Source organism: Sebastes umbrosus, chromosome 7 (genome assembly GCF_015220745.1).
Source record: "Sebastes umbrosus isolate fSebUmb1 chromosome 7, fSebUmb1.pri, whole genome shotgun sequence".
NCBI classification, from domain to species: Eukaryota; Metazoa; Chordata; class Actinopteri; order Perciformes; family Sebastidae; genus Sebastes; species Sebastes umbrosus.
Genome location: NC_051275.1, coordinates 1154996 through 1226631, shown reverse-complemented (window position 1 = coordinate 1226631; position 71636 = coordinate 1154996). Strand labels below are relative to the sequence as shown.

General features: G+C 42.0%; 4 protein-coding genes across 6 annotated transcripts; 1 reads left to right on the top strand and 3 right to left on the bottom strand.

Moving 5' to 3' along the window:
* Positions 1-1375: 1375 nt before the first annotated feature.
* apbb1 (amyloid beta (A4) precursor protein-binding, family B, member 1 (Fe65)) lies at positions 1376-16144 on the bottom strand. 3 transcript variants are annotated; one of them, XM_037774478.1, is made up of 15 exons: positions 15924-16144; positions 14608-15269; positions 11364-11569; positions 11219-11278; positions 10964-11043; positions 10793-10859; positions 9446-9592; positions 7313-7440; positions 6176-6181; positions 5891-6005; positions 5684-5768; positions 5506-5586; positions 5238-5353; positions 4411-4587; positions 1376-4112 (listed from the first exon to the last, which is right to left on the bottom strand). In XM_037774478.1, exons 2-15 carry the CDS (start codon positions 15245-15247, stop codon positions 3957-3959), a joined length of 2064 nt encoding a protein of 687 aa, XP_037630406.1. In that variant the 5' UTR covers positions 15248-15269; positions 15924-16144; the 3' UTR covers positions 1376-3956. The 3 variants fall into 3 exon arrangements, with proteins under 3 accessions (XP_037630406.1, XP_037630407.1, XP_037630408.1); XM_037774479.1 differs by lacking the exon at positions 15924-16144 and adding an exon at positions 15583-15762; XM_037774480.1 differs by lacking the exon at positions 6176-6181 and having other exon boundaries at positions 15924-16143.
* Positions 16145-27935: 11791 nt separating this feature from the next.
* LOC119490933 (integrin-linked protein kinase) lies at positions 27936-44611 on the bottom strand. The gene is made up of 13 exons (XM_037774484.1): positions 44454-44611; positions 42664-42928; positions 34919-35084; positions 33601-33696; positions 33420-33516; positions 33248-33331; positions 33000-33085; positions 32804-32913; positions 32413-32540; positions 32097-32218; positions 31847-31946; positions 29664-29794; positions 27936-29525 (listed from the first exon to the last, which is right to left on the bottom strand). The coding sequence occupies exons 2-13, from the start codon at positions 42750-42752 to the stop codon at positions 29241-29243; spliced, it is 1494 nt and encodes a 497-aa protein (XP_037630412.1). The 5' UTR covers positions 42753-42928; positions 44454-44611; the 3' UTR covers positions 27936-29240.
* A 1039-nt stretch (positions 44612-45650) lies between these two features.
* Positions 45651-51543, top strand: rrp8 (ribosomal RNA processing 8). The gene is made up of 8 exons (XM_037774481.1): positions 45651-45938; positions 46058-46167; positions 46885-47146; positions 47280-48150; positions 49344-49473; positions 49560-49666; positions 49760-49856; positions 50978-51543. The coding sequence occupies exons 2-8, from the start codon at positions 46063-46065 to the stop codon at positions 51089-51091; spliced, it is 1686 nt and encodes a 561-aa protein (XP_037630409.1). The 5' UTR covers positions 45651-45938; positions 46058-46062; the 3' UTR covers positions 51092-51543.
* A 536-nt stretch (positions 51544-52079) lies between these two features.
* On the bottom strand, positions 52080-62864 carry si:ch211-149e23.4. Its single transcript, XM_037774477.1, has 14 exons — positions 62714-62864; positions 59880-60227; positions 59436-59744; positions 57088-57369; positions 56848-57001; positions 56312-56481; positions 55938-56219; positions 55499-55798; positions 55117-55401; positions 54842-55004; positions 54044-54204; positions 53812-53887; positions 52667-52694; positions 52080-52503 (listed from the first exon to the last, which is right to left on the bottom strand). The coding sequence occupies exons 1-14, from the start codon at positions 62778-62780 to the stop codon at positions 52372-52374; spliced, it is 2757 nt and encodes a 918-aa protein (XP_037630405.1). The 5' UTR covers positions 62781-62864; the 3' UTR covers positions 52080-52371.
* Positions 62865-71636: the final 8772 nt, after the last annotated feature.

Sequence of the window (71636 nt, the reverse complement as noted above, 5' to 3'; positions counted from 1 at the left end):
ACAGGCGCTGGTGGCGCTAGAGGAGAAGACAGGAACTTGAACCAATATTTCATGACAGTCTGTCTAATAGTTGTTGAGATATTTCATTCTGGACCAAAGTGGTGGACCAACATCGTCATCCCAAATAGGCTTGAATGCATCTCCAATAAGAAAAAGAAAACAATGGCAACTAAAATTAGATTTGACCGATAATAAATGAACAATTATGATAAGATACATATATATGACATTCAAATGCTAGAAAAGACGGCAGGAAAGAGAAGGTAACAATTGACAAAATTGTAGTTAGGCTCATCAATTAAACTTGAAAGTAAATTTAAAAGTTGTGAGAGGTAGATTGTGTTGCAATATGATGGTACCTATTCCACAGTTGAGAGAACTGACAGATTGTTTGTGGTGTAAATGGTTTTTCACATCTGGTGGTAGACGTGTTGCTCACTGAATGTCTGGAAAAAATGATTCAAATGTTACCAAATCAGTTTCAACAAAACCTAAACATTATTGGCTAACCTTCATAAAGGTTACTGCAAGACTGTATTAGTTTGAGCTAGGTGTACTTAATAAACTGACAACTGAGTGTATATATGAGCTGTAATCTGTCAAGAGATGGAGCCAATCCGATTCCTGTGGTGTAAACCTGAGCAATATTTTCAGCAGTTTTAAAAAAGCAGCCCTTTTTGCTTTAAAATGCAGCGATAGGTTTAACACGATGCAACAGGACAGACTACGACAGTGGACGGATGTCAGATATGTTTCATCTATACAAACTGAAGTCAGTAAGTGGCCCAGCACAGAGGTCCCAGTCTATCTCTTCAAAAGGAAGCGATTACAGCCAGAGCCTTGATCTGTCCCGCTGCTCCAGGACCCCGCTGGCAGGGCAGTCCTCATATTGGTGTGGAGCAAATTATTACCAGTCTGCGGATTCCACTTGATGTGCACCTTTCATCTCCAAAAGCCATCTCTTAGGGAAACAATAAGCAGCCCCACCCATCCTTTTGAACTCACCAGGTGGGGGCACCAGTGCTGATATGAACTGAACAGGTGACTCGGGGGGGACGGGGGGGTTCACGCTCTGCGAGGCTGGTCTGTCAATACATATGGTAAAACCACTGTCAGCAGCTTTAATGCATATGCAAAAGAGCCAGACAGGTTGTGTGTGGCTTCTTTTACATTTTAATGGAAAAAGCTGGGAATGAAAGATAAAGCCATTAATAGAAAATGAAAAAAATGGATGCTTCCACAAGCAGAAACCAAAGGAGACATCTTCAGGCTGTAGCATCCAGACCCGCCCTGTGGAAACCAATCTCTTCACAACCACTCGGCTTCACACAACCACAACACTGCAGAAATATTAAAAGACCACATAGATAAACAGTTAGGATATGTTCACATTTATTGTGCAGTGACTTTTATATACATACATTTTATACACCTAATTTACATGAACAGAAATAATTTAATCTGCTAATGTTCTTTGACTCATCTGGCTTTAGTGTTGCCACCGACTGGACACAGCACTTTGAAAAAGCAAAAAGAATTCCAAGTGACACATGAGTGACATGGCAGTAATATGAGTCGATGTAGACTAAATTGCATTAGTGTTATATCTTATACATATAAAGAAGCAGTTGGTAAGAGTTTTAGTTTAGATTTAGTGTTAGTGACAACTTCTAAAATGTTAAAAACATCTAGAGGAATCTATGAATGTAAGTTTGATAAAGGCCAGTCATTAGAAAGCGCCGCTTTGCTTTCAAAATGAGGTGACAAGGTCGTACAATAAGGTCAGTGTCACACTTCCCTATCGTATCTATCTCTATACTCAAATGGGATTCATTTCCAATCCATATGTTTCAAACATATCTTTTGTTGCTATTTTACAAATACTAAACTTCTTTTAGCACTACTTTGGGGACACTTATGATTTCAGCTTTTTTTTTTTAGATATAAAAATAATATCAAATATGAGTGTTTCTTGAAAAACAAAACATTTAGAAAGTTTAAAAGTTATGAACAATTCAATGCTGATAACAGGTAAATGAAACTTAATCAAAACTACTTCAAAATGGCTTTAGTTTAGACCATAGGTGTATCATTACACACCATTTAGACTGAAACATTTAACACAGTCTCACTTCTTCACATCAGCATGATGACGTGGACACAACGTTATCCATTAACAAATCACTGTTTCAGAGATGGATTCTTTTGTTCAAAGTTGTATTTGTTATGTCTATACATTCTTTTTCACATCATTTGTTGTCATTTATTGTAGTTTTGTCTTATTTTGATCTATATATGTAGTGGAGTCAGTTAGCCTGAGGATATCCAGTAAGTAGCTACCAATGTCTCAATGTGGCCAAACGAATGCCTTGCAGAGGTCAAAATTACCAAAAGATCTTACAAACTGCATCTTTAATATTAGAGAGGACTAGTACTATTGTGCTACATACAGTATTGATCACTGACAGACACATAAAGATCAAATACAACTTGGCTAATTAGTGTTTTCTTTATAAAAAGTCAATCTAACCAACTAATCTGAATATCATCTTAATAGTGTACATTGTAATGTGTGGAAACAATAAAAAATACATTAACTGGAGTGGCCGGGCACACACGTGTCAAAATGTGGCCTAGGAAAAAATAAAAATGTAAACCACTGGGGAGAAATCATCTGTGGGTTTCCCATATACACAAACTGTAAATACAAACATTAATCTGCTCTCATCTTTTCAGTCTGAAGGAACTGACAGGAAGTCTAACTCTCTACTGCTAGCTTATGATAAACACTGACACTAACTAGAGTGACATGCCTATGAAACACGAAACAACACATCAACTCCATCCTCCTCTTACCGTACAGAAACACAGAGAAAGAATTTACAGGATACATTGATGGGTCTTAAGCACTAAACTGCTGCAAGCAGCGAGAACTCTAAGCTATCAAAACATGCAGCTTGTGGTGAGTTTCTACAGTACTATTCAGTAGACGGTGGGGGTGAACGGCGGTGTGAAAACCCAGAGTTTGTATTTTTTATTACTATTATTTCTATCACAAGATAATGAATTTCAACATGGCTCTGTTGTTCCATTAGCCTCGCACCCAAATCACGCCAGACTCTCTCATTAAAGTGAACAAATGAATCACAAGGCAGCCATCGTGTCACCACACCATACAGGAACATCTGATTATTGCACACTAGCACTGAACTTGCAAATGTTCATGCAGAATGTATGAGAAACACACTACACTCAAATCAGTGGTTGCTCACTACGTGACAGATGACCATACAGCTCTTTGGAAGACTAAAATACATTGTTTGGGAGGGACATAGAACTATACGTGGCACACTACTGAGATGCCTACAGCGCTTGTGTTACATCCTAAAGGTGGTGGAGAGAGAGGTGCAATGATATTTTAGAAAATCAATATTAGGATACTTGACACCAACTGACGACGGCTGTGTTACAGTACCTTGTTTAAAAGTAGAAAAGGAGGAGTGTTAGAGATGATAATTGCACCGAGGAGGGAAAGAGAACGAGAAATTTCTGTGAGAGAATCTAGCAATCAAGCAAAGTCTAGCGCCTGCATGTAAATACTGTATATATTACATCCATATCCAACATTCATAGCATTGTTTCTGTTAAAACACAAAAATAGTTAAGACTCACAGAAATAATCCCAGCACAGAAAAAATATAGATGCCAGGGTTTTATCTGTTTGGAGATGGGAGTTTAAAATGAGAAAGTAACGGCCAAAAAAGGAAAGAAATGAAATCTTTTCACACACTAATTTCCCCACAAACTACTCCACACACCAGACTAGTGACTAGACAAGTGAGACGGTCGTAAGGCGAAACTGTGGCAGAAGGATGAGAGGAAGAGAAGTGACATTGAGAAGGGGCTGTGATGATGGACCTTGTGTTTAATGGACTGTGGATCATCTTCACTCCAACTCACGGGGATTGAGAGCCTGACCTGTAGCTCTTAAAGCTGCCCAGCAGACTCTGCACCCCCTTCTTGACCCGTCGAGCCACAGAGTCAGCGGGAGGAGTCGGCAGGCAGGAGGCCAGGCTGGGCGGACGTGCATCCAAACACTTCTGGTAGCGAAGCTGTAAAAAGAAAACAGCAGATCTGTTTTATGACGGACACTAGACTAAACTCAAACACTAGACTAAACTCAAACACTAGACTAAACTCAGACACTAGACTAAACTCAAACACTAGCTTGTGGCATAGAAACAATGGCCATTCACATTTCTGCCAAATTAGCTTTCAACTGTGGGACACAATAAAGTGAAGTCTTGTCAGAACTAAAGATTCCTCAGAAATCATTTGTAAGTTATTTACATGTCCATCTCATCTCTCCACCTGTACACTTTTCATCTCATGTGTTTGTTGTTGACTCACCATGCAGGCCGCCTGTACAGACTCACTCAGACTAGCTGCGTTGGGTTCGCACCAAAACATGTGACAGGTGTAATCTTGGGGACCCTCCGCCATGATGAAAGCAAAGGTGTGGACGTCCTTTCCCACACCCATGAAAGACAGGAAACGCACCCTGCACTCTGACAGCACCTCCTCACTCTGGTTACAAACACAAATGACAGTAAATTCATTCACAAAGTCTACTTTCCATTCTTTAAGTGGTATATGTTTTACATGTTAATCCCAGACCTTAAAAAGTATATATTACTAAATATTAAACAGATTGAATTAACGCTGTTTAACTATAGAATTTAAAAACAAGATTTATACGTGTGAAGTAGGGGTGTCGTAATATGCCGGTGCTGACAATAACCGTGATATTTAAAAATGAAATATTGATATAATGTTAATAATACACATATGATAATATAGTATTAAAGATCCAGTGCCTCTTAAATCACACTTTTGTACAGTTATGGTTACAGACTCTCTCTCCACCTCCCCACACATGGATTTTGACTGTAATTGATTTGCCTGTAATTGGGTTTTTTTTCTCAAATGTTCTATAGATATCGCAATAATATTGTTACAGTGGATTCTGTTGGCCACGATAATCGTGTAGTGAAATCTGATATTGTGACAGCCCTACTGAAGTAAAACACGCAAATATTGCAACACTTAAGACACTGAAACATATTGCTGACATCCCAGTAAAAGCACATCACGGTAAAACTTTAGCCCCTTATTTCAAATAACTGTATCACCCTCCCTGAGTTCAAGTAACCCATGTTCAGTTAGTTGTCTGTTACCTGTTTTGAAAGTATTGTGAGGGTGGCTGGAGCGATATTCACTGAGACAGGAGTCCAGTCAGCTTTATCTTTGTCATTAACTGCTGCCTCGAGCGCATCATTGATTATATCCATACCTGAGAAATACACAAAGCACATTATACAATGCATTAACCTTACCAAAATCTGAATTGTGATCAGGACACAACAAGTATAGTTAAGATTCCAAGACACAACCAGCTGAAGTAATTACACAAACTATTCTATCTATTTGAAGGTGTTTTCTTACCGACTGGCTTAGCCACAGCCTCACAACCAAGGTAATAAACATGGAAGCGCTGGAAGAGCTCATTTTTCGGAGCAGGAAACTCTGTTAAGAAAGGAGGAAGAATTAAGTGACCTGTTTCAACACTTTGAATATTAAAATTATTCAAAGTGTGAGAGGCCCTGAAGGTACTCTGCTTTACCTTCAATAGGGATGACTACAGGGTTACTCGGGTCAGAGCTGAGCCTGCTCACTCCTGGCTTGGTTGCCTTCCTCTCCATCATTATCTAAAGTCAAATCAAGGGGAAGGAAAGATGTGATATTCAAGTAAGAAATTCAGGGTTGATGAGAGATCAAGATATTGCATTGAATTCATAATTAAACTAAATTAAATCCAATTGTGGCTGACCTTTGAACACATCTCATGGAGGCTGGTGGCTATGTTCTTGGCAGGTGAGTCACAGCGGAAAACATGACACTTCAGAACCTGAGTCAGGTTGTCTCGAGCCACGTAAGCAAAATCCCTGCAGGTGAAACCAAATGGAAAGGTCACATTTACATATTGAATCATTAATACAGCATACATGTATGAGCCAGTTTGAACAAATATATGCTTATGAGCACATAAAGCACACACAACAGCACAACACTATCATTTTATAAAGTCTTAAAGATATGAATTGTTAATGTATACCTTTCCCTGTTCATGATGGAAAATGCAGCATGAAAGAAAAAACAGCATTGTTAAGAAACAGTGAGACAGGAAGCAGGAACAGTCACAGGGTTCTCTTTGTCTGCAGGGCTCTTAACAATCCAGCAGAGGGCAGCAGCGTGCAGTAAAAAGAGTACAAGAGTACAGTGGGCTTATCATGAGCCATTTCTTTAGGAATGCCGAGCCTCTGAGTCATGAATGAGTCACAACTGCAGGAGGTGGTACATTATTTTAAACGGGAATAAAACATTATGGCAGAACATTCAAATGAGTTGTTGTCCTAACACAAGTCAGGAAGGATATTTGACAAACATTGACTGAAGCTAAAATTGTATTTAACTCATGTAAATTTACCATAATGCACCTTTTATGAGAAAAATCCAGTAAAGAGTTCAGTTCATTGTAAATTAAAGTTTAGAGATGCTTTTGTCTAATTGAAGTTAACTCACTAGAGAGATGCTTTCACTGAGCACCCTCACACAACTCAAAAATGTGAACTAGAATAAAAGTATTATCGTCTATGTCAAATGAAAAACATATGGTTATTCAAGTACAACCATAAATGAAATAGAACTGGCCAATGATCAAACAAAGCCTTTTTGTAGCAAGGGTTGTTTAAAGCAAATTTAAGAAGTTAGATAAATTAACAGTGTCTATTTGCACCTGGGTGAGAATAATCACACAGCAGCTGTTTGTCCATTTACACACGGTATTAGTAGTAGTAGTAGTAATATATAGAGCGACAACGTTCATGCAAGGAGTAGGTTATGGTGAATGAATGGGTATTTTTCACTTAGTTGACTTGTTATTTTCTATTTTTTTAATTATATTTTCAGTTTTCAGTCACAGTTTGGTTAGGTTTAGGAAAAATATATAGTACATGAACACAAAGTATCTAATGTGAGCCCAGGTTGGGTGTAAATAACATCGTTGGCTACGGACACCTGGATACTTGTTTCTGCCATGCTATATACACCCGGGTGTTATTCACCACATTGGCTATTCCACCCTGGGTGCAAATAGTATTGTTGGTTACTGACACCTGGGTGCTAATGCCATAAATAAATCATGTGTAGTTCTGCCATCTTCATATTTGATCTGGTACGCTGGATTACTGACCTGCCGTTGTCTCTGCCAACACCCCAAACACGGATGCTGCCAATGGGCTGAGCATGAAGCAGAGTCTGTCCCAGTGGGTCAATCAAGTTCATAGTGTCATTCTCCAGCACCATCAGCATGTCCTTACCCTGAGACAGAGAGAGAGAGAGACACACACACACACACACACACACACACACACACGCACACGCACACGCACACGCACACACACACACACACACACACACACACAGTATTTCAACTATCTGCTATTAAGTTAAGATGTCTATTGGGGTGGAGCGGTTGGGTTCATATCACAGTTTTGGGGTCACGGTTTTGGGTTCGGTTCGGTACATTTATGTTACAGTGAGGAGGTCATGTTGTGATTTCAACATGCTTTTCATTTATTTGGCAAAAATAAGTTAACAAATGTTTGCTTTAACAAAAGTATGGCTTACATAAAGAACATAAACACTTCTTCATTGTCAAATCTTAATTGAAAGAATAGGTCTTCTACAGTCATTAGTGCAAACAAAAACTAAAGCTTTGTTATTTTCATATAAATATGATGTAATTATAGACTAAGGCCATCGACATCAATTGAAGCATAAGCTCAACCAGAACTATACTAAAAAACAACAACAACAATATAACCTATGTCTCAATTCCCTGATTATCAGCTCTTATTCGAAAGATTAGTTTTTCCACTCATAAAGTGCAGTATTTGGAGGATTGGATTTCTGTGCCACTGTTACTTGAAAATAATCAATAAATATAAAACAAATTACAGAGATCGTGCTGTTGCCCCTCTCCAGTTTCCAATCTGTCGTTGCTTGTGTCAATGCTTCAGAGAGATGCTCACTGTGTGGCTCTCATTAAGGCGGCGCGTCTGTAAAACATAACATTTTATCTCCCACTCTAAAGTGACGTGGTGGGCAGTCAGTTCAGTAACTTTCAGTCGCCCTGGATGTCCATCCGTCTGTAGTAAGAGCTATGTAGGCTGTGTTGGACAATTCTTTCAAAATTCCTAGTTGTGTCTGTTCGTAATTACTGTGTTGCTTAAGTGTCAGCGAGAGGGAATATTATAGCGTGGCTCAAGTAACGTTACGTTAATCATATGCTGAAATCCAGCGTGCTCCACGACTGCATAAGGCTGCATATCTTTCACTATAAACCTCCCCGATGCTTTAGTTGTGTTTTTTTTGTCCTGTCTGAGTCTGAGTCTGAGTCTGAGTCTGCATGTAGAGGCTGTTTAAATGCTGCGTGGAGAAGGAGTTGCTCTTTCCTACCAGACTCTCTTCTTCTTGCGCTATCAACGGACACACCGGAGTGATGTCTTCATAAACTGTTCATCATATTGGAAGTGTTGCCACTAACATAAACCGCACATGTTGCACGGTGCTCACGCAGTCGCCGTTTTATCCACCACTTTTTTTCCTGTCATTTTCATGGTAACACTAAATCCGTAATGCTCCCATACAGCAGAGCCAAACGATGCTGCAGCAGATCCTGTACTTTATCGTGTCCACTCGCCATTTCCTAACCTGCACTTCATCCGTGCCAACTGAGAAGTTTGAAGGTTTTTTTTTTCTGCGCATGCCTTTTTTGACTGAAAACTGTGAGGCTGTTCCCCATTTCTAGTGTGACAAAAAACGGGGGCCTAACTCCACATGAAAGAAAGCACACAATGGGCCTCATAACCTATATCAAATGAACCGAACAATACATACACGCCCCGAACCGTGACTAGCGAACCCAACAGGTTGGATTTTTGACTTGAACCGTTCCATCTCTAATATCTATGCATGTATTAGTATACATTGCAACTTTTACGATTTGAGGTATTTTGCTACAAATCCAATATAAATATAGACATGGAAACGTTTCTTAACAGCTTCAAAATATCTGGAATTATAGTAACACTTTCCCAATGGATGAAGTGATGTTATCAATCACTTTGTTAAGCAATAACCACCAAATACACTCAAACAGATTTGAGTGTTGCTGTTTTTGTGTAGAAAAAAATACAATTATAAAATTCTGATTGCAAACTGAAAACTTTTGACAAGTAAACAGCATTTTCAAACATATCTCCATCAAAGTGGACATTACAGGAATTGCCATTGTCTGTGTGACTCAGTAAAATCCCCTCACCTCTCCCCAGATACCGGCAGTGTCATGAAGGTTGTGTTTGTGATAAGAGAGCTGCCTGATGCAGTTGTTGACAGCAACGCTGCTCTTGCCGGGTACCATGTCCTCCTCAGACATCTCCACCCAGCCCAGGGAACGCACTGCAAAACACTGACAATACACACATTCAACGCATTAGCAAAAAAACAGGACAGCACAGGGAAGTTGAAGAACAATTAAGTTAGGACAGGGTGGAAATATGTGTTGTGTTGGATTCTCTGTAAGTTGATGCTGCTTAAGTCAAGTTCACACTAACCAACTTTCAAAGTCTGACCGCTGTACTGTTCACACTACACAACTTGCTGTCTTGTAATCAGGAGTCTTTAAGTCGTTGTGGTTTTCCCACTACATGACTGACCGGCAACAGGGGGTCACACTCTACAAGATCTATCACCAGGAGGAATCCCCGATGAGGTCTCCAAACTACATTTTGTCATGAAAACATGCGAGAAATACACAGTAAATGACTCAACACCATACGAGAGACACATCGCTGATGTTGTCGTTGGCACATGTTCACATGTCTTTCTTACTATTTATTCCTCTAGGTGCAGCAACAACTTTGCTCTGTGTTGCAAATGCAACAAAAACAAAGTAAGTAATATAATATTAATATGAAATATATAATATAATAAAGTAAATTCCTATTGTTACCCCTCCTCCCCCTGGTTTCCCCTCAACCCGTGTCTGGCGCTCTCAGTGGCTGTAGCTCAAGGCCAGAGTCCCTGACAGGTCCAGATATTTACCATGCTAGATATCTGGAATGTGTCTGTGAGGCATCGGCTCGTGTCTTTGAGCAGCTCACACATGACCCTCGAGTGCTGATGTGCGAGCGGTGAGCCAACACCAATTTGCCTCTGATCTGTCAGGGAGCTCCAAAAACTGAAAATCAGGGCTAAAGTTGTGTAGTGTACCATTATTTCCACTCTTTTACAACTCACTTAGCTGTGCTGGTTACTCCATAACTTAGAAAAATGCTTGCTTGGCTACAAACGTACAGATACAACAAGAAAAAGTCATCATTTGGTCTGACACCTCAACCTGCTGTGTAAAAATGTAAGGTGTTTTTGCTTTTTCAAGGTCCTGATTGGAAATAACTATAGGTTACGTTATACTTTATAAATCTCTGTGGAAAAATGTCTCCCTCTGCATTTGATCAATCCTAAATGTTTCAGAGCAATTTTCAGCACCAGTTCTGAAGCTAGTCTTTGTCTCAAGAGCAATGACAGTATTCTTCATACTCAATCAGGTTTTCAGACCCTAATTTACTCTCAACATATTGGAGAGATCCAACATGAAACAGTGATTTACCTTAGTTTCTAAATCTGTGCAGAGTGGAGCAAGCTTCTCTTCTTCTTCAGACTGGGAGCAATTGTAACTACAATGACAGAGAAAGAGAGAAGGATAAGCAACAGAAAGAGAATAAGAACAAGTGATAATATACTAACTATTAACTACTCAAAAAGCTTTAACAGCACATACTTCAGGTTGATGGATGCATAGCGTAGAGTTGCTCCTTCAAACTCTTTCAGACTTTGATCAGATGTGACCTCTCCCTCCTCCTGAAGACACAGACAAAAAAACAGTTAACAATGGAAACTTTCACTTATTCAAAGATGTTGACTTGACAGACAATCCAATCCAAAACTATTTGTTGTTGCCAAAATGTGAAAATATGTAAAAACCCATCTTTCATGTATTTCAAGTACACTAAATTACATCCTTGCTACAACTTACATTCCACAGTTCCCCTTCACCGACTGCTTCATCTGTGCTGGAAAGGTGAGCCCAGGATTCCTGGAAAATGTAACAGAAGATATTAGAGTCTACAGACTCATACACCATTCGCCTCTATCCCAGCAAAATGTACATTAGACCTCACCTCAGTCTCCTCACAGGGTGTAGTCTCCAGGGACATAGTGGAGGACATCATGGAGTCGCCAACTTTACCCAGGGGTGAAGGAGGCTCCCACTGGGTGGTGCCTGTGGGGATGTGCCAGTAGTATGTGCCTGATGTGTCGCGCACCCTCATCCACCCTGAAGGCAGGTCTGTGTCAGTCTCAAAGGCACTGGAATCCCAAAAGGACTCTGAACGGAAAGGAGCAAAGGAGAAACACGGGAACAGGAAATTGTTTAAAAGACAAAACAAACTGTGGTTAGGTATGGTGTCTGACAATCAGATAAACTGGAATGTAAACACAGAACAGGGATGATGATTCACGGTGGCCAGCAGTCTATCTTCTTTATAAACCAACCAATAACCACAGCAATCTTTTGTTGCTTCACTCCACTCTTTGATTGTTTTGACTTAAAGGTCTCATATGATGCTTATTTCCAGGTTCATAGATACATTTTAATGTTGTACTAGAACATGTTTACATGCTGTAATGTTCAAAAAGCCCTTTATTCTTCTCATACTGTCTGCCTCGGTCTGCCTGCGTAGAGCCGCTTTCACCCTCTGTCTGAAAAACTCTGATTCAGAGCCTGTCTCCTCCCAGTCTGCTCTGATTGGTCAGCGTTTCCTGGCCTCTGCTGTCAATCAAAAGCCCTCAACACAGCGTCACTTTCTCCCCCTCCCTGCAGCTCGCCGTGAGCTACAGAGAGAGAAGCAGCAGGAAAGATTCACATATAAACTACTTCAAAGTTTATAAACCAGAAACTTCACACAGCGCACGTTATCGGAGGAATCTGATTCGAAATCGGCGAGAAATGAACATCTGCGGTCCAGATTCCAGGTTTTCCTGACGGTTTCTCTCAGGTAAATAATGCTATTTATAGCTCTGTTAGTTAGCTCAGTATTTACATTCTGCATAAACTCTGTAAACCGTAAACATACACTCTGTTTTACGTTTGTCTTCACAGATCCATCTGTGAGAAATGACCGACAGAATCATCCCAGTGGAGAAGAAAACATCTGCTGTGAGCAGATAGTTCTATTTACACGGGAGATACAGAGCTAACATGTTAGCATGTAGCTACATTACAGAGCTAACATGTTAGCATGTAGCTACATTACAGAGCTAACATGTTAGCATGTAGCTACATGTGAAGGTGTGTAAACACAGTGAACATCAGGGTGGAAAATAGAAGATGTGAAACAGTAGTCAGTTCATTATTTCTGGTAAAAGACACTTGATAAACGTAGTAAAGTAATCAGAGTAATGGTATATTATTTACTGTAGAAGCTGTCTCTGTGTTACCATGACTACAGGCCGGTTAACGTTACACTCACCGGAGCTTACCATGCTGGAATAGACTTCATCCTGTCTCTCTCAACATAACTGAACTTATATAAAAACTGCTCAGTAACCACAGTATCAGCAGCTACTGGGAGGACTTACGTTATGTTGTGTTTCAGAGTAATGGTTTTACTTGTCAGACAGTTATTGCCATATTTCTGCTGTGAAATGTTTGTCAGAGCTGCAAATTATCTGTTCACGTTCAAAATGCTGTGTATAATTAATATTGTCATCTGTCTACTCAAATAAAGTTTGACTGTGAAACAGAAATGTGTTGTGTTGCTTACAGTCACTATTTACTACCTGTACCCTTCTACATGCATGACATCAAATACATTTTTCATATCAGCTGTTTAAACAGTGTAATTACATAAAGCCTTTGTGAAAGAACATGTTATATTTATCTCAGATGATGGGAGTACATGAAGACTGTTCTGCTGGTTCTTGCAGACTAACAGAAGTAGGAGCATACTTTGCTTATAGTTATGAGGCGGATGGCGAGAGAGCCACTCTGTGGGCGGGGTCACCTAGCTGGAGGTTTTTCTACCTAGTTCTAACCGTCCCACCAGGAAACCCTTATATGGCCTGAAAAATGACGTCACCAGTTTAAGGAAGTGCTGCTCAGCGTTTTTTCAGACCCATTTTCTGAGAGATGGAGCAGGAGAAAAAGAGAGAGGATGGTCTTTTATGATACTATGGTGGCCTGTAAACACACTGGGGACAGATATTGGTGTTTAAAAGACATGGAAAAGTGCATTTTGCATAATAGGTGACCTTTAAAAAATACTGCTGAATACTGACATAATACTGATGGAGTTAGATTATTACTATACTTCTACTATACCCTATGCATTGGTATATTCAACTACTATACATAACTTTATACTACTATAATATAACTGAACACTTATACTGATAAAATGAGACTGCACTGGCATCACCAACCAAAATGTCCGACCTGGCTCACCAAATCAATATTGCACAAAAACAGAGCATGTAAATTGTTTCCAATTGCATAGATTTTAAGTGTTTCACCCCACTCCACCACACAGATTATAAAATATAATATTATTAATATAATATTGATATATTAGTCGGAGGACATTAGATTTAGCATTAATTTGTTTGAAGATTATTGGAGTGAAACAGAAGGCCTTGGGCTCTTTCTGTGACAAGTTAATGATTACAAAAACAATATGGATATACTACAGTATCTGCCATTATATCTATATGAAAAGTGTGCAAATTATGAACACAACCCTTTCACAACAAGTACGATACAACACTTTACTTTAGGTCTCCCAATTTAGCATTTATAAGCAGTCTACAAACAGTTCATACTTGGTTTCTAACACACTACTGTATAATGTAGTTATATTGTGTTTTTTAGTAATGTACAGTATTTGTCTGCAATTATAACTCCTAAAAAGCTATACTTGATATTATTACAATTTTGTTTTACTATATTGTCATTAATTATGTGTTTATACACCAGCCTCCACTTCAGCACAGGAGGAGTTATAGTTGTTGCTATGTACATTAATAATAAACATTTAGGCTATATCTGCTTACAACTACATTACAGTGTGTTATAAACCAGTAAACCAAGTATTTATATATTGCCTATACTGTAAATGCAACAAAAAAAAGGGGGTGGTGGGGGAAAGTGTTGCCCTTTCATTCAATCTACAATTCATCTACTTAATGCTCCGTGTATTATTTTTTTAGAATAAAGTCCATGTCACCATGTCTTCTCCATCTAATAATAGTATGTTGTTCATGGATCTTGTTGTCTGTGCAAGCTGTGACATCCAACTGCTCTTTGACTTTAAGCATGTCTAATGTTGTATTAAAGTCTAAACATTAACTCCCTGTACTTCTCTTTACCTCTGTTGCCGTTTGGAGAGCTGTCGGCCGGGTTGTCCTGAGACAGTGGAGGCCAGCTGGACTCTTCATCATTTGGTGTCCCATTCATGTTGGAGAAGAGGAGGCAGGCATTTCTCCCTACAACACTGGCGTCTCTCTGAGACTCCACATCACTCTGATCTTCTGTCCCCTCTCCTCTGGTGTCTCCTGATGCCTCTTCATCTTCCTCTGATGTCTTTTCCTTCTCTTTATCATCTTCCTCTCTCTCTGTCTCTTTCTCTTCTGTGGACTCCAGAGTGTGGATGAGTAGCGGCTCATTAAGGATGTTCTTGGACTCCTCCTGACTGAGACCTGGGCTCAGTACTATTTTGGGAGACTTGGTCTGCTCCTGGTTTCCCTGTTGTTCTTCCTGAGTGCTGATCTGTTGGGGGAAGTCCTCCTTGTTCCCATTCTGGCTGATATTGCAGTTGTGGTCCTGGTCCTGTTGGTTCTCAGCTACTCTCCTCAGCTGGTTCTGGCCTTCTTTCACCCACTTGGCCTTGTTGCCAGTGGCCTCCTGCTCGCACCAGTGACTGCTGTCATTCAGCTGGTTCTTCAGCTCTTCATCGTGTTTCTGTTTATTCACTACATATGGCAGATCTTCATCATCATGGCCCCCCATGTTAACTGTCCATGTGACGGTGCTGATGGAGGAAGAGGTTCAGATGGGTTAGCATTACCGTTAGCAGGCTAGCGATACAAAAACATGGTGACATTCAGACACAGTTTCTCATCAGAGGTCGAGAACATGTACCGTGGCTGCTGGCTACGAATAGATCTCTATATAGAGCTTAAGAAGCGTTAACCGTGTTAACCGCGTCTCTAACGCTACAACATGCTACTTCCATTAGCTGTGAAGCAGCTAGCTAGCAGTCTGGAGACTGAAGTCAGTTTCTTGTTGGTCTATTCGGGTTGGCCATTACTGCAGTTACACATACTGGTGATCCTGAAACGTACTTCAGCAGCTTCACCTTCCATTTGCCAACACGACCTTCTCCTCTGTTGGTACTGAGCTCAGTCTAAAACTCAATCTAAAGCTCAATATACAGCCAGTCAGCAGCTCAGTGCACACATTCACATTCAGTCAGCCGATTGTTAACTAACATCCAGCTCTAACAGCAGACTGCCTGCTGAAACACTCCATCACCGCAGCTGGAAATAACGGATCTATCCGCCATCATCACCGTCGTCATCTTGGCTAGGCTAATGTTAGCTGAGGAGCTACCGTTAGCTCCTCAGCTAGCTAGCTAACGTCGTGACAGTGATTAATCCAGCTCATATTGAGCATCAACACTCACCTGCTCCACCAAACCTCCTGTTGTCGTAATGTGCTGAACTGTGTGATCTAACTACATGTTTCCACAGATCGTGAAGGCTCGCTTCGTTTCTAGGTGTTTTCTGTCAGTGGGCTCGACTAGTGATGGAGGAAGAACCTGCGTCACAGACTGACGTCACTGACACAGCTCAGCTGGCCGGCAGCTGCCCGGCAGCCTCCTCCTCCCACAGAGAGAGACAGAGGCTGAGTTCACCAACCCTCTCCACTAACACACCAAGGCCTCAGGAACAGAACAGACCACCAATTAGACTCAACCAGATTACAACACAGTTCAAACTAAACTACATCACCTATTGGCAAACACAGACAAAGGCACAGAGCAGAATGCAGTGCTATCTGGCTCTAAACCGACAGTACACCATAGCAGACTATCTGAGCATGGTTACTGATCTACATTTAAGAAAAACCTTGACAAAGTCCATACTGAGTGAGCACAGCCTCGCCATAGAACAGGGGCGACACAGGAAGACCTGGAAGACCTGGCTCACTGTAGAGCAAGGGTTCTCAACCTTTTGTAACTTGAGGCCCACGTCTGATTGTTAAAATAATTTCGAGGACCACTTTCCCAAATAAATGACAAACTGGGCTATAAATAAACTGGAAAAACAAAGTTTGGAAACTTGTGTTTGGTGGATTATTTCTCTGTTGTTACAATGCTAATGGTCATTGTATTTTACATGGTTGGAAAGCCTGTTTATTTACCTTCGCAATGATGTCCAACTTGTAAGGATCATGCATTTGTGGGATGAGCAGCACAGCTGATTATGTGGGTAGCGCCCAAGAAAAATTTGCCAAAATGCTCTAAACAGTGTATTCTCATAAGACTACCAGGAAGCCTGCAATGACTGCCCTTCACCGTCAGGCCCGTTTGCGCTGGTGTCGACAACACAGACAATGGAACCTGAACATGTGGGGGAATGTCATGTTCAGTGATGAGTCCAGGTTCTGTCTGCCAAAGTTGGACGGCGGTCAAAGTATGGAGACGACGCGGAGAACGCTGTTCTGATTGTTGCACCGATGGAGTAACAGCTTTTGGTGGAGGCTGTGTCATGGTGTGGGGCGGCATCTCCCTCACTGGCAAAACAAGGCTTGTCATCATTGAAGGCCATCTCAATGCAGTGAGATATCGGGATGAGATTCTGCAGCCAGTGGCGATCCCATATCTCCACAATCTGGCACCTAACTTCATCCTCCAAGATGACAACGCTCGCCCCCACAGAGCCAGGGTTATCACAGACTACCTCCACAATGTGGGAGTAGAGAGAATGGAACGGCCTGCCAAGAGTCCACACCTCAACCCAATTCAACATGTGGGATCAGGTTGGGCGTGCTGTACATGTTAGAGTGACCAACACAACCTCGTTGGCTGACCTGCAACGAATCCTGGTTGAGGAATGGAACGCCATCCCACAGCAACGTGTGACCAGGTTGGTGACCAGCATGAGGAGGAGGTGCAAGGCTGTTGTGGCTTCGTATGGATCTTCCACCGCTATTGAGGCTCCTGACGGTGTATTAAATTAATAAAGTGTAAAATAGCCAATATGTCATGTTTGTTCCTTGTTACTGATAGAGAGTTCAATCATCCAATCCACCAAACAACTCAAAACAAGAGTCAACACCAACAGGAGAATATACTGTTTACCATTGACGGAGCATTTTGGCAAATTTTTCTTGGGCGCTACCCACATAATCAGCTGTGCTGCTCGTCCCACAAATGCATGATCCTTACAAGTGGGACATCATTGCGAAGGTAAATAAACAGGCTTTCCAACGATGTAAAATACAATGACCATTAGCATTGTAACAACAGAGAAATAATCCACCAAACACAAGTTTCCGAACTTTGTTTTTCCAGTATATGTGTGATGCCACTGTCAGGTGTAATGACCCACATAAATATTCAGCTTACCCTCACCTCATCACTGCCTGCCATTATGAATCCAAACTATTCAGGGTCATTAGTCCTCACCACACGCTTGAGCTTTTACTGGTGCAGGGTTGTCTCCAATATCACATCCGAGACATATATGTCTGTAAAGGGGAGACTGTGGGAACCCATTTTCATTTACATATCTTGAGGTAAGAGGTCAAGGGACCCCTTTGAAAATGGCCATGCCAGTTTTTCCTCGACAAAATTTAGCGTAACTTTGAAGTGTTGTTTAGCCTCCTTCCCGAAAAGCTATAGCATGGCATGGTTGGGACCAATGGTTTCCTTAGGATTTTTAGTTTCATTCCAGTATCCTTCTTCTAGCTTTAAAACCCGCCCGCTACAACCTCTGAAAAACAGAAGGGCGGCCGTTGGATTCTGAAGAGGATAATCTAACCATTTGTCAGTACCTCCGCGGCCCACTAGGTGTAACTCTGAGGCCCACCAGTGGGCCCCGGCCCAGTGGTTGAGAATAGCTTCTGTAGAGCAACGGCTGTGAGTGAGCCTGAAACAGACCTACACTTCCTCACCAGATGGGAGAAATATCAAAACATCAGGGAAATATATTTCACAAGAATCAATTTAAGAACTAAAGGCTTTCTACAGCTCTCAGGTGAAGATAAATTATCTGTCCTACTAGGGGAGGACACTAGGACCTGTGAGCTGGTAGCAGTCTATGTTGCTGCCTGCCATAAACTGAGGGACAGGGACAGGGACAGCTGTCTGCACCTTGTTATTGTTTGTTTGTTTGTTAATTTGCTTCATTCCTGTTTATATCATTGTTCCAATTAATTGATTGAAAATTATTTTGAATTTTATTTAATTTTATTGATGTTAATGAAATGTAATTATTGCAAATTTTCATAATTTGAATATGCTTTGCCAATAAAGCCATTTGATTTGAATTGAATTGAATTGGGAGAGCAGAGAGAGAGAGAGAGATATTTTAGAGAGAGATTTTATTTAATTGATGTTCATGAAATGTAATTATTGTAAATTTTCATCAATCATCATTGAATATGCTTTGGCAATATATACAGTGTTACGTCATGCCAATAAAGCCATTTGAATTGAATTGAATTGAGAGCAGAGAGAGAGCAGAGAGAGAGAGAGCAGGGAGAGAGCAGGGAGAGCCGGCGTTAGGGGCCGGTCATGGGGGTCCAGGCCCGTCCAAAAAGGTCACTGTGCCCCCTCAGCTGAATTCTCTCCTGACAAAAAAACTAAACTGAAATAACAGCTAGTCTTTAAGTAAAATTAAGTCATTCAGTTTGGTAATGGAAGGACTTAACACTGCAATGCAAAATAAAGCCCAAAACAGTGATAGTTTTGCATTTAGGAAACAACTAGGACATGTACTTGGGCTTGATTACATTGTTTTATATTGGAGTGTCCTAACTGACCGCGAGCAACACGGCGCTGCACAGCTCGACGCCGCACAGCTCGGCACGACGTTTTGTCTGAACTTCTGTCGGACACCTTGTTCCTATTGTTTCCTGTCACTCACATTGAGAGGAACGGCTGATTAGTTTAGATGAAATGAGCCGAGAAAACCGGCTCAGTTGTCCTGGATGTAAATGAAGATATTAACTTGATTACTGACACTTTTAGCACAAACATTGATGCTCACAGTTATATGTAATAAAGTTCACTAGTGAAACTTTAATACGAGGTACCTGTCAACAAATATAACAGCCACCTCACTAATGGTTCAAATAAAACACGAACACACAGCACAAAGAGACAACTATGGAAACTATGAGCCGTCACTACAATATTTCAGTAAGAAGCCTTGTTTTGATCCGCTCCGTTTGCGTGTTTGTTTTTTTTGTTTTTTTTAATCTAGCTCAATAGAAAAAAATGAGAGAAAGTCGACCTACAAACCTGGTGCATTAAAGCACGAGAGAGGACTAAGAGAGTAAAAAGCATCCTGTGCTCCTCTCACATCTTACGTTTTCTACCTGTTTGGATTATTCTGTTCAGTATTGTGGAATAAAACAATGGACTAATGTTACACTACAGCAGGCTGAGCAGGGACAACAACTGGTGAGTCAAACATCCACATTTAGTGTTTATTAACTTAAATTGTAGTTATGAAGAAATCAGTCAGACTGTTAGATTAATGTGTTGTTTGAAAATTATTTTGTATTTTATCTTATTTTAATTTATTTAATTGATGTTAATGAAATGTAATTATTTTAAAATTTTGATCATTTGAATATGCTTTGGCAACATGTACAGTGTTACGTCATGCCAATAAAGCCATTTGAATTGAATTGAGAGAGCAGAAAGAGAGAGAGCAGAGAGAGACTTTTGACTTTTGATGTTCTTTAATTAAACATCGCACTTAAAACCCACAAGTTCAAGAAAACCTAGGGGGGAAAGATTGAAAAATACACACCTAAAAACAGCCCAACTCATACACCCGTCCACACACACACCTTCACTCACACACTCACACATCCACTCACCCAGATCCTCCCACCATCCCAACCCACTAGATTCACACCAAACACACAGAACCGTTCTGTTCACCATTACACAGAACCCCAGTCCACCTAACAAACATAAAACATTACACAATTCAATACCCCAAACCATAGCGACCAGTTTCCCACCATGTGAACCAGCGGCTCGTACCAGTTCATATACTGTACATATAGTCAAGCTCCCCTCCCCAACAGTACACACTGCCCCTTCTACCCCCCACACACTCTGAAACCCCACGATATAATTTACCAGCGTGTAGTATGCATATTCTGCTCTAAGGCGCACAGAGACCAGCCCCCTGAACAACATTACTGGGTCAACAGGCCCACTCCCCTTCACCTGGTTCCTCCTGGTCAGATATGTGGCCAGTTTGGCCTGACCAAACAGGAAGTTTAGCAGCACACATTTCACCCTCTTTCTGAATGAGCACATTGGTCCCAGAATATACAGACCCACAGAGAAACCCTCCCCCAGCTTACCACAGAGCACCTTCACAACATCAAGCAGAGGTGCAACACAGTTACATTGAACAAACACATGTATGACAGCCTCAGGTACATCACAGAAAGGGCACCCCCCACCCACAGTTGAGTCAACCTTTGCCAGGAAGGTGTTTGTTGCCAGGGCCCCATGTATGACCCTCCACTGTAGATCTCCTGACCTCTTTTGGAGAGGAAGCTTATAAAGCACCCTCCACCTGAAACCTGCCATACTCTGCCCACCCAGAACTCCCTGCCACTGATGTTCCTTCACCTCCTGCAGAGCTCTGAGGTTCCTGATCTTCACCAGTGCAGCGTAAAGCATCTTCCCTTTCATCTCCCTAAAGATGCCCAGGCTCAGAGTGGCAAAGGTCAGCAGCTTCCCCCGTTCTTCCTGCCAGTCACTAGTCAGGGCGACCACCTCTACCGAGGGGAAACAGGGAGGCTCCTCCCCCCGCGGCTGATTGAACCAGTCCAGCACTGGCCCAGACAGCGAACCCAACACCTCTCCCCTCAGCCTCTCCAGCAGTCTCAGGGATTTCAGCCCAGTCTGTTGTGCCAGATCAAGCGGGGTCTTCCATCCCCCAGTCCCCGTCTGCCTCAGGTGGCCTAGTGTGGTAATACCACCCGACATAATCGGGTTTCTGATGGTGGCTGTCTGCACTGATCGCAGTGGAATGAGTGGGTTGTTGAAAATCGGCTCCTCCCAAACCCATGGTGTTGGCTTCATACCTGCTCTCCGTGTGGCATTAAAGAGCGACCACGTCTTCAACATCTCTCCATAGAAGTCAGGCAGCGCCGCAGTGCTCAGACCTTCATGGGTCATCAGGAAATACTGCCGATCCAGCCCCAAACTGCCAGCCCTCCTCAGCAAAGCCTGTGCCGGCTCCCACCAGCACACGTCAGTCCTGTACAGCAACCGTTGTGCAGCCTGAAGTCTGAAGGCAGCTGCTCTGCTCTCGAGCTCCACCAGGCCCTGCCCTCCCTCCTGTACTGGTAAATACAGGACCGCAGCCTTTAGCCAATGGTGTCCCGTCCAGAAGAAATCCACCAGCCTCCTTTGGACCTCCTACAGAAGACCCTGAGGAGGAACCAGTACAGCCAGCCGATGCCACAAGGACGAAGCTGCCAGGTTGTTCATGATGAGCACTCTCCCTCGATATGACACCTGGGAGAGCAGCCACTTCCACTTCGACAACCTTCCTTCCACTGACTGCAGCATCCCTTCCCAGTTCTTCTTGACCCAGCCCTCCGAGCCCAGGTATACTCCTAACACCTTCAGCCCTTCTCTACACCACTGCAGCTGCCCAGGCAGTGGAGGCACCATGTCCTGCCTCCAGTCCCCACATAACAAAGCCTCACTCTTAGCCCAAATAAGTCTCGCTGAGGAAGCTCTCTCATCGGTCTGAAGGCTATTCTCCAAGGCCTGTACATCCTGCCTATCTCTTACCAGTACTGAGATGTCATCCGCATAAGCGGAGACCATTACAGGGGTGTTGAAACCTAGCTCCACCACTCTCATCCCTTGAAGCCTCTTGCGCACCATCACTAGCAGTGGTTCAGTGGCCAGAGTACACAGCAGCCCCGAGAGAGGGCATCCCTGCCCTACACCTCGCCCCACCTCTACAGGCCTACTCAGCCCACCCCCCCCCCCACCTTAACTAAACATGAGGCCCCAGCATACAACACTTTAACCCCTGTAATAAACCTTTCCCCACATCCAAAAGCGGACAATGTTTTAAACAGGTACCCATGATCCACCCTGTCAAATGCCTTCTCTTGATCGAGGGCTAACAGACCAAAGTTTACAATTGAGAGTCGAGCCAAGTCCAACATGTCGCGTATTAGGTGGAGATTGTCTAACATTGAGCGACCTAAATACATTTTAAAATCCGCACAGAGCAATGCCAGAGGTCTCCAGTTCCTCAAGTCGCTCAAATCCCCTTTTTTCGGCAGAAGAGCCAGAACCGCTCGACGGCAGCTCAGCGGTAGCTCAGCGGTAGCTCCTCCGCTTCCACACATTCGCAAAGAACTTCAAATAAGTCTGTTCCAAGTATTCCCCAGAACTTTTTGTAAAAATCCACCGGCAGGCCGTCGATCCCCGGGGCCCTCCCAGGGGACATTTGAGAGCCTCACTCAGCTCCTGTAGGGTAATGGGCAAGTCCATACTAGTCTTTTGAGACTCAGAGAGTCTTGGTAGGTCCTCCAGCAAGGTTCCAGTACACACATTGTCACACATTTCAGCAGAAAATAAGTCCCCATAAAATTTTGCAGCCCCCTCTCGCATTTCACCCATAACCGAGGTTACCCTCCCATCAGCCAAACGCAAACAGTGCATCTGCTTATCTTCCCTATGTTTCCTCTCTAACCCGAAAAAGAACGCACTGGGGGCATCCATCTCTCTCAGCATGGAAAACCTCGACCTCACAAGAGCCCCTTTTGCCCGCTCTTGGAGATATGCCCCAAGGTCTCTACGCAGTTCAGTTAGATTTTGTTGCATTCCTACTGTGTTGTGACTTACCAGCTCATCCTCAATCCGTCTTATGCTACGTTCTAGCCCACCCAGCACCCTCTTGACTTCAGCTGTGGAGAAAGCAGAGTATTGCTGGCAAAAGTGCCTAATATGGGCCTTACCAGCATCCCACCACAAACATAATGAGTCAAATTCTCCTCTCCTGGCCCTCCACCTACTCCAAAACTCCTCAAAGCTCGAGCAAAAGGAGGCATCTTGAATAAGCTAGCTGTTAAGCTTCCAGTACGGAGACCTCAGAGGGCCTGGTGCAATGGAGAGGTGAGCCAATGCCATGGTAGTCTGAGAAACCAGACGGTACTATGCTCACTTTAACCAGCTTGTTACTATGATGTTTTCAAATGTAGAGGCGGTCTAGCCGTGCTGCACTAACCCTATCTGACACAACCTTTAACCAGGTATATTTTTTGGCATCTGGATGATGGAGCCTCCAGGTGTCTATCAGATCTTTGCTTAAAACAATGTCTCTTAAAACCCCAGCAGCACCCACATGTGGCTCTTCCCCCCTTCTGTCTAAAAAGGGGTTAATCGTGCAGTTCCAGTCCCCCCCCATCACTAAAACCTCATCCATCCCCACCAAATCCAATTCCTGTCGCAAAGCCCCAAAGAGAGCCCCGCGCTCCCTTCCTGTGTTAGGCGCATACACGTTTACAAACACAAAGGATTTGTTCCTGATGTTTGCTCTGACCACCAACAGCCTCCCATTGGACACTTTCTTATGAGAGGTGATGTTAAGTCCAAGACCTGGCGAGAATAGAACAGCAACACCAGCACTACGATTGGTGCCATGACTTAGAACCTGTGCTCCTTTCCACCAGGCCCCCCAGTCCGGTTCATTTTCCACATCGCTGTGGGTTTCTTGTAAGAACAACACATTAAAATGTTTTTGTTTTACAAATTCAGCCAACACAGTCCTTTTCCCCTGGTCTCTGGCGCCATTGATATTGAGAGTGCCTATACGTAAAACTTCCATAAGAAGAGGAAAGGAAAAGATCAAAAATGTGAACGAGAAGAGAAGCCCCACCGGCAGATGTGCACCATGCAACCTATTCATTCTAAACTGTGATCTATGGCATACCTTTCCTCACTGAAGTAGCCCATTTACTGAGCCTATACTTCTTTTTGGGAGTCAGGGACGTTGCGTCTACAGCCTTAGTAGCATGGCTCACAGATTTAAGGAACTTTTTAGGATCTGGGAAAAACCGAGCAAGAGGCACATTTTTTCTATTCTTGGTTTCATTGAGGAAGTGGTTTAGCTCTGTCACTGAGTACAGTTCTTTCTCCTTCTGCTGCTCTATCTCAGACTCAGATGATGAAGATTCCTCCTCTTCAGACATCATCCCACTTACCTCCCCTTCCACTCTACCCCCGTCAAGCTCCATCCGTTCTCCCGATCCTTCCTGCCTACTCTTTTGATCGACTCCACCCACAGCCCCTGCCCGACTTACCTCCTGGCCCGCCGGGGAAACCTTATCAGGCTGTGACTCCACCCCAGAGGGGTTTCCCTCCTCTACCACCATCATTCTCTTCTTCACAGACTCACTACGACCCCTCCTTCCTAGGTGTCCCTGCCCGGAGGCCTCACCCGCATTGACCGCTGCCACCTGAGGAGGGGGGCCCCCTTCTCAACCACTGTTGGCTCCGGCCCTGGGAGTGCAACTGTTCTCCGAGCCGCTTCAGGCCCACCTGTCCCCCCAGCCTCACCACCTGTTGCCAACTCCTCTTGCCCATCTCCATCCACCTCCTCCAGTACCTCCTGGCCCTGCTCTCCCCCTGGTGCCCGTGGTTCTGTACCAGCCTGACTTGGTCCCTTCACTCCTCCTCTCCCTGACCGCCGCTCCGTTGTATCCGCGCTGTTCGCCTCCGCTGTATCCGCACTGTTCGCCTCCGCTGTATCCGCACTGTTCGCCTACGCTGTATCCGCACTGTTCACCTCCGCTGTCGGCTGGCTCGAGCTGCGCGTGGCGCCCCCCTCAGCCCGTTTTGAGTGCGGGCAGGAAAACCTTTTATGCCCGATGTCACCACACTCAAAACACCGCAGACTATCTGTGCTCGCATACATTATATACCAGCGCTCCCCAACCTTCACACTGAAGCTCACATTCAGAGTCTGATCTGCGCTCCTCAGATACATGAACTCTTGCCTACGGAGTGATAAAACGTGCTTCAGGCCTGGGTCCTTACACCCAAGAGCGATCGGTTTAAATCCGCTTGTAAACTTCCCAAAACAGGAGAGTTCACCTGCCAAAGCATCGCTTTTAATGAATGGGGGAACATTGGATACGACAACTCTCATAGCAGGAGCTGAAAGCGGTGACACGGGCACCAACACTCCCTTTACCCAAACACCGCTAGCCATCACCTGACTAACCAAACTTTCTTTCTTAAGAAAAACCACCACAGCCTTATTCATCCGCGAAGCATAGCCAAGATGTTCGCATCCTACCTGTTCGCTGACCGCTTTCAGGACATCTTCCACCGTAGCACCGCTTTCAGGCACACATCTGATACCGTGGCGAAGCGAGACAGCCTCTGTTCATCCACCCAACTGTGAAGCCATACTGGCCGGCCCAGCACATGGCCCTGCAGGCCTGCACTCCCCCAAACAAAACTAAGAACCTGCTCCTGAACCAACCACTTAAACCACTTAAATCAATACAATTTAGATAAACCCCCAAAACACCTTCCCATGAAAAAAAGGAAAGAAAGAGAAAAGAGAAAAGGAAAAGGAAAAAGAGGGAAAAGGAAATAGGAAAAAACAAACAGCACACTCCACTCAACTCAACTCAGGGGAGAGGAGAGGAGAGAGGAGAGAGGAGAGAGCAGAGAGAGGAGAGAGAGAGAGAGAGAGAGAGAGAGAAGAGAGAGCAGGAGGAGAACCTAAAGACATCAAATGGACCTTCTCCGTCCCGTTGTGGATATTGAGCCGGTCTGTCTTCTATACTATCATCTGCATTACATACTTACAAGTCTGGGAAATGTACGCTTTCTTAGCACACTACATAAAGCAGGCCTTAATTTCGTTTTATAACAAAGTATATGTTAGCAATACAGATACTATTATTAACAGAACATGTCTTAACATGTCTTATTGATACCTCTAAAGAATATAATCAGTATTGATAACTGTATTATTCCTATTTCTGTAATGGCGCTAGCTTGACAAATTCTATGATGCAGTTCCTACCTGTGACCACTGGAGGACATTCAAACTCGTGATTTTAAATACACAGGTCAAGTTAGCAACAGGACATTTTGATTTACCAGTTGTTTAACCTGAATAATGTCTTTTATATTTTGAAGCATCAGCAGTTCCTGATTCTACTTCTGTGTTGATGCTAGGAGGTGTTGATCTGTGTATCTATAATCACGACTGTTTGCTGCCCCCTAGTGGCGACAGCAGGAAATGCGATATTATAGTAGTAAATGTAACGTCAATTCAGACGTCATACTTCCGGTATGTCATTTCAAAATAAAACTTTCAACGGACACCCTTTATTACCCTTTATCAATGATTACCTTTGGATGATGGTTTATTAAAAAGGAGAAAAAACAGTTGACATTTATTTAATAACTTTATCGAAATGTATAAGAATTATACATATAATTAGTTTATTAGAAAGTAAGAAACTATTAGTGACTCACCAGCTACATCTTCTTCACAACCTTGCAGCCTAAAGTTGTTCTTAATAATGGCTTATAACTGATTTATAAATCCTTTTAATTAAAAAACAAAACATATATATATCATTAGTTTCTATCTATAGATCCCTTATAAAGGGTGACTTATCAGAAAATGGAACCAAAACATTTAACAAAAAACTTATAAATTCATAGAAAATGTGAGATAAAAACACATATGTAGGAAATATTAAGTTAGTTAAACTAAACAAACTATGATTAAAATTTTTAAATTTGGCATGGGTATTCTGTCAAAAAAAAGATGTTCTAATGTTTCAATATTTGACCTGCAAATAAAACAGATTGTGGTTTAAATTCAATCTCATTGATTACAGGGATGTATTTAAAAAAGTTGATTTCTTAATCAAATAATTGTTATTGTTATTGTTATTTAAGTTATTACACACTTCACTGAACATATTTAACTGGACTTTTTAATATGAACATAAGCTGCTGGAAAATAATAAATATTTTTTCATCAAATTACTGGCATACTTGATTTTTGTCCCCTTTAGGACATACAGTAAGGCCACAATTAGCTCCCTATGTAATAAAGTTATTCCATTATTATTGTTATTCCATATTGCCATTAGTGATTGCAGGAGCATCGATTTCAGCAATCAAATGTCATATTTATATATCCTAAAAATCATTTATGCCTTTTTACTCAACCCTACAAAAAGATCCCAAAAGCACTATTCCACACTCATTGAGCAAAGTATCCGTACTTAACTAACATTGGCCTGACATTACTGTTGCTTTTAAATGCTGATGTTTCACATCTCATAGAATTCATTTGGAAAATTTACACTTTCTCCAAGTTACCCAAAAGCATCAAATTCCCATTACAAATTCACACATTCAGGCTGCCCATATTTTTCCTTTTTAATATACTTATATATAAATACATACATTTGTATAAGTCATTCTTGATTTGGCTTCAACCTGTGATTCAGCACAAACAAGCAAGCTGGTGGAGGCACATGAGAGATGATGCAGGCAGAAGAAACAACCCATGAGATTGGTATAAAGTCAGAAGTCATCTAGGAGAACCAAAACATTCAAAACAAGTGAGGAAACAATATGAGAGTTTACAGGATGTTAACACCCCCCCCATTCCCCTTAATGTCCCCGTCACCTTCTGTTGGCAGCTGATTCTGATGTAGCCAGAAAAGTGGGAGGAAAGGCAGTCACCATGCTTGACAAGAGAACAACAAATTATAACTGTATCCATGATATCCACGAATAAATTACAGTCTGGGTTGCAGTATTCATTCCTGACACTACAATGGATACAAGGTATTACATGTTGGATTACATAGACAGCCAGTATTCAACATGAAAATAACACTTGAGTTAAGCGCAAACACTTTTAGACATCTTGAAAAGGAGACCAAACTCTTTGTTGAAACAGAATTAGATCATAATAAAACTGTTACATTATGATTTTGAAGGGAAAATAATGAAAATAAACTAGATTACAGTCATACATTTGAGTAATCTAGTTAATTACATTACATTACTGCAATTAACAAAAGAAAATCAGCAATCTTGAGATGCATTTTGAAAGTAATCTTCCCAAAATTGCAATGATCAACACTGACATGTTCGCTGCACCAAAGATAAAGTTTCTACGGCCAGTTTTATATCAGTGTCAGCAGGTCAAGCTGTACACATCACTACACAGCCAAACTGAAAGGTACAACATTGCTCACTCATTCAGAGACATTCTCTTAATCGTACATGTTGTTTAAATGCTTGGTTTCACACATTTGTCATGCTCGCCCAGTTGCATACAGTTTGTTGCAAACATTCACTTTTTCCCACGAGACAAGCTTTGAGTTAATATGTTATTTGTTTTAATAAGAGCCGCTGTTATAGAGGACCAGTTTCCTTTCAGGGTGACTTTAATAGTGAGCCCACTCCAGATAAGAAAGATAAGGCCTTAAATCCACTGAAGCAATGCAGCAGACTGTCATGCTGACCTCCACAGGTTATTCAGTCTAGAAGATTGTACTCAGTCCACATGATTACAGTATGGAAGATGAACAGTCAATATTAAGCTCCTGCGAAGACAGCATCAGCAGATCAATGACAACGATGAAGACACTAATAAAAACTTGATATCACATTGAAAAAAAGAACATAAAAGACGTGACTGCTGCTGAATTCATCTCAGAAGCTACAGTGGCGTTGAATGCAGCAGTAGAGTAAGAGTTTAAGGCAATACTGGTAAGCACCACACCACCATAACAGAGTGATATCCCCGAACTCAACGGTTCGGTACAGGAGGCCAGAGGAGGGTTCTTTCACTTGTCCTGCATTTTTTTCCAGAATTGGCACGATCATGTCAAATTTGGGCCTCTTTGCTGGGTCCTCGTTCATGCATATCTTCATGAGCTTGCAAATGTGGGGCGAAATGCCGGGGGGGATAGTGGGCCTCAAACCCTCCAAGGCAACCTGAGAGCCAAAACAGACAGACGTTTGGTACTGCAGAAAAGATATTCTGGGATACATTAAAGCTATGGGTTAAAGTGTATTTTGCCTGCAGGCATTAACTACCCAGTAATTAAATGAGCGAAAGATAGCTCTGCTAACCTTCATGCCTATTTCCATGTTGGAGAGGTCGGCATACGGCACTTCTCTGGTCACCAACTCCCACAGCAGGATAGCAAAGCTCCACATGTCTGCTGACCGACGGTTGATCTCTTCTGGCTTCTTCTGCAGGGCTGGACATCACAAAGAGCAACAAGTGAAGGTTATGCAGAGCAAACACACCCAACAGGAAGTGCCTCTGTCAACCTTCTGCAAAAAGCACTTCTATTCAACCTCAACTGAGCGGCACACAGATTTTTGTACATTTAATTGCTAACATTATCTGAACACGGACTGCATTCAATGATGCAGTTATTTTATGTGTGTGGGTAAATATCCATCCATCGATAGACAACCAGGGAAGAGTACCTTAGGTAGGACACTATTAACAATAAGCCAGACACACGCACATGCACCTGTGCTGTATCTCTATCATTTACACCATGTACTTCAGTAATCATCTATCTCTATGGGTGGTCATCATAAAGCATTATTAGGAAATGCCTTTACATGTTGCATGTGCTGTGGTAAACTATGCAACACTTGGTTACTCAGAAGGTGATCTACTGGAAGAAGGGCTTGATTACCACATCTCCACATCATCACGGTGAAAGAGGAGAAATGATAATAAACTGGTCACATAAATCTTTTTCTATTTATTTCTTAAATGTTATGTCATCTTGAATATATTTATATATAATATATTCACTTTAATGGTGCTAAATTACAAATTCAGAGCATTAATAAAGCAGCAAACAACTATTTGCTTTGTAAACATATAGAGGAGTAATGTCTACCTGAGCAGAGAATGAAGTCTTTCTCCCTGTGTGTGTGTTGTAATCAGAGCTTCTCTGAGCTTTGTTTATGTATAACCGGGCCAGCCGTGCGTGCATGTTAGTGCATGTGAGTCCCTGTCTGTGTGCCCCACTGGCCAGCTAATCGCCGCCGCTCTGCACTGTTCTCATACGGCGGTTACCGCTGATAACGCCGTCCCATCCGTTCGTGTTGTTAGCACCATTAGCTGCGAGTAGCTGGCTCAGCTGTCGCCATGTTGAGACTTGTGTGGAGGCAATTCCTCAGTCATAGATATGCTTTAATTTGGAATTCAGCACCTTTAATATAAATCAACATAATGATTGAATGAATGAAAAACAATGATCAGAAAACCCTCTGATACTGACATACACTGCATCATGCTATCAGTTTAGGTCGAACGAATCCCACTATGATGCATGATAGAGTCAAGTGAAACTACAGCTGATGGTTTGAGCTGGCGTAGATACAAATTTTTGAAATCTTAAATCAGGATTTAAGATTTTTTTTTAATCCCATAATACACTCAAAACTATTGACTATAAAAGACAAATATCATTATATTGCCCCAGCAATAGAAGTGACTGACAGACCCACTGTCTTTGCATCCAAATTAAACCTCAAGCTCCGTTTCCTGCAAAACTAGTTTTTCCATCTCTTCTAGTTAGTGATGCACTAAACAAAAAGTTATTGCTTCTACATTAATTATGATGGGCATGCAGCTACTTTTGTTAGAATATATATTATATTCAGTATGACTTAAACATGAGAAGCAAGAATTTATCCATGTAACTTGTAAAACACCCGTGTCTCTTTCTATCTGTTATGTTACAGGATTTATTGTTACAAAGATGTTCTTGCTGAAGAGAAGTCCTATTGAAACTCTTCACCTGATGCAAATCTATACATTTGTGCATCATCAATAGGAACGCTCTATGTGCTCTCAATTTCATGGTTCGCTACCCACTATACGTAGACTGTATGGAGGTTGTTTCTATGGTAACAAGTCTCCTGTATCCCATGCAGTCACTGCCATCATGCTCCACACATACACTGTTCTGTCAACATAAAACCTTTTCTGTGGTTTTGCTGTTACTGTTGGCTGCAAATCTGTCTGTCCGTCTGTCCGTCCGTCCGTCCGTCCGTCCGTCTATCTATCTATCTATCTATATATACAGTATGTTCCCTGGTTATTTTCACATATTGTAATCAGTTTATGTTTCTAGCTTGCTTGGGTTTCACTGTATCTCTGGGGGAAATCAGATTACATTTACTTCTGAGACAGTCTGGAGTTCCCTGCATCCATCATTCATGCTCGAGCTTGTGTGGCTTCAGCTGTCACTTTGGATCTGTGCAGTATGAGTGATGCCTACCCTCGGGGGCTACCCATGCAGGCGAGTACATCCTGCCAGGACACTGGAAGGAGAACTTGACATCTGCCATGCTGATCCTGGCTGTCATGTCTTCATCTATCTGTGGAAACAAGGAACACTGACTGAGATGTCCCTTTAAAGTGGAACGGACATCACTTCCTTCGTCTGCAGTTTTCTGGTTCTTTTTTAGGCGACACGATTTCCTTTGATCTGTCAAAAAAGCTACGCTGAAACCACAACTTCTTCTTACCATAACACTCTTGCTGTTGAGATAGTGGCGAGGGATCATGGGTTCAAGTGTGTGTAAGAAGGCCATTCCACAAGCAATGTCCAGCGCAAACTTCACCGCCTGTGTCTGGTCCACCACAAAGTCTGACAGAGAGGAAGAGAACAGGTCTCAGCGAACCTTACCTTCACCACATAGCAGGATGGCTGTGAAATTACTATTGTACAAAAAGTGATGGTAACATAATGGCAAATGCGTAAGTGCAATAAATCACAAATCCCTTCAAACCACCAAAAATGGTGACAAGTACGGACTTTGTGACCGGAGTAAAAGTACTCACTGGTGCCTTCATGCAGCACGTTGTAGAGGGAGCCATAAGGCATCCAGTGTGTGATGATGATGGGGTGAGGGGCGGGAGGAGACTGACATGCTCCCAACATGGGTAGGACATTCGGGTGGGAAAATATCCTGGGGTGGAGCCCAAGAGGGAGGGACAGGGGAGAGAGACAGACAGACAGACAGACAGACAGACAGACAGACAAACAGACAGACAAACAAAAAGAGGTAAACCAACAGAGGATTTGACATAAACAGACGGCTCGTGTGAGATGCAACACCCCCAAAAAGAAATAATACATCAAGTTTGGTTCAACACAATGCAAACAGACAAATGAGTGAGCACAACAGCACTGAACATCGAGGCTGTAGAGAAGTCAGGATGAAATAACAACCTGAGTTTGGGATATTCCTCATTGAAGTCTCTGCTTTTCCTTGTGGTCCAGTCACGAACTTTTAGCACCTTAACAACAACCTCATTTCCTTGCCAGCGCCCTTGCCACAGCTACAGACATAAATGAAAAGGTGAAATGAATGACGTGTACATCTGCATGAGCCTTCAGTATGATAAAAGAATAAGATGAGAAGTACCTCTCCAGACTGGTTCTCATTGATTTTAGCCAGGAGAGAGAGCTGTTTGTAGTCAATGCCTGCATGTTTGTTCAAAGTGCCATTACCTAAAAACAGAGTTCAGAGTTCATGGGAAATTTCAAACACCACATTAAAACTGGTTGGGAGGCCAGCAGGGAACATTTTTCCCTTTCATGCAGCACTAAGACCAAACCGACTGATGTAAACCGGTCAGCTAATAAAGTACTTTCTGTGTGTGTGGGACTCACGGGGCCGAGTTCTGGTGGTGCCTTTCCAGAACGTGTCCTTGAAGGGAATTTTAGTCAAACTCTGTCCCATTTTCTCAGCTTTCTCTGTGTGGTGGAGGAGAGTTTGCAATGAGAAAACAGCATTGTAACCTGTTGGAATGGGGAATGGAGTGGTAATGGGGAGTCAGGATACCTCGGAGGAGTTCACGCAGGTGAGGTTTGGCTTTGTCCAGGGGAGTTTCCCCATATTTGTTACAGATGCTCACCTGAGCCCCATTAGTCACGAGGTCCTGAGTTAAAGGACGGATTGGTATCAGCGACATTTTAATCATTTATCATGACCCATTAAAACAACCACCAGGTGGCGCACTAACCTCAGCCACTTGGTCTTGGCCCCAGAAGCAGGCGTAATGCAGTGGTGTGTTCCCGTGTTCATTGGATGCAATAGTGTCTGCTTTGCACTGGATCAGCTGGAAGAGAAGCAGAAACAAAGGATTAGATGCTAAACCAGGCTGGCCACATCTTCTTTGGGCTGTATACAGGGATGAGTGGTAATGCTTCCTACGGAGACCATGGAAGTTGGTCTTGCCTGTGGACACATACCAGAGGTATTGAGACATGCCTAACATTAAACTCAATAGCTGCCTGGCAGCAATTCTAAATCAGATACCCTGGAGCAGAGGCCTCACATCATGACATACGATACATACAAGACATCCTCTGACTTTTTCTTCTTTAAAACAAATACAATAATGGGACAGGTCACTTTGTGTTTTTCTATTTTACCAACCAGATCTGCCGTTTTACAAAACCAACTTTAAAAACTTCACAGCCACATTGAGCTCAACACACCACACTGCACGTTGCATCTCCAAAAGTAAACCAGTTGTTTGTAAAGCCTTTTAAGAGGACATACAGTACACCCACGGGATGCATCTTAAAAGGAATCCTGCAGGTGATGTTTTTATGGTGCACAGGAGCTTGTGCAGACACAGACTATCGGTGAATGGCTCCCCGTAATGCTGGCTGAACTGCAGCTACTGATTGTGCACAAATTGTGCTTTTAAATGGTCAATTATTTGAACTAATTTGGGCCACTAAGTGTTAATCAGCCATAGATTCAGCCTGCAGCTGATGGATTTGTCCTATAGTCTAACCTCTAGAAGATCTCTTGGGAAAATGAGCAAGTGGGTAAAGTGTCACTGTAGAAATAAAGGATTAATAAACCTATTTGGAGTATGAGATAACTACTTCTTTCTCATCATAAATAGCTTATTAACAAGTGTAGTAGTAGTAAGTAGGTTTTAGAATAATACTTGCAGCGATTGAAACATTAAATTTTCCCTCAACACCAACACATCGCTAAGCGTCCCTCAGCCCTCCCTTCAGTTTAAAATTGCTCATGGTGGAACTGCAAGAACAGACAAGACTGTTGTATCTATAATTGCAGTTCAGATGACATCACTTAGGTTTCATAATATCCTGCATTTATGAAGCAAACTTGAAGAGAGATATCATCATTTTGGCCAGTGAGGTTTTAACACCTGTGTGCAAAGAGATTAGTGTCGGATTCACAGCTCTGGCTTTATTCTGACAAATCTACCATAGAGAGAGTCAGTCATGTTATAATGACAGGAACCTTTTCCAGCATCACCGTGCGTGTGCACGCCTCAGTGTTTACATGAAACCTACCTTTCCCACGATGTCGCGATGTCCATGGCTGGAGGCCAGGTGCAGAGGCGTGTCGTCCCCACGATTCATGACATTAATGCGAGCCCCTCTCATGATGAGCATGTCCACCACGCTGGAGCGGCCCTCCCTGCATGCCCAGTGGAGAGGGCTGAAGCCGTGGTCATCTCTACAGTGAGAAAGGAGAATTCATATTCAGCCGAGGTTTCCCAAAAAAACTTCAGCGCAGCAAGCACATAGCAACATTTCCCGCCTGTTCTGCAGTTATTCTAAGTCTGACTTGAGGGAGAAAAAAGCATACCTGCAGTAACTTCAGGCCTGCGGATATCCACATCAAGTTTTCCCTGCAAACCACTCTGTGGTATAACTGGCACACGGCCCAGTGGAACAGACTGGGACTGGTTTTTGGAGCATATGTGTTTTGCTTTGACAATCAAAATATCACTTTTCAAAAAAGGACAACAAGTGTGCATTCCAGAGAAAAACTGGGTGGACAGCATTAGAAATGTATATCATTTCAATAAGCTGTTTTGCTATGGCATAATGCATTGTATACAGACTCCACTGAGTGCCTGTAAGAATGCCCCAGTTCATAAAAAATACACTCACACTGCATTAGGTGTACCTAATAAACTAATATAACAGCCCTGCAATAAACCCTACCTTCATTAGGTCTCCACTCCATTTATACCCATTAGAAACACCTCTCAGTAGAACCTAATACAATTCAACAGCACTGCAAAATACAGCCACCAAAATGATCCTTAAGATGCATCAACACCTTGAAAACAGAGTCAACACCAGCTGAATGTTACAACTCTCATGAACGTAGGATTTACTGCAGGACTGTGATATTGGACTGCATTCATTTTAGCCAATACCTTATAAACTGATAACTGAGTGTATTTATCTGAAACTACAGCATTACTTTGTTTTAGGCTATTCAGTACTACGTTCAGCTTTGAGAGCACATAATGAGGAATTTGTTTATTTGTACTTCTCTCATCTTCCTCAGAAAACAGGAAGTTGATGCAACTCAGACTGAGACAACAGCTAATAGACCTCTGGAGCTCATCATTCCTCTTTGTGTCAGTGACCCTGGGAGCAACACATGTAGGACAGTGGCCTCGATTACATGGCAGCGTGACTGATGGCGTAACTCCTCAGAGAAAAAGAGATAAAGACTGAGGGAATAAGACGCAGGAAGAGCTGAGTGACAGAGAGTCAATCAGGAAATGGCTGCAAAAAAACAAAACAGTAGGCCGAGCATTTGCTGCAGTCCTTATAAGGCCCAGTGAGACTTCCTTCAGCAGCGCTACACATGCACACACTCCAGCTGCTGTGTGTGATTGTGTCATTCTTCATTTCTCTGCCCTCTCCGCCCGGCTGTGGTCACCTCCTCCTCCTGCTCCTCCTCCTTTCATACTAAAGTTTCCTCCCTCATCTTCTCATTCAGATCCATCCTGTCCCTCTCAGTTTCACTGAAGCAGCTGGACTGCACTGATGACATATTACATTAATTCACTGGCTTGTATTCACACATCCTGCAGAGCTCTGCTCAAAACAGCATCGAGAGCCCCACAGAGACCCTCAGTCCCACAACACACATCTATCTGTGCATCTGGGTGACCTGCTGCAGTCTCACCACATCTGCTCTGTGAGCAATTTCCTCAGACCAAAAGGCCAAATGCTAAAAACTAATTAGCTGAACTTTATGAGAGAAACACTCCCCACAGACTCACTTCACTGATTTGATAGGTTTTCTGTGTTAAGCTGGAGTCTGCTTAGGGAAGGAGGTCGAGTTAGGAAGTTAATGGCTCTATTGTTTTGGAGCAAGAGAGCACACATAAGCAAAATGACCATCCTGCTTATCTGAATGATCATAAGACTTTGATTAAATAGATACAATCAATCTGCAACCATTTTGATAGTTGATTAATAGTTGAAGTCTTTCATCAAACACTCCAGTAATTCTCTGGTTCCAGCTCCTCCACAGTGACGATTTGATGCCCTTCTCTCTATTATATCATTAACTGACTATCTTATATACTAGAACTAGTTTTGGTGTGTTGGTTGGACAAAATAACACATTTGAAGATGTCATGTCTTTTTTTAGACCAATCGATTAATATAGAAAACAATCGGAATATTAATCAACATCCATTAGTTGCATCTGCTATTTGATAGTAAAAAGTTAATATGGACCAAAAACACATCACTCTCTTTCTCTCATTGGTTCTTTCTGTGTATTCATATCTTGAAAAATGATGTAACCTTTTTAATATTACATGTGAGGCTCGGGCCTCCGGTTTCTGTCTGTGTATTTCTATTCAGGGGCCCTTTTTATAGGATCGATTTTCCCTTTAAGCTAGCTTCATCCCCACAACCCAGGGGCACTTGAGTGCCAGGGTTTTCTCCGGCTCAGCCCCTCCACATTGGCTGCGGTAATTTATTTCAGGCACTTCCACCTGCCAACAGTGCTCAGTTTGGCAGACTGGCAGACGGAAAAGCCAGAGGAAGAGCCCCTGTCTGCACCCTGTATGTCTCCGTCCCGACATCCCCACCAGGTCATGTAACCAGCCCCAGACTCAGAGGAGGGAAAAGTCAATTCACAGAAACATCTCACAAAGGAAAAGAACAATGTTTTTACATTGAAGAAAATCACTTGTGAAGCATTTCTATTCTATATTCTGTCTCCTCATGAAAAGTCAATACAATACTTTATGCTTTATAAAATACTGCTGAACATAGAGTGCACGAGAAGAGCAGAATTTATGGCACTGCGGGCTAGAAATTGCCAACACTATCTACGGTAACAACTATTATTCTATAGCCCTTAGGGATGCACAATGTTAGAGATGTCCTGAGTCGATGCTAAACCAATCAAAATGTGATCCTCTCTTTCCTGTTTACCTCAGCCTGCTAGTGTCGCATCGCTGCTCTCCTTGACCTCAGCAAAAGATCCCTTGTGAAGGAAGACCCTCCATTCTGTAACACCGCTATACAATCACGAGTGGACTGACTGTTTTCCAACAGAGTGATAAGTCTTCTCTCTAGCAGATCGCATCAGGTCAATTTCAGGAGTTGCACTCTCCAGTTAAACTTTCATTGATATTATATCCATCATTTTAGCTTATAAACTTCATATTTTTTTAACCAGGACCTTTGGTATTTGTATCAAGTAGCTTGTGAAAAATAAGTATAAGTAAGTATTTAATCATAATCAAATTTAAGTACCGGACCAGACTCGATATCGGCCGATACCCAATATGAAAAGGGCCGATCCGCACCCCAAAAATGTGATCAGGACATCCCTACACAATGTATTTGTGGTCAATACATTATCTTCAGAAAAATAAAACAATCATAATTGTTCTGATAATTTCAGCTGATAATTAAATCTGGTCATGTAGAGCCTTTCTCAATCAATCCGTAGTATTATGAACAGGGACTGATCCTAAAGTAGTTAAAGAGTGTTGTTAAATTCAACTATTCTATCAGGACTGTAAAAAGAAGTGAGTGACATTAGCAGAGCAGAAAGAAAACCTGAGAATCTATGTTGGCACATTTATAAAAACTGCTAACACTGATTCTTCTGAAACCATTCCTACCTGCTCCAACAAGCCTCCAGATGTCTGCTTGCAATAGTACCCACTGCAGAGCAACAGGCTTATACTGCTGCTCCAACCAAAGAGCTTATATATCAAATCACTACTCACACTGTAAATCTACCTCCCTCTTAAACAACCAAGCCTCAACCTTAGCTACATTGGAAACTCCATCAAAAGAAGCGCTGTCCTACCATCCATAACAATCAGGAGTGAAAAGTAAAGTGTTCTGCTCAAACTGTTATTCACACATTTATAGGACTTCTTTGTGGATGTACATTCACACAGGAGGCTAAATACAGATAACCATCGAAGCCACGATTACACACTCGTAGGCCAAAGAAATGACAGAAGCACCGACCTCAGTCCTCTGAGTCCAAACACAACAGAGATGGGCACCAAGAAATGGAGGTTGGGCACAGGGCCTCAGAACCCTTACATTAGTAATGAACACTGTTTTCATACAACTAGGGCTGCAACAAACTATTATTCTCAATAACCATTAACATGACAACTATTTTCTCAATGAATGATTTGTTCTATAAAAGGCTGAGAATAGCATCACAATATCATCGAGCCCAAGATGGCGTTGTTTGTTTGGCATTATTGTCTGAGCAACAATCTAAACCCAGAGATACTGTATTCAAGTTATCATAATGTAAGACAAGGAAAAGCAGCAATTCTGCACATTTGAGACGCTGGAGCATTGAACAACATAATATAGTTGCAGATTAATTTTCAGCCAATTGACTAATTTAGAGATGAAATGAATATCTGATAATTAGTCGATCTTTGATCGACTCTTTGGATAATCGGTAAGCGTTTTAGTCCATCAAAAATGTCAAACATTCTCTAAATCTAAACTTTAAAAGGTGAGGAATTGCAGCTTTTCTTTGTGATATGTGACAGTAAGTAGAATATCTTTGGGTTTTGGATTGATGTTTGGATAAAACAAGGAATCTGAAGACATCACCTTGGACTCTGGGAAAGTATAATGGACATTTTTCACTGGTATCTGACATATTATTGACAAAAGGATTATCGATTAATTGAGAGATAATAGTCAGTTGCAGCCCTAGACTAATCAATAAACCAACTAATTATTTCAGCTCTGTATTTAAAACCCACAGATTACCCTCCATGCTAACTTTAAACACAAAACTAGAACTTGTTCTAACATTATGCACCAACTAGCAAAGAGGCAGTGTAAAACCTATTGAGAGAAGACCACAGATGATGACTGTATGTAAACATTAGGAGAATTAGTTTCAAACTTTGCAATGACCTCTTGTAAACTTGGAGAAATGTTGAGGGGAAATGAGTGGAGCTATCTAATACCACTGGGAGCGGAATACAGGAAACACTAAGTGGAGGAGGGGCAGGTGATGTGCTCTGCTGTGGCTTACTGTGCATTTCTCTTGAAAAATGCACTATTTGCCCCCCCCACACACATACACACAAAGATCCTCTGTCCCGTCACACATAACTCTTCCAGTCCTCCCCACTACAATAATCTCCTCCCCCTCTTTCTCCGTTTTGGTAGGTGGTAGACGGTTCCCTCGAGGCCTGGGTGTTATTCCTTGTAAGGAGATTCAGCATTCCACTATTACTCTCTGGGAGTTACATCAGTGTAAACACACGATCATCGAGGAGCACAGCAAATATTACAGTGAGGATCTGATTGGCTGAGATAGAGTGGCTTTACTGAAATATAGGCAGGGGAGAATTTGAAGTTCTGTAGGTGAATAAAAAGGAAAGAATAAATGTGTTTCACCCACTGGGGGAGATATATCAACCGGAAGAAGGAACTTGACATGCAATCAGCTAATGGACGCGTCTCATGTAGGGAGGGAATGCATCACGTATTCACACTGGCTCGATGCAATCATACCATCTTACAACAATGGGAAAATTAAACTAAAGTAAAGGGAACATAGAGCAAACACAAAGTCAGTGCTGAATCGTTTCATTTCTGCACAAATATTGAAGCTTAAAGGGGAAAAAAAGGCCACAAAGTTGCAACAATAAAGACTATTGGTATCTTCCATGTGCTGACTAACTTGTATAATATATTGTATATTATTATACTTTAAAAATAATTGTTGAAAATGTATATTGTAATAAAAAGGTGTGAATCCTTCTTGTGTTTACAGCAAAAATATCTCAAACAATAAACAACAACACTGACAACAATTTCCTATTTCTAGCCAGAATACAAATGTACCTAAAGACATCTGTGGGCCTCAGAAGGCAACACAACAATCCCATCTTTTCACATTCGGTCTTATTATTAATCACATTATTACTAGGTTAGACAAACTAGTTCACTACTGGATGTTATCTGTCACGGTTTATGTTAAACCTTGCAACAGTAATCAAAGAAAATGAAACTACTGCTTTCTTTGAAACTTCTGATACTGAGACAAAAATGTCCTTTTCAAAGTGCTCAGTATGAAATTCAGTATAAAAACAATCCAACTAGTTGTTAATGTGCTCAACTTCCGTACAATAAATGTACGAAAACAGTAATAAAAAAAGGTAAAAAAGAAAGCAGCTCTAAGGTAAACAGTCATCATAATTAAATGAATTAATTCCTTCTCTCTTTGCTTGCTCTGAAAACAAACAGCGGTAGTCGAAATGTAGGACAGAGGAGTCCAAAAGGGAAGCTTCCCGGGTGGCCATTGCTACTGGACTGGCAAACTCTGCCAAGTTTTTCTTTCCAGAGTCAGCTGAGGATACAGAAGCTGCATAGGACTGACTAATGATCTGTGACTATCAGACAGATATCTGTATAATAAACATGTCCAATATTACAGAAGCCTCCAGTATCCTTATACTATGCAGTTATGTCCAGTCTAAATTTCTATAAGGCTTAAATTCAATTGCAGCAACTGAAAGCGTGACTAACTCTACCATCACAGAAGGTTTCCTGTCCAGCATTAGCTTTTGAATTACTCCGCTGGCATTCTGGACATAAACATGTGCCCACAAGGAAATGGGTTCAATCATAAGCCACGATCTCGCTACAGAGCGTAAAAGCGGGTTCTCAGCCTGCACCAGAAATTGGGTTTGAGAATGCAACATTTTAAAGTAAGTAATGACACTACAGTGTACCTGATATTTAACTGAGATTCTGATTTACATTATCTAGCATCACAAATTCATGTTGTGGCAAGTCTCATGCAGATTAAACCTGCAGTAGGCAGTATATATTTTTGGCATCATTGGGCAAAAATTCCATAATAACCTTTCAGCATATTGTAATTCAAATGTTCTGAGAGATAACTAGACTTCTGCTCCTCCTCATGGCTCTGTTTTCAGACTTTAGAACATCCAGCCCGTGACGGGAGACTTTGACCAATCACAGGTCATTAGAGAGAGAGAGCGTTCCAATTGGCTGTGCTCCGGTCATGTGACCGGTACTTGGCATTCCTTCAAGCCATCTCAACCTGATCTCAACATGGCTGCCGCGTCACAAACTTTCTAATTTTACAGTTAAACAGTACACTACAAGATGATTCTGAAAACATCTGAGGAGAGAAATAAACATTACAGTAACAGAATATTGATTCATATTTGATCAGCGCTGCCTAGTTTCACCGTTTGGTCGGAGTTCTGAGTGATTGACAGCCGGCTCTCATAGACAGAAGATGGACAGCAGACCTTAGAACAGCTCTTACTGCTTGTTTTCCTCCGGTCTGTTTCATGTACTACTGTCACGATATAGCGACCGTTTTATAGAAATAACTTTTTTTAATCAGATTTGCTCCATCTGGTCTACTGATGCTTTAAGCACAACTGTGTAAAAGTAATCAGTGGTTGGAAAATGAAGACACATAATGCCAATGAAGTAATATAGTGTCTGTTAGGCTGTGCATTACATGTTTGATGGTTCTTCAGCCTGTATAGATATTTGGTTTAAAAGGGAAACAAAATAAATGGTGATTATTTTGAGATCTTTATCCAGGCAAGTTAAAACACATCCTTAATGACAACAAGAGCTACCAGTCATGCTTAAGGGTGTCTACATTTTTGTTTTAGTTCATTAGCATTTGATTAGCTATGGATGGAAGTGATTTGTGAATTCAGATATACCATTAACATCCTACTGACAAGAAATACACATTAACTTTGGCTCACCCTTGATTGAGGTCATTCTCTGTATTGTCCAACCACAAGCGAACTGCCACTGCATTGCCTTCCCGGCACTGCGTGAAGATATCATCCATTTTGGCTGGTGTATTCTCCTTCTCTTAAGGTGCACCTGTGGGAGTCGATGCACAACTGAACTGGGAGAGATGAGAGAGGTGACCCGAGGGGTTCAGCAGGGTCCTGGCCAGCATCAGTCCCTCATCTGGGATAATGAGGGACACAACCAGAGGAGCTCAACAGCACTCCAGCAACCCTAAAAATGGGGGACATAAAAAGGGAATTTGATCTGTTAACATATTTCTCAATCAGTTTGATCTCTATTCCAGACATTAAACCCTCATATGATCCTGTAGTACAAACCTAAAAAGAAGAAAGCCAAGCAACCTAGTGTTGAGTAATCATATCCGCCTCTAATACTGGGTGGGTGTGCAGTTCATGGAATTGTGACTCACAACACTTGGTTGTGACTAGCACCCTGTACACCAGGAAAGAGAAATATAACTTTATCCAGTTTCTAAATTCTTTTCTCTCTTAATATTTGAATTAGCACTGACATGATTATTTTATTAATCAGTTAGTTGATTGACAGAAAATGTATCTGCAACTATTTTGATAACCGATCAGTTGTTTAAGACATTTAGCAAACAAAAATGTCAAACATGGTTTCAACTGGTTCCAGCTTCTCAAGTCTGGGGATGTACTGCTTTTCTCTGTCTTATGTCAAAGTATACTGAAAATATTAGACCACTGGTCAGACCATACAAGCTTTCTTCAATTCTGATCTATTTAATAAACACAATGGATATAGGGAGAGGCTGTAGTGTCAATGGCCAGCATGACTCATATTTCACACAGCCTGAACTATGATGAACTATTATTTGTTGTATAAATAAAAAACATAATTGCAAGACATTACTGAAGACAGCACATTGTGACAGGGTTAACAAAGGTGGTATGACACTAGCAAAGGAAGTTTTAATTCTATTCACAATCACTATTTGAATGAAGAAAACATTTCAAACTTAATGTTTGAATAAGTCAAGCACTCAACTTAATACAACGTATGGTACATGATAACACAACTATACTGCAGCGCAATTTAACATGCCTTTAATCCTTTGAGGTTGACTTTGTGATTTAGAGTGATTTGTTCATTGCAACACAAACATAGCAGCAACCCGGTGTCACACCGATGAGCTCCCCGTTATCAGCCCACTGCCTGTACAACAGAGATCAGTCCACTGCCTGTACAACAGAGATCAGTCCAATGCTTGTACAACAGAGATCAGCCCACTGTCTGTACAACAGAGATCAGCCCACTGTCTGTACAACAGAGATCAGCCCACTGTCTGTACAACAGAGATCAGCCCACTGTCTGTACAACAGAGATCAGCCCACTGCCTGTACAACAGAGATCAGTCTGATCTGCTAGCTACAGTAACACAGAGTTAGAGCTCATTGAAGTTAGCTGGTTCATTCTCCCTGCAGCTCGTGTCAGGACCACCGTGTGCTTTCATTTTTTTCATTCTTTCATTCTTTCATCCCACTGGATCAAACTAAAGGGACTGCGGTTAGCTTAGCTCCTCACACTAGCTACTGTAGCATCCACTGGTTGACACAATGAGATCCAGGCTAACAAGCTAACCAGCTCTCCTGTCTCCGCGGACTGTCTGTCTCCGTGTCTCTCATTAGAGGCTGACTGGACTGAGACTGAGATGAACACTAAACAACACCAGTCCAACCCGGTATGAGCTTTACCTCCAGGGAGATCAACTCACCAGCTGTATTGGCCTGTAGCGGTGTGATGCGGCTCGGTGGAGGTTGTTAGCAGCGTTCTGTTGCCTCTAGTACACTGAATGCTGTGTGTGTGTGTGTGTGTGTGTCTGTGTGGATGTCCACACCCTCACCATAACCCTCACGGCCGCCGTAGCGCCATACGGACGTGCTAACGTTCAGTGGAGGAGGAGAGCGCCCCGCCCCCTACAGGCGGTACAGAGAACTACAGGAGGTCAACTATTCACTGCCTCAGGTCATAGGATTTAAAACGACTCGAAACAACTCCCAGCCAGGTTACAGTTATGTGAAGTGGTGAAAGAAGATATTTACTTAAGTAAAAGCACCAATACCACAGTGTAGAATCAATCTGTCATAAGTCAAATATCTCTATCCCAAATTGTACTTTACTCATTTCAAAATAATGTGTATATTCCATTATTGATGAATTAATATGTGCATTACTTTACTGCTGCAGCTGGTAAAGGTGCAGATTATTTTCTACTATATACTGCCGAGTAGTTTGTGAATCCCTTCTGGTGATCAATATTATTAATCTGAATCTACAAAGTAAACAATAACTAAAGGTAGCAAATAAATGTAGTGGAGTAAAAGGCACATGTTTTCCCTCTGAATTGTAGCGGAGTAGAAATACATGTAGCATAAAATGGTAATAGTAAAGTAAAGTAAAATACCTCAAAATTGTTCTTAAGTAGGCTACAATACTTGACTGGTTATGTGCATGTCCTAAAGGGAAAATACTCCCCAAAACAAAACATAATTATATTGTATTATGATATTATGTTCTATGATGTGATATGATCATTTTGAATTGTAAAGTGAATATGTAGGCTACAAACATAAAAAATGGCCTCCCTACAGGCTGGAAATCAGTTGGTTTCAAGTTTAGGTTTTATTTGTCATTCAAACAAAAAAAATAAAAAAAACACAGCTGAAATGAAATATTGCTTCTTCAATATCAAGGTTTGAAACTGGAAAAATGATAGAGAAACCATAAAAACATTACACATATTCCTCGTACTGTAAAACAGTTGCACAATTGCAATTGCTCTTAGTCAATGTTTTGCAGATTTCATCCTCCTTTTTACTGTACAGCTGTTTTAGACAGTGGACGATTTCATCCACTAGGAGGCAGTAATGCAACTGTCGGAAAACCCCTAGAAGAAGAAGAAGAAGAAATGTGTGACGTGATGTCTACGTCATCCACATGCGCTTGTAGTTCTGTTTGGCTTCTTTCACGCACATGAGTCAAACCAACGTGGCTTTTGCTTTTGACAAGACATCTCTGCAGCTATTCCATGTAGTTACATGTTGATTAAAGAAAACATCTTTATACAAACGCCGTCATCAACGAAACCAGCTGCTGGACGAGAAACCAGCTGCTGGACGAGAAACCAGCTGCTGGACGAGAAACCAGCTACTGGACGAGTCAAATCACTGGTTTAGTTCTGCCTCAGAGACACAAACTGGTGAGTTAGTGAATGAGCAGAACTAGAGCTGTGAGAGAGAAGAAGTGACACTCACAGCTCTGTTCTCATCTCCAGCACGGTTTTACATGTGTGTGCGTGTGTTTCTTCCAATCCTCCAGGAAACATGTTCAATGAAGAGGAAGACTGGAGTGACGAACAAGACGCTCAAGTCCTGAACAAACCTGTCCTCTCAGACAGCCAGAAGAAGAACAGCAGCACTAATGTCAAGGTAAATGTCCATTCAGCTTACTGACCTGCTGCCTGCAAGTTGTATTCAAATAGGGGCTAACCAGTATTCCCATAGCATCTATAATGATATATGGTTGTATTTAGTATTCAGAGTTGTGCAAGGCAGAAGGTGGTGCAACCACTAAAAAGGACAGATGTTCTGGGAGACTGTCAAGCAGGGACACGTCACATGCAGTTATATAGGATAAGAACAAAATCAAAATAAATGAACAAAATACAAACAAACATACAGTACAGATTGATTGATTGATTGAATTATTTGAGTGTCCTGCACCATTTGGTGCCCAGTCCATATGGGTTTACAAGACACTGGACAACAACAACAACAACCTAGATGGCCACATGACCAGTCATACCATACGGTTCCACAAATTCAAAGAAAGAAAGAGAGGAGAAAATGTCAGTACATTCAAATTCCCTAACTAAAAGGTCTTATTATGATGGATACAGTGTTCTTTGTCTAATTTCCATGTACTGTATGTACTGCAAGTATTACATGCAGTAGAAGTGTGGACATGTACACACAATAACACATCTTAACATGTTGTTACTTTCCCGAGCAAATACATAAAAAAATGAGATTTTCCACAGTTCCACAGAAAGCGTGATACTGTCTCAATGTTGTACAGTCTTCAATATTAGACTGCACATTTCAGTTAAAGTTTAATGATTTGATCTGAATCTATCCTCTGATCAGTCCAAGGTGGTTGGAAAGAAGAGTCTGCTGCGGACCCTGCAGGCACTGGGCTCAGTACCAGAGTGGAAGAACGACGACCATCAGCAGGACAGTGACAGTGAGGCAGAAGTGGTCCCATCACACAGTAAGAAAAAGAAGAAAAGAAGGAAAAGGCAAAAGCAAGCGGAGACAACAGGAGAGCAGCAAGAGAATGGAGACTTTGATCAGACTGTTAACGATGAGAAACCTGAAACAAAAAAGAGGAAGAAAGACAACACATCTGGTGAGTAATTAACTGGTTAAAAAGGCTTTTTTGTTAATAAGTATTTAATTGATTCAGAAACAGAACAATGTTGATGTTCACATTATTTAACCACATTATTTTTAATATCAAAATGCTTTCTTACTTGTTTAAGGGGCCCTGAAGGTAAAAAACCCATCTGTGGGCGAGACTAAGGATGAAGAAATGACCAAATCTGCAGAAGTGAACATAAACGAGCCAGAGGACACAGAGAGACGGAGCAGACAACAGTGGAAAAACAAAATGAAGAACAAGAGGAATTGTAAAAATAAATACAGCCAGAAAAAGCCTGAGGAGGAAGTCAATAAAGCACAATCTGCAGAGCAACGTAAGCCAAAGGAAGAAGTCAAAACAGATCCATATAGCAGCAACAACAACAACAACAGTCAGACACCAGCCAAGAAAAAGGAAAAGCAATGTAAACCACAGAAAAGGAAAAAGACTGAAGAGGACACTGACATATCCGGCACAACAGAATCACAGATGCTGAGAGACCAAAAGAAACAAATTGGTGGCAAAATTGAAAAAGGTACAACTGAATCTTGTGCTGACGGATCAAAACAGAAAGCAGATGCACCTGAAGTGGAGATCACAGATGATCAGCACCAGTCAGCCATGAAAAGACTGAAACCTGAACTGAGCAGAGAACAGATTCTGAAAAGAGAGAGGCTACGGAAAATGCTCACCAGACAGGAACCGGTCCAACAGGAGAGTCCTGCAGAGACAAAAGAGGAGCCGGCGGTCCCAGAAGAAGAGGTGAAACAGGACCGCTCGGCCTCCCTGAGGTCCCGCATGGAGCAGCGCCTGGAGTCGGCTCGTTTCCGCTACATTAATGAGGTTTTGTACAGCACGTCTAGCGGCGAGGCGAAACGCATGTTCAAACAGGACCCACAGGCCTTCGGGATCTACCACAGAGGATACACGACGCAGGTCCAGAGATGGCCCTCCAATCCAGTGGACGCCATCATCTCTTACATTCGACAGAAGTGAGATGTTCTAATCAATATCATATTTTGCTTGTAATTCAACATTTCAGATTTCAGTTCATAAAATCAAACTAAGTTTTCTAATCTGGACATGGAAGTTCATTGTTGACCATTGACAACAGTGTGTAGGCCCATAGTAAAATAATCTATGTTCACAAGTCCTTTTACTAGCTTTTTGGAGCTTTCAACCGCATCTCAAGGTCTTCTTCAGCAACTGGAGCTGGCTCAGGTGTCCTCACATGACCTAAGAGGAAGAACTTGGGTCACGTTATAACAAGTATAACCCCTACACAACAAATTTACATGGAAGTCTCACACTTCTGTTACGTGGGGACACTTAAGCCAGCGCCAGTCTCTGAAGAAGACCATAAGATGCGTTTTGAAGGTAAAAAGAGATAGTAAGTGGACCTATGAGCATAGATAGTAATAGTGATTTTACTACTTCAGTTCATAGTTCAGAAAAAAATCTGTTAGGTTGCTCAACTCCATTGAGGTTCGTTAGACAACCAAACACAACAGAATGACAAGGATTTGAAATCACAAGATTCACAGTTCAGTTGAATGTGTGATGATGGAGTCATGAGCAAATGCAGTACGTTGTCATCACAGACAAAATAAGTTGCAGCTACAGTATCTCAGAAAAAGAAAATCAATACTTTACAAAGACATTTCAGCTCAACATCTGCACCAATCAACACATCTGTAACAGAACGTGTGCTGATCCATTTGATTCACCGATAGAGATCCTTCCATTGATCAATACAGCATTGTTCTAGACATACTTCTTTAGTGTCAGCCTTCTCTCAAGACATTAACATGACCACCTTCACACCGTCAAAGGAGTAAATAGAATGAAATATCCTTCACTTTTCTTCTTGGGGGTCCAAAACTCCCATTATCTGCATCATTTAGCTGCTGTAAATACCTTCCATTACTCTGCTAAAGACTTGGTGTCAGCGAAGAGTAATGCAGAAGATAATGCTGCACTGTGGGTGTTGAATTGATGCGTCATTTGGCTGCTGTGAGAAGGCGGCCTTGTTGATGTCAGCAGTTTGGGAGAACATCAACAGTTTTGGCTGTTTGTGGTCATATCAACTTTAAATCTGCAAAACTTAGATTTCATTTAAAGGCGAGCTGCTCCTTGCAGTTTAATATCCTAACTGTAAACACATCAATTCTGTCATTTCTTTCAGACCTCCGTCTCTGGTGGTTGCCGACTTTGGTTGTGGTGACTGTAAAATAGCGCTCAGCGTGAAGAACAAAGTGCACAGCTTCGACTTGGCAGCTGCCTGTGATCTTGTCACAGTCTGCGACATGGCCAACGTGAGTGTGTTGTTTTTTTTGCTCCATGCCAATTCACTTACAGTCTGTGTGATTGTTAGAAAATCCAACTTATTGTCTCTGTGCAGGTTCCGCTTCGTGACGGCTCTGTGGACATCGCCGTGTTCTGCCTCTCTCTCATGGGAACCAACCTGGCAGATTTTCTAGTAGAGGCCAACCGTGTCTTAAAGAGGGGGTAAAATATATCACATTGATTCAGTACAGGCACAGTTGTTCTATGTTAATGTATGCTATATGTCTGTATAACTGTTTTGTACAATTATGGCAGGGGTGTCCTTAAAATAGCAGAAGTGGCGAGCAGGTTCGAGAATGTGCGGAACTTCAGCACTGCGCTGGCAAGTTTGGGATTCAAGATGGTGTCCAAGGTGAGGCAACAAACAAGATAAACACTATCTTTTTAATATTAACCAAGTTGGCAGCACATGTCACAGCTGTTTTAAAAGGAAATGGTGAGCTCATACTCCAATTATGAGAACCCCAATGAAGCAAATGGTCAGTCTCGCGTGTAAGCTGTGGAACTCCCTCCCAAAAGTCATCAGAGACTGCAATTCCCTCGCCATATTCCAGTCCCGCCTCAAAACCCATCTTTTCTCCTCTGCTTACTTGTAGCCCCCCCTATCCCTACCCATTTGTCCATGTGTATGTATGAGAGAGTGTGCCTGTGTATGCCGCCTGTTTTTGTCGTTCGTCTCCTGTTTGTCTCACACCATTTTCCCCCCGAATGTGTAAAGCGTCTTTGAGATCTTTAAAACGCGCTATATAAGTTTAATCTATTATTATTATTATTGTTATTATTATTAAGCATCTACATTTTACACTTTTGTTTCCAGCTAAACATAGAATATTTATCACCACAGGTATCATAAGTTCTCTTTCCTTTTAAGAAGTCAGTTTGCTCAAAGAGGGAGGAAGTAGCTGGCAGCTGCATCTTTCATCATTTGTAGCGTGAGGCTGTGGGCAGTAAACCTCAGGTTGAAAACAATGGAAACAAACTACAAACCGACTTGATTAAATGTATTAGAGGTAGATGAACATTTTGAACAGCTCAATCTGAATCTGAGTTTAACCACATGATGAGTAGAACTCACTGTTAGCCTGTATAATTAGCCCGTTCTCATTCCAAAGGCATCAAATACCGATGCTTTGTCACGTCTGTCGGCGTTCGATACGGCCGCACAAGGCACCCTTTGGCGGCGGTATGAGACGCACCAGGCTTTCCAGTAACTACAATGTTCACAGCACATGTTGGTTTGTGTCCCGTGTGCACCACGTCAAGTCACACTTGCTCTGTAAACCATGTTGGTTTTTCCTAAACCTAACTCTAGTGGTTTAGTTTAGTTCACAACATTAAGCATGTGTTTACTGTAGACCCGTCTGACAAAGTGTCAGTGTGACGAGTTGGGATGAGAAGGCGTTGGTGTAATACATCGATCCAGCGACTGACTGTATGTAAAGAGTGATTGGTGTTTTGTATCTGTTTCTTTAGGACACAGAGAACACTCATTTCTACTCCTTTGAGTTATTGAAGACGGGAGAGGCTCCAGAAAATATTAAGAAATTTGGACTGCAGTTGAGGCCCTGTGTCTACAAGAAGAGATGAATGTATGTGACAGGACTTCATTCAAACAATGTTTGTGACGATACGTTTTTGGAACAATGTATTTGTGGATGTGCAGTTCACAGTGGTTGAAACAGTAGTTGTACATTTCTATCTAAATGTTCTGTTTTTGATTGCTACATTTTGAAGCTTCTGTAATTCACCGATTTGAACAGAGCTGAGTTATGTGCATTATTTGCAGATGGTTTTTCATATAATACAGGCCTCTGGGATCAGATAATGCCATCAATATCCAAATGCATGCAGGTTTCCTTCCATAGTCTCTGGTTTCAGATGTGCTGATCAGGGAAATAACCCCGAGTGGTGTTTCGTTGGAATGAAAACCTACATACATGTTTGAATGGCATATTATATACAGATCACCTATTTAGTACATTTTATAAGAAAACACAATAGCTTGTTCTGTTGAGAAATAAAATCTACATTTCAATGTATGTGTCTTGTGACTGTATGGTATACAGGAGCGCTGGTTGTATTAGTACAGTGGTTGTGTGGTACTAAACCTACTAGAAACTGAAAATTACCATTTTATTATGTCATATTTTTTGGTTACTTCAAGAAACTCTTAAGAAACGTTAAGAGCATACAGATCCTCGAGGGATTCAGAGTGAAAGCTTAAAAGGAAACTGATTTTAGTTTTCACAGCAATCATAGACGAAGTAGTCATGAATAGAACCTGATTCACTCAGTTGTATTTGTAATCATTTGCCACAAGAGGGTGTAACAACACAGCAACCTAAAGTGGGCTGAAGATAAGTGTGTCTGCATCTGGATCATGAACTGTATGACAATTTATTTATAGAGTTACTCCGGTTGTCACAACAGATGCTGCTCACTAATTTAGTCGACCAAAGATATCACAAGGGCAGATGGTGTGAAGCTAAAGTCATCTCTACTATATGTGGAGATGTGTTTGTTGTAGTGCAGCCATGTGGAAACAAGTTAATCAAAACTGCAAATTGGAAAAATAATTATATTTTGAGGATTTTATTGACAATAACAGAAAATACAATGTGCATAAAAATGTACACAATTCAAGTAAGATGAAAAAATGCGTTTAAATCATTAATGCCAATCAGTCAAAATTAAAAACCTTAAGAATAACTCATATTTCAATACAAAAATAATGATTATTTCACTTCTAATGCTGAACTCATATAAAATACAGTGCAATCCTAAACAATGCTGCAGTTCCAGTAAGCCTTCATATCTAGTTTGTGCAGAATGTAAAGCAGAATGTGTATTCCAGAGCCTTCTTATCTTCACACTGTACTCTTGATGTCAAGGACTATGGAGTAACTGATCAGTTTACTGTCGCTCTCTGTCCCTGCTGGCTTCTTCACCTGAGGAGAGCCGGGCTCCGTCATCAGAGAGGTCAAGGTTGAGACAGACTCCTGATTGTGATTATAGAGAGGGGGAGTGCAGCAGCAAGGGAAAAAAAGGAAACCGGTTGAGAGACTTCATTTTGGTTTCAGATTTGCATAATAACAGGATGAATTTACACTGAAAAACATCTTAATAAAGGAAAACAAACTTGCAGACTGAATTTAGTCTTACCTTATATTTTGTTCTGCTATTTCCTTTGCTGTAAAACAAAACAGAAAATAGTGAATGAATGATGTGAACAATAGGGCTGAACAACACCACTAGATGGCACTGTGACTTAATCTGACCCTCTGAGTTCTGTCCACATGGACAAGTTGCAGGTGTGAATGCATTATGCTACAGGACTATCAATGGACACAGCGAGTGGCGACCCGAGTCCTCACCATTGATCTCTCATGTCAGAAGCAGCAGCTCGCTTTGTACATTATGACCTCAGTGACATCAACCCAATGAAGACCTGCAGCCGTCATAAAGTGTCCGTAGTACTGGAGGGGAGGGTGAAGGGGGTTGACGGTCCCAAAATAGCTTTTCTCCCGGGGAGTCATGTTTTCTTGTGTACGCTTGTTGTACGCTGTGTGACTGACCTTCCCAAATTAGCCTGACAGGACCCTCCCACTGGGGCGAGGGATAATGGGGCCGAGGCTCTGTCAACCAATGGCACCTTGACCAAATGTTGTGACCAGAGAGCGAGGCCTATTGAAATAGCCTCTGAACCACTGTTGTGCTGCACAGCGCAGCTTTCTTCACAGCAGTGAGGCCTGATCTGATCCAGACATTCTTGAGAGAAGTTCGATTTGGCAGTGAATGTGAAAAATGTGGAAACTTCTGCTGGCAGAAGCCATAGGATCGTGACAGATATCCCACATCAGTCGTAAAAGACGAGTGACTCACTGACTCTTTTTTCCAACGGCAATAAGATTAAGAGATGGATTTGAGGATTTTTCTCATTGATGAATGGCAGCTCGCATTTCATTATACTAATAATGGGCCAGCAAATAGAAGTCTACTGCAGAAAGTGCCACAAGTAACACTGCTAAAAGCCAGAGCAGGAAACTGGAGAAGCTGTTTATCTATCTATCTATGTGCTACCTGTCTACAAGCAGGGCTGCGGTGGCAGAGGCACCTGTCTGCTTCAGCCACATTCTCTTCCTGTTTGTGAATAACAGCACGGTACTGGGGTTTTGGTGAGTTGGGTTAACGATCCACGCATCCTGTTTGTCTCGTATCGCTTGCCACCGGCAGCGTTGCCCTCACTTGCCCGTCAACACATCACCTGCCGAGCTGCAGCCTGTCACCTGTGGAGGCATTTAACTCACCAGCACACCCACAGGGTGACGATGAAGATGAGGATGATGGCTGAGGCCGAAGACACACAGATCATAGCCACAAGTACTGAAACACATACATGTTCATACAGTTGTTTAAGCCACAAATATTAAACCAAAGTCTCAGCAAACCTCATATTGAAACTAAAAACATGTTGATATGATCAGAATGTTTGAGTGAACTCTGATTGTAGATGGAAGATACAACACGGTAAGCACTCACCAAGCCGTTTGTCCCTGCTCGTGACCTCCACCTGAATGTTTACTGTGGCTGCGTGGTGATAGAAGGACGCCCGGCATCTGTACAGGCCTTCATCCTGCTCTGTGAGCTCTGACTGGAAGACCATTGCAGCCCCGTCCATTTGGACGAATGAGCCATCACTCCTGAAACACAAGTGACTTTTAAATCAATTTGTCTTTGAAGGATTATTTGATATTTTTCTTATTGTGCACAAATCAGCTGAAAAGACCAACAACCAACCACCCAATGTGTTAGTCCATCTCTCAATAGTTTGACTTTCATACTCTGTGTGTACCTCATCTGTTCCTAAACTAGAGACATAAACATTCCAAAATAGGAAGTTTAATTTGTTTCAAAAAGGTTCAGTAATTTCCTAAATCAGCTGGGCACTGTAGTTTTTAGCAAATGTTACTCAAACAGGAGAAAACATGCAGTAGTTAGGGGCTATTTTCAGCCACGGATTAATACACATGTGCTCTCGTGAGTATTTGTGGAATTGACTCAAAATAAATGAGTGCCCATGTTTTTTCATTGTTGGTTTAGGTCCTTTCATGGGATTTGTTGACAATGAGAAAGATATAGAATATATCTTAACTCATACTTTAATGTCCAAATTATGCTGGATGATATCCATATCCATTTTCAGGCTGATAATTGTTAACTTTGAGTGTATTAACTCCTTAAAGTGGGGAAAACGTTGAATTTTGTGCAGAACACTGTGCGTACAGGTGCTTCCTCATGATGATCAGGTGGTAGATAATAGAGGAATCATTTGAAAACCTTTTACAGTTGAGGTTGTACTCTGGCACGTTGCCTTCGACTCGGAGCAGTATTCTCTGCTTGTGATGATTTTCCTGGAGAGCCAGTCTGTGTGCGATGGGTTCACCACCGTAGCGGCTTTGCAGAGGAGTCGTGTGGTTTAAGACTCTCACAGAGGAGATATCTGCAGAACAGTCAGATGAACCTTGTATCTTTGTATCACTGAATGCATTTACGTGAATTACAACATTTAGAGTGACTGAAGTGTGCAGGAGCATTGATTCTGTTAAACTCACGGTATCTGGGGATGTGGATGGTCTTTTTCTCTGTGGCTCCATCTTTAAACTGATACACACAGGTCATTTCCTGCCCCTCATGAAGGGCCAGAGGGAACTGATAAGTCAGCCTGGCTTTAATGACATGCCCTTCATACTTTGAGTGCAGAGATATTTGGCCTTTAGCATTTTCGGGAAGGATCCAGGCGAGGTTCGTCCCGACACCCTCCCCTCCGCATTCACACACTGCCAGCCAGAGGGGAGAGTCCTGCTGTCTCACCACAGACACACTGAACAGAGGGGCTTCTGAAAAAGAAAACAAGGGATGACAGGAAGGGATGAGCAGCTGTGTGAGTTTGCGTGAATCACAAAGTGAAATATCTCAAAGAAAGAATTAACGTACTCTGCACAAGAATGTGTATTGTTCTTTTTTCTGGTGCCTCCAGGCTCGGATGCTCCACCGTGCACATCAAATTCTGACCAGAATACAAAGACGACAAGAAGCGTGCAGAGCTCCAGGCCGAAACCGAACCATCAGCCTGGACTTCAGTCTCAGACAGATAACTGATGCTGTTGTCACTGTTCCCAACATGCCAGGTTATGGTTGCTGCAGGGGCAACGCTGTCCACAGAGCAGTCCACCTTTGTGTACTCATCACCGTCATTCCACTCAGTGCTAGAGGTGATGGTGATGTTAGGGCGAGCTGCATGGGAAAGAGAAATTAAACTACAAGAAGTGAGGGGTTTCTTTTGAGAACAAGATGAAAATTTATGCCTCTTATACGGCCAAATATGTCCGCTACTCAGACAAAAATTATCCATCGCTTGATTTGTCGAACATACCGCAAAGAGGGAGGGTTATGCTTCTGTTCTGTGGCTCCTCAAACGCAGGGTGATTTATCACACACTCTGCAGTGAGCTCCCAAGGCGAGCAGGCAGGGAGGAGTAAAACTCCCCTGACAGAGTGGCTTCCATTATGAGAAGTGAAATTGAACCAAGAGACTCCAGACACACCCTCTGGTAGAAGCCAGGACATGTTGGCTGCAGGAGAAGCGTCAGCTGCTGAGCACTCAATCACCCTGCGTCCATCTTCCGTCTGCAAATCAACTCGTATTGTGGGAGGAACTGAGAGGAGAGAGAAGGTTCCACATCAATGTTTCATAGTCAGACAATGAAGAAAATTCACAAATCTGAAATATATGCAGAGTATCACCTACCAGGCTGGAAAACTTGAGGTTTAACAGTGACATTAAACGTCAGCGCTGCTTTAAGATGGTGATAGGAGAAGAAACATTCATACAGGCCGGCATGCTGATGCTTCACAGGACCCTGAACTGTGAGGCTGCTGCCAACCAGCTCCAATCCCTCAGGCAAGGGCCCGTGATCTCTAGAGGAAAACACAAGTAAGAATGCAAAGAGGACTTCATGCTTCAGTTTGAATATTTTACCTATATTAAAATATGACTGCTATTTCAGTCAGGAAACATGTCTGAATCTGGTTCCTGCTGTCTGTCACTTGTGGTTTGGTGCCACCAAATGTATTACCACATCCTCCACAGGGTACGTATTGTTTCAGTCACGTGCACAAGAAAAAAGTAGCATTGATTTTGAGAATATTTCAGTATGTTTCTGTCAGTTTCCCCATATTATTTTTTATTCTTTCCAAGAGAAAAAGAAAACAAGACACTTACAATACAATACAAAATACAATTCCAGGCCAGAGGTTGCCATTACATCAGCAAATATTTCTTACTTTGTGCAGGTAACGTTGTAATGTGGCACATTCCCCTTGACCTTCAGGCTGATGACGGTGTCACTCTGTCCTTCCTGCACCTCTAAAGATTCAGTGCCTTGGAGGTCATCACTGTTGATTATCAGCTCTGAGTGCAACGACTGAACTGACAAATCTACAGAATAGAAAGTACATCTCTGTAACTTCTACCTCATGAGCATCAGCAGAGTTTTTCAAAGGTGAATCCTTGATAATACTCACAGAAAGACTGCAGTGTTATGTCTCGTGACACTTTGTGTGTAAATGTGGGGTGGTCAAACACACAGGTGACGTTACGCCCCTCATACACGGTTGCAGGGAGGACGACTGAGCTTGTCTGCATGTCTAAGTCTGTACTGTCCTCTCTCTGCAGCTCTTCGTCTGTGTTCAAAGCCAAGACAATGTCAGCGGCAGGTCTCCCTCCAGACGAAATGCACGAGACCACCCAGAACTCACTTCCTCCTTGTTGTACAATCTCCGCTTTAATGGTCACATTTGGCCTCGCTAAAGAGCAGGAAGAAAAGTGAGAAGAGTTTATCCTTTCACAAGGTCGAATGTTTTTTTTTCCAGCAAATTTAAAAGTCAGATATCAAGTTGAGGCTCAGGGTGTTTTTGTTGAATAGGAAGCCGGGGCCGGATGAGCTAAACACAAGCCGTAAGGGGCTTCTGCTTGGGTTTTGGAGAGTGCTGACTTAGGCTTATCACCTGTCCCATCTGTTGGCCAGGCTGCAGCTGAGAGCAGATGTCTGGCCCAGCTGCTGTCCAACCAAAGCTGAGAGAACCACAAGCTTTAATGCAGGGAATCAGCAGAGATCAGTCTATTATCAAATACATAAAAGTCGTGGTGTCATACAATAGCCAGCCATCCCTAATGAGTAAGAGAAATGAGCCTGGGTGTTGGGGAAGGGAATGTACGATTAAAGTGAGTTAATGCAATTTGGCTTTAAAAATGTCATCTGTTAACACCTGCTGTACAGTTCTGTGTGGATTTAACCACTGCAGCTGGAAAATTACCTAAGCTGTGGTACTTCAGTGGGATGTGAATGTATCACGGACAAATGAGCTGGCTGGCCTGGCTCATACTAATGGGATCGTTCCCGTACAGTCTGCTGTACATGCACACGTGAATCTATGCAGGGATCTGCCTAAAAAATAGTTTTGTCTCATGAGAGCATTTAAAGGTTGATGACCAAATTGAAATGGTCCTAATGAGCGGCATTATGCTGCACTACTACACAAGAGCATTTACTTCGATTGTTCGGGCCACCTATTTTGTCTGATGTGTGCTAGAGGCAGTACATGTAACACGGGAACCAAAGCATTGCCTACATGTGGGGTGTGAACTTCAACATTGCTGGGTAAGTTAAGGTGACAACAAAACCAAACTTGTGAGGATTTTGTATCTTTGCTACTAGCTGTTTCTTGCCAGCTTGGGTTATACATGCTTAAGTTTTGCTTTAAAGTTTTACATGAGTCATGTTTGACTTCAAGATGTATTTACAAGTGCAAAGTATTATCTGGGGATGAATTATGCTACATAAAAAGAAATAAAAAACTGTAAATGTATCTGTTTGTAATCTGATTTTTTGGGGCCACTTGGGGACATCAGAGACAAGTTGTGAATACAACATTGACATACCTTTTAAGCATTCAGCATACAGTATACAGAGCAACATTAGCATGTAGTTGTGTTTCGCGAATGTCCCATATTCACTCCCTTTCAGCTCTGTTTTTGGTCTCTACCAACTCCTTAGCCATTCACTAACTGTGTCTGTCTGTTGTTCGGTGCTGAACCGTGCACGGTGGATTAATCAGAGCTGCCTGAAAACCAAAATAATGAGTTGAAAAGATGTTAAAATGCTCAGTAGAGCTCAGAGAAACTACAGAGTCAGGGCAGAATTCTCTATGGACTCATCACCACAATCAACCCCTTTTATAGTCATTTGATCCATTGTTAACATGAACATATAGATCATCGCAGCTTTTGACCTAATAAAAGTCTTAACAAACCGTCATTGTGAGTAAATAAAGTGAGTGTCTTGGATTTATAGATCCCCCTCATTGATCGTATGCACCCATCATTAATACTTTATAGTGTGCAAGAACTTTATTGAAGTTGAATTTGGAAAATGTTTTTCACCACTCACCAAAATTGCAATATGTGAGTAAAAGGTTTTTGATAAAAAAAATGTAACTACAGAAATACAGCCACAAAATTGCACGCTGCACTGTGGTATGATATTCTTATCAATTAGTTACTGGGTTGTTGCTGCATTATGGTGTTCCATATGCTCGACGCCAGTGAAAAGAGTGCATTCCCACATGAGTGCATTGCATTGTGCAATGTGATTTATGGTCTGTCACTGTGTATGTGGAGCAGAGTGGGAGGGAACGGCCAGCGTGAAAAATCAGCAGGAGAAAGTTATTGTGTTGTGAGATGCTGAGTCATGATGCACGATCACAAGACTCAGACTGGTGATGCAACACAATATGCTCCCTGCTCCTGGCTGGCAACACAGATGGACAAACACAACAACAACAGACCCGCTCAGCTGTGAGTGTGGGCTTACTGTAGGTCTCCACCCTGACTGTGGTGAGTTTGGGGCTTGGGAGGGTCGGGTGTTGGACCACACAGGTAACGCTGTCCTCGTCCTGCAGGTGTGTGGGGAAGCGGAGGATGCTGCTCAGGGTGAAGGTGCCGTTTGGGTGATCGGTTGCCCTCACGTCCACAGTAAAAGGGTAATCTGAAGGAGGACGGCCGTCAACCAACCAGCTGATGTGAGGCACAGGCCTGCCACCGACGGCAGAGCATGACACCGACTGGTAGTGAGAGCCGTTCATGGTCTCTGCATCCACCAGGATCTGTATGTCAGGCCGAGCTGTGAATGAATGAAGGAAACATGGAAGTAGGCATGTCTTGGCAACTTGGCAATTATGGCAACCTCATCAGGCTGATTTCTTCTCATAGTGGTGAATGATAAAATAATAATACATGCATTATTGGCTTGGCTTACCGACTACAGTGAGGAATGTGCTGTCATGACAATCCTCATCCTCATCCTCGAATGAAAACTCACAGATGTATTCTCCCTCTACTTCCACACTGGACACGTTCATCTTAACTGTGAGGTTGGTGAGAGAGTCTGGCTCTGAGAAGCCATCGCGGTTAAACACCTTACCATAAACAAATCCTGCCAGTCGCTTGTATTTAATTTTGGATTTAAATTTGGAGTTAATCTGTTGTTTCCACTCGGCGCTCTGGATCTCACTCTCGCCCAGATATCTACAGCCCAGGTAGACATCCTCTCCCAGGAATGCTGTGATGTTGTGTGTGATCTCAATAATTGGCTCAACACCTGGACCTGAGATACAAAACAACAAAATGAGATGTCATAACTTCACCTGAACAGCCAACAGTGCAAACAGTAGCAAAGCAGAAATGACTTCAGGGGGAAAATGGGATTGTTCGTGACAGACAGCAGGTTTATAGATGTCCACTGTTGTGCCTGTAAAAGGGGTTTCTGCACATCCTATTGTCTCTCACTATAATGAAAGTATGATGGATGAGTCAGTAGTTATGAGGTTCTTACTCATTTTATCATAATCAGAACATGCCAGTGACTAATCAATATAGACAAGACTATTCTGCAGCCATGCTAACACGCTCACGATGACAATGCTGACATGCCGATGTTTAGCAGGTCATGTTTACATGGTCACTATCTCAGTTTAGCACATTTGCATCTTAAATGTTGCTAATAGCACTAAACACAAGGTACAGCTGAGGCTGATAGGTATGTCATTAGTTTTTATTACTAACATACATATTCGGTCATGAACCTACGGGTCGTGGGGGGGGGGGACTGGAGTTGATTGCAGCTGACATAAGATGAGAATTGGCGAGTAAAAAAGAAAATGAAAAATAGATTATCATTGTTTTCGTATAAAAGAATAATCAGACCATAATGGAATGTTAAAATGAAAAGGAAATTGGATATTGAAATTGAAATTGTGAAATGGCATTTTGAAGATGAAAAATCCTGAAAAGGAAAATTGAAAAACTTAAATGTAAATACTTAAATTAAAAGCTTCAATGAAAAAGCTTAGATAGAAATGTGCAATTGAAAATGAAAACATATACGAAGATTTGAAAGAGTAAATCAATTATTAAAATATAAAATGATCCTTTTGTTTTCTTGTTTTCCTCCCTCCCGTTTGCAGTTGTCATTTTCAAGTTGGCAACCAAATACAAATACAAATGTCAACCTCATGGAGGTGCTGCAGGAAAAGTCCAGGGATCACCAAAGTCCATAGGATTCATCTTCTGGGGACCAGAAAGTCCATAGAACATTTTATAGCAATCCATTCAACAGTTGTTGAGATATTTCAGTCCGGCCAAACCAATGGAGCCATCATTGCCGCTAGCGTGGCCAACAAGCGTACAGCTGCAACCCAAAAACTGGTATGAATGTATAAGTTAAAGATGGAGGAGGAATAATCAAAGGGCTGACGACAGGAAATGGACTTTGCACACAACTGCACTTGACAAATGCAACCTTGTCCCCTAAGTGTACATTTAATAGAGGACTCCATTATGTTAATGAAATGAAAACAGTCCAAAAGTTACACCCTGATCCATCCAGACACCGACGACCGCTCCCCTCCACACTGTTGACAAATTAGCCACGATTAGTGGAGGCTTCAGAGGAGAGGACATATATTAGAAGCTGACAGGTTTTAACACTTGCAGAGAGGACAGGGTGCAGCCTCTAAAGCATACAAAGTCCCTTTCATCCTGCTTCCTCTGCTGACTTTATCAAAGTGCACTTGAGGACACAGTTTGCCCCATCAGCCCGCTGAAGCCAAGAGCCTCTATTCAGCTTTAGATGCATGATGAGTAAAATGATTCTGCTGCACTGCTTCATGGAAAAGCACAGAACATACAGCCAGCTGCTGCAGTCTAAACTAAACTGTTTGCATCAAAAGCTGAAAGCTGAAACGCTGTTGGTCCTACTATACATCACAGCAAATGGAAACAATGTGGAGAGCCTCCAAAGCCTTTTAGGAGGAAAGGACACAGAGGGAGAGAAATAAATATGCTGTATCAGTTCAATTATGCCTTGTGGGTGTATAATTCATTTGCCCTTGCAGGTTATTGCCAAAATAAATGTCAGCCAAGCGTGGAAAAGGCACACCTTAAGGATACAAACTAAGTAATAACTGAGAGGGGAAAAAAAGCATGCACTGCATCATATTTCCTGAGCCCTAGGGGCTTCTTTTTCTCACCAACCATTCACCAGTGGTGCACAGCAACTCTTCCTTCACAGACTGGGGATGTGGTAAACAAATGCGACTTTAAAAAACAGAGCTGTTTCACAATCTTTCATCTCCAGCTGGGAGTCCCGGTGACAGCAGAAACAAAGATTTCATACTGAACCTGAAAAGCGTACAGTAGAAAATCTAAACATCGGTAGGCTGCAGAGGGTTTTCCCCTTACACAAAGAAAAACCTTAATGACCCTCATACATTCACTTTTAAAGGCTGTAAAGGTAACTAATGTGGTTTTAGGTGACACCACTGGTCGATAATAATGATAACTGCTGGAGTGACAATACCAACATTCCATCAGCAATATATTGCAGAAATAGTTATTATTCAGTACGTTCAAGTTGCATCCAGCATGTGGCTTTATTGCCTGTTTGCATTTATAATTGGACTAATCACTTAGGAAAACCATAGCAGCACTGTTTAGTGTAAATCCCACAGGTTAAACAAGACCTTGAGGGCCAGTAAAATAAGCCCATAAACAGCTGACAGTCACGGACGGGTTGTAACCATGCAGACTTACCCAGAATTTCCAAGCAGTGAGCAACATTTAGGACAAAACCCAAAATCAACAGCCCTGAGCATCCCATGATGGTGTCATTGAGTGAAATAGAGTTGGATCGACTGACTGTATGTGAGGCTTATGGGCATTTAAAGTGTGTGTGTGAATATGTGTATGTGTGTGTGTGTGCGCTGTGGTTTATGGTGAGAGGTACCACTGGAGGTACACACCCTCTACAGCTGACACTGACGTTTGTGCTTTTGTGCATGTTTGCTGTCACTCATACACCCATATGTGTGCAGGCTCTCTCTCACACACACACACACACAAATACACACACACACACACACACACACACACACACACACACACACAGTATGGTAGCTGTGTGTAAAACCGGTTCTCTCTTTTGCTTTCTGAAACAATAACGTGAGCGTCAGAGTTCAGAGTTGCTGCAGATTTGCATGTCTCTCTCAGTTTTTCACTTCAGAGTCTGTTTTCTCCAAGTCGCCGTGCACTATGTGTCTGTTCAGTTACTCAGCCACCTCATATAGCAGGGCGCCTTAGGAAGTGGTAAAGCCATGCATCATTCATAGCATCCCGTCCCTGGCTGGGGCACTCAGAGACTGCCCGTCTGCGAGACAGCTCGCTACCGCTGCTCATGCCCTGCAGTTTGGGAAATCAATCACTTGGTATTGTTTTATGGCATCATGCTCCTCTAATTCACTTTGAGGCTGTGTGTGCGTGTGTGTGTGTGTGTGTGTGTGTGTGTGTGTGTGTGTGTGTGTGTGCGTGTGTGTGCGTGTGTGTGTGTGTTTTTCCTCAGTCAGACTTATTTGCTGAGTACAATTTGTCACCCTGCGATGGAAACTGCGAACAGAAACAAATGTGGGTGAGAAAAGGTAAAGATGTTTTGCACGGGACTCATTGCACAGCATTTCAGGCCGGTCTATGTGGGGTTGACGTTATTTTATTTCCTGTTAAAGTTGATCAACTTTAGTGTTGAGTCATCAAGACCACAGGAGGATGGCAGCGAATGAAATGACCTGACAAAAAAAAGATTCGAACGTGTGGCCCCTGCATACACATTTTGATTTTGTGTGGTTTGTAACGGCTTTTTGAAACGTCTGGTATGAAACTGGAAGTCGTAGTGAGACATTTTGAAGCCTGTGAAAGTGAGTTTTACAACGAAGACAATGGTTGTCTCATCCTCTTTCTCTCTCTACTTCACACACAGACTCTCACACTACAGTCTTCAATCAGTCAATCTTCAGGAGGGCCTACACTACACAAACATCACTTAAAAAGCCTTAAATGCCTTTCATCCACACACCTCCCTTCAAATGCTGCATTTAAAGACTTAGTCCTATCTTTCTTTGCCTGGTAAATACACTTTAAATGAAGGAGTTGGACACCTGAATCATGTATGTACGAGCAGAGGAAGGAGCAGAAGCAACATTCGGGGCCTACTCTTTGTCTGTTCAAGATCAAATTCAGATGTTTAATCCCTTAAAGTGACTTATTTCATGCACATTTCACCCTAACTTCCATTTGAAAGTCCTTCAAAGGGTTAGAAGAAATCCCAGTGTTAATCATATCATATCTTGCTTTCTTGTTAAGTTTTTCTTGAGTTATTTTGTTTTTCATAAAAGACAGATTGAAAACAAGATGAATGGAAGCAAATCATAGAAATCAGCCTCTGCGCCGCACAGATAGATGAGAGGTTTTGTCTGCATGATTTAAGTGAGATTAAAGTTCTTATTACTTCCAGTCTCGCTCTCTGACTCCATTCTGACTGCGGATGATCGTATCTCCGGAAGGTAAAATACAGTTCTGTCTATTACCGTAGTTACATGCAACATTTGATTTTCGAGGGCAAACACTTGACACTGAGTCGAGTCTGTCTCTTAAAACCCGCTGTAATCACATGAACATGGAGCTGGTGGTCGCTTTTTCCAGTGAATTAAATCACTTGGAAGTGGTCATCCCCTGAAGGTGTAGGTGGAGCGGATTTTGGAAGAGTAGTCTGGAAACCTTCAGTCTTTTCTGGGTGTGTCCTACTGTCTGCGAGCTAATGCATTTTACTGACAATGAAATGTTAACATTTCACAGACAAGGTACTTATAGATTTCACAGATGTACAACAGGCATCCTTTTCACCTTGCTGGCTTTCTCTTTATCACTTTCTCCAAAGACATGTGGAAATTCAGTTGGAAAAAAGGTAGTTGGTGATCAGCCAGTAGGCTATAGGCAAGCCTGCCTGTGACGGGTTGTGTGTGGTAACCTACTTAACTCTGGAACCTTATCATCACTTTCTTCAGAGAAGGAACATCACTGATCATCTGCAGCATCTCTTCCTGCTGTTACTCATTTACAGCTGAATTATCACCAAACGCTCCAGCCCACACACACATATACACACAAAAAAGCACTTGAACGGATTCCACACTGACTTGATTTGCCACAATCAATCTGAGTCACATAACAGTTTTGGCGTGCGACACTGCTGGCATTCGTGTACAAAGGAAAATAAATAGATAGATAAGTAGACAGGCCTATATCAGTGCCATCAGCATGCACTCCTCTCTGGGCAGTACATCTTGAAGTACAATTTAATACCACTTGCGTGAAAGAGACGTGTGGTCTGCAGCACAGAGAAAGGACAAACAGTCTGGCTGGAAAGGTCTTTTACTTCAGAGCACATGTTCACTCCCCTGGATTGGAAAACAAGTAGGAATTAAGTAAAAAAAAAAAAAGAGGTTTTAATTTGGAATAATTTTGGATTTTATGCTTCAATGTGTTGGAACAGCCTACCCAAGAAGACATCTTCAAATGTAAACCTAAAGTAGATGTAAACCTGTTTAGCCTGGCTTTTGCTTTAAAAGTTGTATGCAGCAGAAAGAGTCAAACGTAGGCCTACTTTAAAGAATAGTTTGACATTTTGGGAAATATACTTATTTGCTTTTCTTGCCTGGAGACGGATGTTAAGATCAATACCACTCACGTGTCTATTCACGTGTCTGTTTGGTAAATATGAAGCCGCAGCCAGCTGCTTGTTAGCTTAGCTTAGTAACTTAGCTTAGTTTAAGGTCTACGAAAATTATTCTTTTAAAAACGAAGCCTTCCTTTTTAGTCTGGCTTTCATTTAGACAGGTTTATGCAGAAGCAGAATTATTGAGACTGAGACTTTAAGTAAAAGTACCATCCATCATGTCAATGCAAAGAACAACTCTGGTACAGGTAAAAACACAGATGTATTATCGCGGGTGGCTGTGGCTCAGAGGGTTGAACAGGTTGTCCACCAGTCGGAAGGTCGGTGGTTCGATCCCAGGCTGCTCCGGGTCACATGTCGATGTGTCCTTGAGCAACCCCAAATTGCTCCATAGCCATAGTGTGAATGAGTATTTAGATTAGATCTTGATGGGCAAGGTTGGCACCTTAGCAGGCTCTGCCATCAGTGTGTGAATGGGTGAATACTGACATGTAGTGTAAAGCGCTTTAAGGGGTCGGAAGACTAGAAAAGCGCAATATAAATGCAAGTCCATTATCAGCCAAATGTATATAAAGTGCCATATCTTTGCAGATATATTATATCTCTGGATTAGGCTATTACTAAGGATGCTTTAATATGAAAGCAGCATTTTAATGATGTAGCTTGTGGAGGAGGAGCTACATTTAACAACTATTTACCTACTGTTGGGCTGTTTAGTCTTTAATCTTATTTCATTAACTGGTCAGTAAAAGTTGTATCTGCAAAGTAAGTAGTCAAAAATGTATTGGAGTAAAAAGTAAAAGTGCATTCAGTACTTAAGAAATTGTACGTTACTTTCCACCACTGGTTTAATGGATATTGTTTGGTTGTTATTCTTGTTGTTTTTTTCAAATTCTCTTTTACGGATGGGTGAATATTTGAATGTTTTTACTTCACTTTTATCAGTATGGCCTCATTCATATTAGTTTGTCAGTCAGCTATCATATATGAAAGCTGGTTTACAGAAGTCCAATCGATTGATAATGCGCATAAGGAGGACACTCACAACTTAAATTCATCCACAAAACATCCTGACCTTGTTTTTAAGAGCACATAATGGTTACTGATGCGTTTTTATCAGCTCCTATAAAACATTATGCATCCATAATTAATCATAATCATCTCATGAATGTTTATGTCTTGTTGTCTGACAACCTTCTAAAGTCACATTATTTTTAAAGCTTTTCAGAAGCATTACTAAACAGTATGAGTAGTAGGGAGAAAACCTGTAAATTTCTCACGGTGATAAGTTGTGATTCTTGATGAATCGAGCACTCTGTTGTGCTTTAGTAGTGTAAAGTGACTCATACTGAAATACCCATTCTCATTTCTTACAACTGTCAGGAAATGTCTGAAAGGCCATTAAACACATTGATGCAGTATAGAATAGAACGTTTTATGCAACTGCAAGCAGATTGAGTGGGTACAAATCTAATAAATGATCCTTTTTCAGGATAGAAATTTCAATTGACAGAAAGATCTGCTTTGTTCTTTTGTCTCTATGAGTCATAACATCTCCGATCAATCTTCTTCTTCTTTGATGCTCCAGTGTGCATTAACAGTCGAGGAGGCTGGGACACTGAGTGCTTAATGGTTATTTAGTTCATGGAAATCACTCAAACAGTGATGCTATAGTCTTGAAGATGATGCATCTGATGTTCAGGTCATGAGCCATTTATGTACTTCAACTGTTGAGGTCGGACCGCTGAGTGCTTAATGGTTATTTAGTTGATGGAAATGACTCAAACACACTCATGAAGAGTGGAGAGGCAAATCGGGTCTTTACAGTAAGTAGAGGATGGAGCTTGGAAGAGGGCTTGTGATAAATGATACTGCTTTTGAAATACATTTCAGGGAAGTGGAGCTCTTTGTTTTCTCAGTCAAAAATCTGAAGACTGTCCTGCAAGCTGAACCCGACGCTTCGGTGGCTCATGTGAGGATGGGAGGATTAGTGTCGTTCCAGGGGTGAAAAAGCGAGCTGCTGGCAGAGCATCAAGTGAGAATGTAAGTGAAATGGACAGCAGATGGCTCTGGTTCGTGCACCGGTTGTTTGGGACGTGCTGAGCAGGGCCGGGCCTGTGCATCCCCTCCAGACTTGGCACCCGTCCTGGCTTCTCCCACCACAGGACTCTTCAACCAGCAGGCTGGGAGTCTAATGCAACCTGTACAATGCCCATAAGGCAAGGCCCAAAATCAAGACCTCTACCTGAAGATTGTGGCTGTTGTTCTGTCACAATACGCAACCCTTGAAGGGAGTATCGTTTGTGTACTACTTATCTTGTTTTAATGCACAGACCACAAAGCCGTTTTGTTGTTGTTGCAGAACCAAAAGGCCACACCTCAAACCACTTCCAGTAGTGGCCGTGTGAAAAGGTTGATCAGTGGTTGCTTTGCAGGGTTCAGATGAAATACTTTTATTAGACTTACAAAAGCTTGTTTGGTGAAATTCAACAGCTCCAAATGAACATGTTTGGAGTTAAAACATTGCATTAGTCTGCACATTTATTCATCCATAGAGGCCTCCTCGTTTTACACAGACAGCAAGTCAAAATATCATGCTGCCAGATCAGCACAACTTTCTATGACATCATCTTCTTCAGGTTGGATACAGGTTCTAAGTGGTGAAACATTTTTGAAGATATGCTCACACTATGAGCAGCAAAAGCAACAAAATGGCCGAGTGTGACCAGCTACATAGTCGCCGAGTCGGCGTTGTAGTGTTGCTCAAGTGCTTGTTGATGTAGTTATGTGGTTAAATAGCACTGGGAACTGGCTAACGGCATTTTTGTAGATGGAATAAACAGGGTGAAACAAAAACATACGATTGGTTGACGCTTCACTGAGTCATTGGAGCTCTGAAAATAGTTGAGACCAGCTCAACTTTATTTGTAACGTGTTACGCCCGTCATGCAGTGTGTGTCTGGCACCAGTTTGTAGCTTCATGTCACCGGCTTCCATTAAAAATGACCTGTTGCTGTGTCACTCGTAGTGTGAACACACCTTAAGCCTTTTTTTAGAGAGCTGATAGTAGAGAGATGGCAGGAAATTGGGGGGGGATGATGGGAAACAACATGCACCAAAGATGCCCAGTCTGACGATGCAGGAGGCTTGAGTCGGAGGTGAGGTGCAGACCAACCAGGTGTTTATTTCACCTGGCATTGACCTGAACCTACCACAGTATAGGGTAGTCTGACCTGAACCTATACCACAGTATAGGGTAGTCTGACCTGAACCTATACCACAGTATAGGGTAGTCTGACCTGAACCTACCACAGTATAGGGAAGTCTGACCTGAACCTACCACAGAAGTGAGATCCTAACCTTACATCAAAAACTACCAAAAAAACAAATAAATACATTCATACTTTAAAATGTCAACGACTGCACTATCTGAAGTTACTTTACGCAACACATCGAAAAATAGGAAAGATTAAAGTACACTAAACACCCCTCCACTAATTACCACTTGGTATCTCCCGGAACCTTTATACTGGTGTGTGGGCATCCTGGGGGATTCTTTTTACCAAACATACATCTGATCAATCGATCAGCACCAGCCTAGACCACAGCCTCACAACACCAATTCAACACACTACAAATCATCTAGAACAAGGTAATAAAACTGGCACACAGACTCCCACAATACATCAGCACCCACTACATCCACAAGAGAAACACCATCCTCACCCAGATATATATACTGGAAAAACAAAGTTCGGAAACTTGTGTTTGGTGGATTATTTCTCTGTTGTTACAATGCTAATGGTCATTGTATTTTACATCGTTGGAAAGCCTGTTTATTTACCTTCACAATGATGTCCAATTTTTAAGGATCATGCATTTATGGGATGAGCAGCACAGCTGATTATGTGGGGAGCGACCAAGAAAAATGTTCCAAAATGCTCTGCCAATGGTAAACAGTGTATTCTCATAAGGCTACCAGGAAGCCTGCAATGACTGCCTTTCACCGTCAGGCCCGTTTGCCCTGGTGTCGACAACACAGACAATGGAACCTGAACATGTGGGGGAGTGTCATGTTCAGTGATGAGTCCAGGTTCTGTCTGCCAAAGTTGGATGGCAGGGTCAAAGTATGGAGACGACGCGGAGAACGCTATGCCGATTGTTGCACCGATGGAGTAACAGCTTTTGGTGGGGGCAGTGTCATGGTGTGGGGCGGCATCTCCCTCACTGGCAAAACAAGGCTTGTCATCATTGAAGTCCATCTCAATGCAGTGAGATATCGGGATGAGATTCTGCAGCCAGTGGCGATCCCATATCTCCACAATCTGGGACCTAACTTCATCCTCCAAGATGGCAACGCTCGCCCCCACAGAGCCAGGGTTATCACAGACTACCTCCACAATGTGGAAGTAGAGAGAATGGAACGGCCTGCCAAGAGTCCACACCTCAACCCAATTCAACAATTGTGGGATCAGCTTAGGCGTGCTGTACATGTTAGAGTGACAACACAACCACGCTGGCTGACCTGCAACGAATCCTGGTTGAGGAATGGAACACCATCCCACAGCAACGTGTGACCAGGTTGGTGACCAGCATGAGGAGGAGGTGCCAGGCTGTTGTGGCTGCGTATGGATCTTCCACCGCTACTGAGGCTCCTGACAGTGTATTAAATGAATAAAGTGTAAAATTGCCAACATATCTTGTTTGTTCCTTGTTACTGATAGAGAGTTCAATCATCCAATCCATCAAACAACTCAAAACAAGAGTCAATACCAACAGGAGAATACACTGTTTACCATTGACGGAGCATTTTGGCAAAGTTTTCTTGGGCGCTACCCACATAATCAGCTGTGCTGCTCATCCCACAAATGCATGATCCTTACAAGTTGGACATCATTGCGAAGGTAAATAAACAGGCTTTCCAACGATGTAAAATACAATGACCATTAGCATTGTAACAACAGAGAAATAATCCACCAAACACAAGTTTCCAAACTTTGTTTTTCCAGTATATATATATATATATATATATATATACAGAGCCATCCATAACCCTGCCATGACACAGTTAATCCATGAAGGACAATGGGCCACCAGAACACCTCTCCATAATCCTCCAAAACAAATCACCATAACTATCAACCCCCCCCCCTGCCTTTTAAAAAACATCATCTTTTTATCATCATTCTTTTACTTATCGATCTATCTATTTATCTTTTTATCTATTTATATTTATGTTTATTTATTTATTATTATATATTTTTTTATCTTGCCTTTTCTTTATTTTTATTTTTCACTTTATATATTTATATATTTATTTATTTTATCTGTTTTTTATTTCATTTTATTTTATTTGTTCAACTGGCCAGGCATGGGCCATGCTGCCTCCCTACCGAGTTGGCTCCTCCTCCATCTCCTCTCTCCTCCCTCCAATGATGACTGCTTATGGATAGAAAAGGGCAAATAGGCTGAGCTATCAACCGGGCTCACGAATTTACGTTATGTTTTGGGGGATTCTTTTAAGCCAAACACCCTGGATAGGAGACATGGCAGCAGAGTTAAGATATCTGAACAAAGACATTGCCTTAATAACTGCAAAAACAATAGCAACATTTAAACATTTAGTCATTCAATTAGATCAGTTTGGGTTAAAGGGACTGTTTGTAAGAATCAGAAATTTAACAGCGACACCTGTGGCCGTCAAGTCAACTGAAGTCAGCGTCCTGTTGCTCGCACTTGTGCTCGCTCTACATAGACATGAACGAGCATCGCTCAAAACAGTGAGGAGACACACGTCAGCTAAAAGCACAATATCACTCTATATTTCAGCTGCTTGGCAGTAATGTTAGCTGACCAGACGAAGGTCTCTCCATGAATCAATGCTGATCCTAGTGTTGGCTTTTCCTGCCTCAGCCTCCCGACCGCGGCCGGAGGGAACAGGGGAGACACCGG

Bases quoted from the DNA above. Each gene is read 5' to 3' on its own strand.
- apbb1 (XM_037774478.1), bottom strand. From the start codon at position 15,247: ATGGGGGGCCATGATGATGAAGATCTGCCATATGTAGTGAATAAACAG. The intron at 11,570-14,607 runs GTAAAGAGAAGT...CTTTCCGTTCAG, and splicing joins CTCTCCAAACGGCAACAGAG to AGTCCTTTTGGGATTCCAGT. The intron at 4,588-5,237 runs GTAACAGACAAC...GTTTGTAACCAG, and splicing joins TCACAATACTTTCAAAACAG to AGTGAGGAGGTGCTGTCAGA.
- rrp8 (XM_037774481.1), top strand. From the start codon at position 46,063: ATGTTCAATGAAGAGGAAGACTGGAGTGACGAACAAGACGCTCAAGTC. The intron at 47,147-47,279 runs GTGAGTAATTAA...TACTTGTTTAAG, and splicing joins GAAGAAAGACAACACATCTG to GGGCCCTGAAGGTAAAAAAC. The intron at 49,857-50,977 runs GTGAGGCAACAA...CTGTTTCTTTAG, and splicing joins GATTCAAGATGGTGTCCAAG to GACACAGAGAACACTCATTT.
- LOC119490933 (XM_037774484.1), bottom strand. From the start codon at position 42,752: ATGGATGATATCTTCACGCAGTGCCGGGAAGGCAATGCAGTGGCAGTT. The intron at 32,541-32,803 runs GTTGTTATTTCA...GCTCCACCCCAG, and splicing joins GAGGAATATCCCAAACTCAG to GATATTTTCCCACCCGAATG. The intron at 31,947-32,096 runs GTAAGAAGAAGT...TTGTTTCCACAG, and splicing joins TCAACAGCAAGAGTGTTATG to ATAGATGAAGACATGACAGC.
- si:ch211-149e23.4 (XM_037774477.1), bottom strand. From the start codon at position 62,780: ATGGGATGCTCAGGGCTGTTGATTTTGGGTTTTGTCCTAAATGTTGCT. The intron at 59,745-59,879 runs GTAAGCCAAGCC...ATTCATTCACAG, and splicing joins CACATTCCTCACTGTAGTCG to CTCGGCCTGACATACAGATC. The intron at 57,370-59,435 runs GTAAGCCCACAC...CCTGCTCTTTAG, and splicing joins AGTCAGGGTGGAGACCTACA to CGAGGCCAAATGTGACCATT.